The sequence below is a fragment of the Glycine soja genome, chromosome 1, assembly GCF_004193775.1.
Source record: "Glycine soja cultivar W05 chromosome 1, ASM419377v2, whole genome shotgun sequence".
Classification (NCBI taxonomy): Eukaryota; Viridiplantae; Streptophyta; class Magnoliopsida; order Fabales; family Fabaceae; genus Glycine; species Glycine soja.
The window spans coordinates 25,527,120-25,599,208 of record NC_041002.1 but is presented as its reverse complement, the minus strand read 5'-3'; the positions used below and the strand labels follow the sequence as shown (position 1 = coordinate 25,599,208).

The following is a 72,089-nucleotide window of genomic DNA, read 5'->3' as shown; positions in this document are numbered from 1 at the left end:
ACATATAATCTAGTGATGCTCTATTGCTACACTTATCATAACCATCATTTACACTTTTTTTAAATAATTATATATAAATATAATATTAAATACTTTTTTTATTTTTTGTATATTTTTTGGGCTTAATTTTGTTTTTGAAATTAAAAAAATATTTTGATTTGTTCTTGTGTTTTTATTAAATCATTTATCATATGACATTGTCGAGCTGACATTCCAAATTAGTCTTGTAATTATTCTTCAATATATTTATCATGAATGTATTTAAATATGTTAGTAGTTTTAGATTTTTACTTCATAGTTTAGTTTTTTGTAAATAATATACTAACAACATATCTAACAACAATAACCTTAATAAAATTAAATATGTATTTCATTATTTATAAAATTTTAAAACATGAATGACCATGAATATCATTGAAGCTAAATAGATAGTGTTATTTTATAAAATATATCATATATTTTAATCACATTAGGTTTTGGTTCTCATTTAATAAGTTCTACCCAGTTACAATTATAATAATGCAAGTATCTATGATTACTATTATTGTTATTAATATCTATTTTCTCTCCTCTATATTTGCTTATTATTGTCATTGAGAGTCAGGGGCAGGTATGGAGATGATGTTAGGGCACAAGAATAATGAAAAAGATGCATTCTCATGATGCTCCATTGTCATGTTTATCTTAACCATCATTTATACATTTTTTTTAAAAATAATAATATATAAACATAAGATTAAATACATTTTTATTTTTTTTATTTTTTGGGTATAATTTTGTTTTCTAAATTAAAAAAATAATTTTATTTGTTCTCATATTTTTATTAAATTATCTATTATATGACATTGCCAAGCTCATGCACCAAATTAGTCTTGCAATTGTTCTTCAATATGTTTATCATTAATACATTTCAATATGTTAGGAGTTTTATATTTTTTCTTCATAGTTTAGTTTTTCGTAAATAATATACTAACAACATATTTAACAACAATGACCTCAATAAAATTAAATATGTATTTCATTGTTTATAAAATTTTAAAACATGAATAACCATGTATATCATCGAAGCTAAGTAGACCGTTTTATTTTATCAAATTTATTATATATTTCAATCATATTAGTTTTGGTTATCATTTAATAAGTTTTACATAGTTGCCATTAAATGCATACAATTATACTATACATTTAATCTTACAGCTATTGGTAATAGTGACTATTTAGAGGAGACAAAAAATGTGATTTTAGAAAATTCAAAGAAATGCAATTTTAGAAAGAAAGTATAAGGTATCCAAATTACCAACCTATGAATATGTGTACAATCATTCTGTTTTTTTTTTTCTTACTTTCTATACATGTAATATTTCTACAATTGCTTTCAACATAATTGGCTTTATTAATGTTTAGGGCACATAAAAAGGCATAACATCATACTTTGCATCAATTAGATGTTTAAAAGGAAAAGGACAATTTTTTTATTATGAAAATAATGAATCTTGCCTTATTGAGCTCAAAATTCTAATGTTGGCTTATACTATGGAATTGTAATATAAGAGAACCTTATGATTGATAGGGAAGCTAAGATTTAGCTGAGAAGGTAGCAGACATTGAGAGAGGAAGCATAAGGGTAACTGTGATACAAACCCTTCCTATAGTGTTTCAAATGGATGAAATTTTGTATGAACTGCAAGACCCATTCGGTGGGTCTAAACTATAGGCGTTGGGATTACATTTTGAGTCATGTTAAGACCTTCCAAGCTCATGTAGACCTTCCAATAATAGATGATAAAAATTAAATTTTATTACGTAAAACTTTTATCATAAAAGTGTTGTTATTGTAATTTTGTAAACAAAGATTCTGCTATGTAATATCTACGTAGTAGAGTCGACATCAGAGGTGGAAAAAATAATTTAAATTTATTGGCGTTTTAAATTTATTGGCGTCAAGATATTTAAATTAAAATGTAATTCTTTTTTTATCATATCTATAACTTGATATATAAAAAATTTATTAAATAATTTGTAGTTGTGTTAAAAAAATGATAATTGGAAATAAAATTTATATTTAAATTAATTAAAAATAAATTATGTTATTCAATATTTTCATGATCAAATAAATTAACCTATTTTATTTTTTCTTTAGTTTTGTTTCTTCAACCAATCTTTATAATGAATAATTGCACCCAAAAAAGGATATCAATTATCGTCTTAAATCAATTTTATTTCTTTAGTTTTATTTCTTAAACAAGTTATACATAGTTACAATTATACTATATAAGTATTTATGATAACTATTATTGTGATTAATATTTACTTTCTCTCTTCTATATTCGTTTATTATCGTCGATAAGAATCAAGGATGGGATGAAGATGATGTTAAGGAACAAGAATAAAGAATAACATACAGTCTCGTGTTGCTCCATTGTCACGCTTATCTTAACATTATTTATGTATTTTTTTTTTAAAAATAATTATATATAAACATAAGATTAAGTAATTTTTTATTTTTTGGGTTTAATTTTGTTTTCTAAATCTTAAAAAATACTTTGATTTGTTCTCATATTTTTATTAAATCATTTATTATATGGCATTGCCAATTTGATGCACCAAATTAGTCTTGCAATTGTTTTTCAATATATTTATCATTAATGCATTTCAATATGTTAGAGGTTTTAGATTTTTTCTTTATAGTTTAGTCTTTTGTAAATAATATACTAACAACTTATTTAACAACAATAACCTCAATAAAATTAAATATGTATTTCATTGTTTATAAAATTTTAAAATATGAATAACCCAGGATATCGTCAAAGCTAACTAGATAGTGTTATCCTATAAAATATATTATATATTTCAATTATATTAGTTTTTTGGTTCTCATTAAATAAGTTGTACAAGATTACAATTACACTCTGTAAGTATCTATGATAACTATTATTGTTATTAATATTCATTTTCTCTCTTCTACATTTGTTTATTATCGTCATTGAGTATATGGGACGGGGATGAAGACCATGTTAGGGAACAATAACAAAGAATAACATACAATCTTCTGGTGCTCTGTTGTCATGCTTATCTTAAACATCATTTATACATTTTTATTAAAAAAATTATATATAAACATAAGATTAAATACTTTTGCTTTGCAACAAACAATCTTTCTAACATTATGACTTTGTTACTTCCAGTTTGTTATATAATATCTATTTTCTTTTGTTTGATCTTCAAATCAATTTATATGTGTTGATGATTCATTTTTTAGCTTATATTAATTTTTTCCTCATTTACTTGCTTTCAAATTTAATAAATAACAATATTGTACAATATTATAACTGTATAATCCATACCTATATTTTTATTTTTATTTTTCAACTTACCCATGCGAACGCACGATACTGAAGTAGTTTTATTCTATTTTATTCTATCACATTAGCATAATTCACTATACCTTTATATCTAGGTGCCAAGGTCAAGTTGTAGAAAAATTCTACCCACCTCACTTTGTGAGTACTACTTTCCAATTTTATTGTAAAATCTACCTGTTGCAATTTCTCTCTTGGCATCCAGCTTATTTCAAGTTAACTCTTAATTTTTTTTCATTGCTGAAAATCTCTCACAACATCATCATCTACAACATCAAGCCCACTCATCTTCCCCATTAGCCAAACCATAAGTCACCCCAAACAACAACTTCCCGTCTTCTTCTTCATGAAACCCCTTTTACAAGGACCTATTGCATGCAGGCTTTCCTATTTCCTTCCTTGACCAAGACCTAGTGGCTCTAAGGAGTACTCTCGGTTTGCCAATAAAGATAGGATGGTCATAGCAACAACCTCTCATAGTTTAAGGATCGAAAAGGTGATGAAAATGTAACCTTTTTCCTTCTTTTTCCTTATGTCTAAATCAGTTCTAGGCAAGCAAATGACTTTTAGGATGCTGAAAATCACATGCAAACCTAAATCTGTGTAGTCTTTGTTATAAGATCTGTTTTGACAAGTCCTAAGTGCAAATCGGATGATCGGGCATAAGATACGTTGATTGGAAGCCAAAGAGGCAGGAATGTGTAAAATGTCAGAAAACCTCAAGAGATATTTGTAACCCCGAAATAAAGCTAAGGAGGGTGTGAGATGATCCACTGTGAGTGGATATTTAATTCTTGTTGGGAGCACCTTGCTCCCAACATCCTATGGCTTCAAATAATCGAACTATGACTTCATGTGTATTTGGAATTTGTCTAGAATCTGTGAGAATTGCATGATTGTTGTTGTGTTGTGTTTAGGGGCATCGTTGGGATCTAGGATCGATCCCTATTTGGCTTTGAAGTTGTAGGGTGGGGTAGCTTGTAGAGTTAACCCACAGGCCACGTTAAGGTCAAGAAATACCAATTGTGATAAGTATTTTAAGTGTGTGTGGATATATATACATGTATGCTTGCTAGTGTTATATGATTTCTATTGACCCTGTACATGAAAGATATGTCATTGGATTGTGAACTATTAGAATTGATTATTATATAAAACTACTGATGAAACTGGGACTGGTTGTATTGGAAATTTAGCGATATATGTGTGTGGAAGTAAGTATAATGATATGGTTGTATATGTACCCTGAACATGATTATGTTAAGTGCCATGTGAATGAATGACCATTGGCTTTGAAGGTTAGTTGCTGGTTGATGAGTTAGTATAAGTGAAAATGGTAAAGTTATGGAATGGTCAACTCCAAAATATGTAATATTTGAATTATGATATAGAGATTTGCAGAAAACATATGGGATACATGATAGCAACAATTCAAAGGAGACAGAAACCTTACCTGAAGCCCAAGAATGCAGGCCCAAGAGGAACATCACACACCCTGGTCACCTGAAGGACTTCGTGTGAATTGCCACTACAAGCAAGCTTTTCCCAAGGAAGTAGTGCACTACTATAGAATTCAAATAAGATAGTTAGTTACAACCATATTCAGGTTGTTAGAACCATTATCAGTTTGTTACTAGTTGTTAGAAATATGTTAGAAATGTAGCATCAAGGCAGTGTATGAAAGGAATATTAATGAATGAATGAAGCAAGTAGAATTTGCGTATCTTAGTTTATACAGGAGGGTCCTTGTCCTCGAATTCAAGGAATCACAAATCCACCTATCCTCTTAACAATTGTCCGACCTGCCATGGCCGACCATGCGACCCGTTGTACCACCACCGATTGTGTATCTTAGTTTATACAAGGTCTTTGTCCTCAAATTCAAGGAATCACGAATCCACCTTTGCTCTTAACAATTGTCCGACCTTCCATGGCCGACCATGCGACCTGTCCTACCACCACCGATAGGTTGGAAGAAGCCATTTGCTCCCTATCCGATAAACACTCAGATTTGGCCAGCAAAGTTAAAGCCATATGTGATCATTTGTCCCAGTTGGCGACTTTAGCCCCGTCACCACCACTGTTACCGCCTCCGCCACGTCCACCGGTGAAATTGGGCGTTCCCCGTTTTGACGACCACGATCCCCTGGGTTGGATCTTCAAGATCACCCAGTTCTTCGACTATCAGGGAACCCCTAAGGAAGAATGTATTATCGTTGCTTCGTTTTATCTCAACGGCCCTGCCCTCAGCTGGTTTCAGTGGATGTTCCGGAACGGCTTTATTACATCATGGTCAGTCCTCTTACAAGCAATCGAGGCACGCTTTGCACCGTCGTTTTACAATGACCCCCGCGACGTGTTGTTCAAACTTTCCTAATGTGGATCGATGACTAACTACCTCACCGAGTTTGAGCGTTTGGTGAACCGTATCATTGGTTCACCTCCTCCCTTCCTCTTGAGCTACTTTATCTCTGGCCTCATACTAGAGATACACCGCGAGGTTCAGGTGCTATAGCCTTTATCTCTCCCTTAATTCACAATGCTCGCTAGACTCCAAGAAGACAAGTTGAATGATTGACGGAACGGTACCAGACCTCCTCCCTCCCCTTTTCCCTTCTTTGCCACCTCACAATCTCCTTTGCACTCTTCTTCCCCAAATGAAACCCTAACCCTAAACCTAAGCCCTCTTTTGTCCAACTCACCCCAGAGGAGATGGCCTTATACCGCGAGAAAGGCCTCTATTACAACTATGATGAGAAGTGGAGCTCCTCTCACCGTTGCAAGGGTCGCGTCTTATTGTTCATTGCTGACCCTGATGACCCTGATTGTGCCACCCTCAATAACCCAAGCCCTGCCCTACCTCCTTCCCCTAATGACCCTTGTCCCCTCGAGCCCACCCCAACCAACCCCCACATCAGCCTTTATGCCCTGGTTGGCCTTCCCGCTACTGATACTTTTCGTGTTTATGGCTACATTAAACACGCTTGTATCACTATTCTTATAGACAGTGATAGCACTCATAATTTCGTCCAACCATGAGTGGCTAAGTTCCTTAACCTTCCCGTGGTGGACACCATGCCCCTTCGTGTCATAGTCGGCAATGGCTCAGTCATGGATTGCCATGAGTTGTGCCATGAAACAGAGATACAAATCCAGAGTCACACTTTCACAATGATGTTGCGTATTTTACCACTCAGTGGAGCCGATGTCATTTTGGGCGTTGAGTGGCTTAGAACTTTGGGCCTAGTAGTCACTCATTACACATCCTTTGCCATGAACTTCACCCACTTGAGCCAACCCATTCATCTTCGTGCAGATGTTCACACGGAACCTTCCCCAGCCTCAGCCCAACAGATCCGACGGATGATCCATACCCATTCCACCTTAGCTTTATTCCATCTATCCTTGTTACCCACTCCCCAACCCGAACCACCCGTTTGCCCAATTCATCCTATTTTCGCCATTGAAGACCTTATACTCCAGTTCCACACCATTTTCCAAGCACCTACCACCCTCCCTCGTCCACGCCAAAATGTCCATCACATTAACCTCCCCCTTCCTCAAAACCCATCAACGTTCGTCCATACAGATACCATTATTTTAAAAAATCTAAGATCGAAAAGCAAGTAACAAAATTACTTCAATCGGGATTAATCCAACCCATTCGAAGTACTTTCTCCTCCCAAGTGTTACTCATGAAGAAGAAGGAGGGCACATAGCGCATGTGCATTGATTATCATGCTTTGAATCCCATCACCGTGAAAGATCGTTTTCCACTCCCGACGATCGACGAACTCCTCAACGAGCTAGGACATGCCTCCTGATTCTCTAAGCTTGATCTGCGCCAAGGGTTTCATTAGATTATAATGGTGGATGAAGATGTTGCCAAGATGGCATTTTGCACACACCAGGGTTACTGTGATTACCGTGTCATGCCATTCGGGCTCTACAATGCCCCTTCGACATTTTAGGCCGCAATGAACAGTCTACTTCATCCATTTTTGCGTAAATTTGTTGTGGTGTTCTTCGATGATATTTTGATTTATAGAGCCACTCTCTTTGATCATCTTCATCATCTACAATTGGTCTTTCATACTTTGTCACAAAGTCAATTCTACCTCAAGCGTTCCAAATGCTTGTTTGGTTAGAGAAAATTGGAGTACTTGGGCCATGTTGTTTCTGGCAGAGGGGTACAACCAGATCCATCCAAAGTTCAAGCTATCCTCGACTGGCCCATTCCCTTGAACCTAAAAGACTTACGCGCTTTCCTCGGCCTCACTGAGTTTTACTACAAGTTTGTAAAAGGATACACAGCCATAGCAGCTCCACTCACTGCCTTACTATACAAAGATGACTTCCACTGGACATCCACTTCTCAGATGGCCTTCGAGCAACTCAAACTCACCATGATGGCAGCTCCGGTTCTTGCTCTTCCAGATTTTAGCATGCCATTTACTCTGGAAACCGATGCTTCCGGCATCACCATGGGGGTTGTGTTGATGCAATAGGGCCACCCTATTGCCTTCTTCAGTAAGCCATTATGCCCCAGACTTTAACATGCATCCACTTATGTTTACAAGTTACACGCCATCACTATCTGCAAATGGTGGCAGTATCTGCTCAAACACAAATTCACTATCCTTACCCATCACCGGAGTCTCCACGACTTGATGTCACAAATTATCCAAACACCAGAGCAACAATACTATTTGGCCAAACTCCTGGGTTACGATTATGATATTCAATATAAATCAAGGGCCTCTAACGTGGTTGTGCACTCTCTTTCACGCATCAACCTTGTGCAAGGTGGTCAATGCCTCATACTCTTTGTCCCCAATTTTGTCTTTATAGACCAATTGAAACAAACCTTGGTGACAAGTTCCACATTTCAATCTCAGTTGGAATCAATTTGATTGCACCCTTCAGTCAATCATAATTAGTGTTGATGTTATTGTACCTCAGTCAATCATAATAAGTGTTGCACTTGGGCCTTATTAGGTCTTAGTCAATCATAATTGTTATAGTTGGGTCTTGTAAATCATAAGTGTTACACTTGAGCCTTATTGGACCATAATCAATCATTAGTGTTGCTCTTTGACCTTGTTGAGTCTTGGTCAATCATAAATGTTACACTTGGGTCGGTCAATTATAAGTGTAACAATAACATTTGGGCCTTATTGGGCAATAATCAATCATAAGTGTTACACTTTGGACTTATTGGACAATAATCAATCGTAAGTGTTACACTTGGGCCTTATTGGTCCATAATCAGTCACCAATATTGCTCTTAGGCCTTATTAGGCTTTGGTCAATCATAAGTATTACACTTAGGCCTTATTGGTTCATAATCAATCACTAGTGTTGCTCTTGGACCTTATTAGGCCTTGGTCAATCATGAGTATTACAATTGGGGCCTTATTAGGCCTTGGTCAATCATAAGTGTTACACTTAAGCATTATTAGGTCTTGATCAATCATCAGTCTTGCTCTTGGGCCTTGTAAATCATAAATGTTACACTTCAGCCATATTGGGCCCTAATCAATCATTAGTGTTGCTCTTTAACCTTGTTGGGCCTTGATCAATCATAAGTGTTATACTTGAGTCTTATTGGACCTTGGTCAATTATAAGTGTAACATTTGGACCTTATTGGACAATAATCAATTATAAGTGTTACACTTGAGCCTTATTGGTCTATAATCAATCACCAGTGTTGCTCTTGAACCTTATTGGGTCTTGATCAATCATAAGTATTACACTTGGATCTTATTGAACCCTGATCAATCATCAATTGACTTTATTGGGCCTTGGTAAATCATAAGTGTTACACTTGAGCCTTATTGAGACTTGATCAATCATTAATGTTGCTTTTGAACCTTATCCGGCCTTAGTCAATAATAAGTGTTACACTTGGACCTTATTAGGCTTTGATAAATCATAAGTGTTACACTTAAACTTTATTAGGCATTGGTCAATCATAATTGTTATAGTTGGGTCTTATTGGGTCATAATCAATCATTAGTGTTATGCTTGGGTCTTATTAGGGCATATCAATTAACGGTGTAACATTTGGGTCTTATTGGGTCATATTGTATTCTTAGCTTTATATTCTTATTTTTTTAACACAACACTTCATATTGTATTTCTAATGTTATATTCCTATCTTTTTATTACTTGTAATATATGGAATTTTTTTATATTTGTAGGTTTAAATTATATAAATAGTGTTTATCCACTATTAACATGACTACATGTAAAGTGATATATAAAATATATATTAAATAATTAAATAGTAGTAATCATGGAAAATTGGAAATAATAATATTAAAATAGCAACTGAAATTTAATCAGTTGCTAAATTGGTACAAACTCCATATTATCCTCTATGACAGATTCCCTTTTCGGTGGCTATCTTTAGATTCAAAACAAGCAAAACAGTGACCAAAATTAATTTGGTTGCAAGAAATAGAAAATGTTGGCGAACGATGACCAAAACACATGAAGTCGCTATTTCTAAGTCTCCGCGGTCGAATTTGAATCGATCGCGAAATCGAATAAGACTTCAATTGCAAAACCAATCATAATAGTTTCCAAAAAAAATTAAAATTTAAACCTTTCGGCGACAGAATTAGCAACTTCTTGTGGTGCCATTGAGTATGTTGATCGCAAAGGTGGTCACTGAATTATGCAAATTATAATTTTTGTAATCAATGGCTAATTCAGTCGTTGTTTGTCACCAATATGTTTCGATTGCTAGTTATTGTCGCTAAAATGTATTTTTCTAATTCAAGTCACTTTGAATGGTCAAGATGTGACTATGTTAAGGGATGTACTTGATATAATTGCTCAAGGTGAAATTTTTTGGGAGTAAAGAGTCAGCATGACCTAACATGGTAGTTAGATATGAGCATTTATAATTGTGACTTAAGAATGATGTGTTACTTGATGAGTGATGAAAATACTTTGATGTCTAATGATTGATGGAGTGATTGATGACAATGGTGTATGATTATTGAACCGTTATGTAATGGTTAATAAACTAATGATTATTTAGAGATGTCATGTTATGGGAATTCTAAGACATGTGCTTTATGTATGATTTCTTCATATTGTGTTATATATCTAATGATAGTAGATCATGCTTTAATTTTTAAGTTTTATCTCATTTTAGTATGTTTGTTTTTGGTAAGCTTACCCTAGCGTGTGAAACATGTGATTGTGACTGTGATGATCTTGAAGTTCGTGCTCGTGGGAGCAAATGATTAGGAGGTGGATCCTTCCTTTGGAGGCATCATGGATGGGCATGCTTGGATGTGAAGATATGGTCTTTCTAATGTTTATTTCTTTAAGGAGTTGTATATGTATATATAGATGTGCATTGAGTTGTTTTAATGTTTTGTGTTGAAGTTGATGCTTTTAGCTTAGGGGTTTTGAAAATGCAAAAAGTTCAAAAGTATTTTCATAAATAAATTAATACAAGAGATTTAAATGAATTAAAATAAGTCTTCCGATTAAGTTAGTTCCTAAGTTCATATAACGACGACGAGTTGTTGATAATTTATTTTCACACCTTATTTTGTAAGCAATTATCTTAACTTTTCTTTAGAATTTTTGTTAATAATTTTAGTTTTTTATTGGAAAATTGTATGAAATGGTTTATAAACTTTAAAAGATAGTTTTTGAAGTTTTGTGTAAATTTTGATGTTTCAAGAGTAGTTTCATTATCATCAAAGAATGAAGAGCTACAAAGATGATCTCGCCATAGCGAAATAAGCTTTTGTTGTAGCAAAATAGGACACTTAATTAGCTGGAACTAATAAAGATTCACCATGGCCCAGATGCACTTTGCCACAATGAATCCACAAAGTTGAAGACCTTGGAATTAAGAGAAACTCGCCACAGTGAGTTGTCCACCACCTTATCAGATAAAGGTCCACAGGCATGAAGATTAAGTGCAGAGTCTTTAGTTCATAGGTGTAGTTTGACAACGACAAATTATGCTTTCGTTGCAGCAAAAATCCTCTCAGGCATAAAAATTGAATGTAATCTCAACTCTATTTTAAAAGTTTGTAACATCATGTGTGTAGACTTTTGGTTCAATTGACAAATTTAGAAATAGAATTTCAAACTTTCACTCTTTATTCTTTCTTCTATCTCCTTTTTTTTTACTCCATTGTTGATCTTTTGAGGTTCTATTTAAATCTTTCATGATCCAAATGAGCTAAAATTCATAGTTGCTGAGTGATTAAAGTAGAATTCAAGTATGTAATCTCTAGTTTTTTTTAATCAATTCTTTTAGTTAATATGATCTTATTTTAGTTCTATGCTTAGATGCATGTTAGGAGTGACCAACCTAGCTTTCAAGTATTTGGATTGTGTGAAAACAAGTTCAAATCGTAGATCTAAATTGAAATTGTGCAAGGCCTTGATTGCCAGAAATGGATCAAATACTTGTATTTGTAGAGATTCACTGATCTTCTTATGAGTTTCTAGGTTTGAGTCACCTAAGAAATTAAGGATTTGACTTAGAACTCGAGGATTAAATGCTAAGGACTTAGGAATAGTCATTGTAGTTTGGACCTTGGTTTCATTGAACTAGGAGATTGATCAGGAACACATTTCATATGAAGAATTCTATGGATTTCATCTCAACAACGTTTTGATCTATTAATTTTGATTTCGCTCCAAAAATTATGTTTGAAAAACCAAAAACACTTTGATTTTGCCATAGCAAACTGATGCCTTGCTACAACGAAACACTTCTATTCCAAAAACTAAAACTTCACACATTCGCCACAATTGAATTGACAATTCATTACAACAAATTAGTGTAAAATTTTGTTAATTCCTTTATGTTGCACATAGTGTTTGTGGATATGATAACTTTTATACTTACTATTTATTTTCTACAAATTAAATTGGGTTCACTTGCCTATTATGTTTCAAGCACAACAATAGTTACATTTATGGTATTAGAGTCAGTTGTATCTTTTGGGAATAAACCTATGGGGAATAGGTCTGTTGTGTAGCTTTGGTTGTTTGTTTTGTTTTGGGTACCATGCCAAAGTCGAGTATGATGTTTTAAGGGTTCTGGTGTATGTTGGATCTCTAACTTGAGTTAGAACATCCTTTGTTTGTATTGTCTATTCCACTAGAAATGGCTACAAGGCGATTGTGAGACAGATCACCTCAAAATTGTGTTTGGGCACTAAAGGTGGGAGACAACAACTTATTGAAAAATATGTCCTTGGTCTCCTTTCTTGTGTGTTGTGAAATCATTTTCATGAAAGAATAATTGTTGCTTGTTGAAACATATTCAATTGATTCTTTAAGGAGATCATTGGTATGGTGTTTGTTGTGTGTTGAGTACAATTATTCCTAGGAGAGAATAAATGTAGTTGCGAGTATGTCGTACGATCTTAGTATGATCCCTAATTAGTTTGCGTCATAGACACTCATAGCAAGATAGAGGTGTTATAGTTCTTCGTGCGAGAACCCTTGAGTTTGTGATGTATTCATTAGATGGTTTGTGATAAATAAAGAATTGAGTGAGGCTAAGATTCCCTAGATTGAGAGTTAATCTCAGATACAATATGTCAAGGCTAGTAAACCTTAGGCCAGTGTTGTATGCTTAATGAGATTTCCTTTTTTATAACTTGTGATGTTTTATGATTTTTTTCATCGTTATTTCCCTACATTTATTCATTGTTTAAAATGTTCGATGTAGTTTAAAATTAATTTTCTTTTGAAAATGAAGATGTTTTATCATTTTCTCCAAAGTGGTTTTACAAAGGTTTTGGATTTATAAGTCTCATTTTCTATATATGTTGTTGTGTCTCCTTATGTAAACATGTTTTAACTTGTTTGATGTTGTTTAAAGTGATTTCTTCCTTGAGAATGAAGATAATGATTTTAACCTTGTTTGCTCAAATTGTTTTGTAAAGGTTTGGTGTTTAAACTCATTGTCCATTTATGTTGTTGTGTTTTCTCTCAATGGTAGCTTTTTGTTTTCAAAATCGGTTGGTTTTATTGTTTCAATTCCAATGTATTCCACTTGTTTCCCTATCCTTTTTATGCAAAGCAAACTATCTCTTTTGATGCATGATTTATGTTTTATAACCCTATATGTTCTGAAATCATTTTCTGAATTTGCTATAGTTTTCTTTTTTCTCTTTACATTACCTTTAACCACTTTTTGATTTGAAAGTTAGTTATGGTTTATGCGATGTTTTTCTATAAAATCTTTTAGAACTTAATTCGAAAGGTAGGGAAGCATTTTAGTGATTTCCTTATTTCTGATAGAAAGTTTTAGTGCTTCCTCATTGGTGGAAATCAGTTTTGAAAGGTTTATTCATTTGCATACATTTCTTCAATTTTAGAATTTTGTTTTTCTAAAATACTAAATTGAATTCAAAGTTGTTCTTAAAAACAAAAGTTTGTTCCTTTGGTCTTGTTTTTCTAAAAGTGGTAAGGCCTTTCTTAGACCTGTATCTTTGATTAAAAAAAAATGTGTTTTGCCATCTTTCTTTAGTGGTAAAATGGATGTTGAGGGTTTCGATAAAGTTTCATGTTGTATTTAAAAAAATTCATCATCCTTGTTTTCACATGAGCTACGGTTCAATGAACATTTGCATGTTTTTGTTCCTCAATTGTATCTTCTTTTCCTTTTTTGATGAAGTTTTATGCATAATCATTCTTTGTTGTTTTTCAACTAACCTTTATCTTAGAGGATTCATCTGTTAGAATTTTAGTAGGATGTTGTTGTGTTCATGAGGGAGTACGAGATGTTCTTGTCAAGAATACACCCATAGTTGTGAGATGATGTCAAGCCTTTGTTTCAACCAAGCTGAGTTAGAAACTTGTAAGACTTTGATCCTTAACCCTTAATACTAGATTTTGAAGTTAGTCATGAGATGATTCCATTAGTGGTGTAGTCTAGAGGGTAAGTGTGTTAACTTTTCCTAGTAGCTAGTGGTAAAAGGGGTCAATGCTTTGAGTGATGGCTAGAGCCCGGTAGTTTCTTAAGCTAAGATCTTATACCTTTGCAAAAGTTGGTATATCAATTTGGTGTAGGAATGGATACCTTAGTAGGGATTATGATTAGAAGAGTGAAAATAGTGTTTTGGGGTAAGACCTTATATGAGAAACTTGGCAAAGATTAGAATGAGTAGAGTTATAAACCTAGGAGGAAACCTTGTTATATCTAAGCAATGACCTACCTTTCCTATGTTTTTGAGAAAACATTTTGGGATGTTTGTTAGACATCTTATGGGTATGCCATTTGAAAACCTAGTGCAAAAAAAAAAAAAGCTTTGACGTCTTAGATCATGTTGAAAGTTTTGACTTATCTATGTCTTCATGTGATTTGAAAAATCTTTGGAAAATGGATCAAAACACGGTTTATGTTTTAAAACTTGTTAAACGTTTTGTGAGTGTAAGTATACATGATTTTGATGATGCCAAAGAAGAATCAAACAAGGTTGCTTCAAAGGATAAGCAATGCTTCAAGATTAATACAAGATTGCTTCAACAAACAAAGCCTTGTTTCAAGATTCACTAAAAATCAAGCCTTGCCTCAAAACAAAGTGTTTCCAAGACATCCAAGGCTCTAGGTAATGTTAAAAAAGGTTTTGAATTTGAATTTTGAACATGTAATCGATTACCAGTTGTTTGTAATCGATTACCAGCAACGAAACTCTTGAAATTCAAATTTAAAAGTCATGACCCTTCAAAATATAACTGTGTAATCAATTACTAGAAACCTGTAATCGATTACCAGTGAAGAATTTCAGAAAAAGCTTTTTGAAAAGACATATCTCTTCAAACCATTTTGAAAAGGCACGAAGGGCCTATATATATGTGTGTGTCTGACTTCAAAAAGAAAGAGAGAGATATTTCAAGAGAACTTCATTGCCAAATGCTCTCTCAAAAGAAACTCTTGGGCAAACACTTGCAAATCCATTAAGAGTTCATCCATGGACTTCAATTGTAATATCTTTCTCTTCAAGAGAGAATTCCTCATCTTTCTTCTTTATACAAAGAGATTGTTTAAGGGACTGAGGGTCTTTTAAGTTGTAAGAATTCCTGAACACAAGGGATGGGTTGTCCCTATGTGGTTCAGACTTTGTAAAAGAGTTTTACAAAGAGAAAGAAAAATCTCAAGTGAGTTGCTTAAGGACTGGACGTAGGCATGGGAAGTGGCCGAACCAGTATAAATTGAGTTTGAATTTCTCTCTTCCCTTATCTCATTTATATTATAACAATCAATTTTGTCTTGCATGTTTAAAGAACATTATTAAATTGATTGCTGCTTATACTTCTGCATTTTGAGCCTATCATTTAGAAGGGGGTTAAAAGTTTGTTAGTGGGAAATTAATTCACCCATTCTTAAGATAATTGAGGCCATTTGTCTAACACGTTTAAGTTCAACCCTTTTGTGTTTTAAAAGCTCTCTTTTAAAAAAATGGATTTGCATGCTTTATGACAAAATGAGTTTTCATCTTCATGAAGTTGTTTGATTCATGTTTTGGAAAAGAAAGAGATTTGTGGTAAAGATCATGGTTTTATGCAAAAAAAAAAAAAAGTTACATAGTACTAGCAAGATAGAAAGCTGGTTAGAGACATTCTATATGGTGAGAATTAAGATTGAGAAATTTGTGTGAATCACTCGATGAAAAGGGTGACTTGATCAAACGAAAGATCATGGAGGAAAGATCAAGACCTCCAAAGATGAAGGAGTTGTATGTTTGGTGGCAGGTTGTTACACAACTTAAGAGTTGTTCAATAATAAAAAGTTATGACGCATAAAACACCATTAATTGAATAGTAATATGCCCTTGCTAGTTTTCAAAGTATTGTTAAAGTTATAGGTTTTTATGAAAAGATCAAAAAATGGATTTTTCATAGTTAATGTTTATGTAGATGCCATAAATATAATTGGAACTCATGAAACTCTTGAAGAGTTTTACTTAAAAGAAGAGTTTGAGATAAAGGGTGTAGGAAGGACAAATTTCTACTTGGGATTACAAATTAAATATTAAAATAGTGTAATTTTTGTTCATCTAGAGACTCATATAACAAAAGTGCTTAAAAGGTTCTATTTGGAGAAATCACATTCGTTGGCATTCCAATAGTTGTAAGGTCTTTATATGTGGACAAAGATCCTTTTAGACCTCAAGAAAAGAATGAAGAACTACTTGATTTCGAAGTATCATATCTAACTGTTATAGGAACTCTAAAATATCTTGCTAATTATACATGACCTGATTTAACATTTTCTATCAATTTATTTACAAGATTTAGTTTTTCACCTACACAAATATACTAGAACAAAGTGAAACATATATCATAGAAGAATAATGGATATATATAGGATTATTTTATTCAAATTTTTCCAAGTCAAATATAATTGGTTGTGAAGATGCATGTTTTTTGTAAATATAATTATATGCATGTTATCTAAATGTGGATTGGAATTTTGTGATTTATCTTCAAGAAAAATGACATTGACAATTATATGTGAAAATAATGTTGCATGTATTGTTCAACTGAAAGACGAATATACTAAGGCAGAACATATTATTCCAAAATTCATTTCTGAACTACATGATCTTCATGGGAATGATGATATAAACAATCAATAGGTTTATTCAAGTGGAATATAACAAATCTTTTTATAAAGTCTCTGCCAAGGAGAACTTTTGAGCAACTAGTATACAAGATTGAACTTCATTGTCTTAAAGATGATTGTCTACATGAGGGGGGAAATGATTATGTTTTGGACTCTTTTTTCCTTCCCATGGTTTCTTCCTATTGAATTTTTTTGACTAGTTTTTTAATGAGGCAATATACAAAGACGTACTAAAGAATGATGTATTCTTTTTCCTTCACCGGGTTTTTGTCCTATAGTATTTTTCCTAGTAAGGCTTTAATAAAGTACATCCCGTAACTAATTGACATCCAAGGAGGAATGTTATTATGAATAATTATTAGTGTTTATCCATATTCTAGTGGCTATCCATATTCCATGCACATTATGAGCAATTATATTTCTCCTTAATTTTATTAAGCTATTTACAACCCTTTCATTATAATTTGTACTAATAAATAGGCTAAGCCTATTGCATAAATGAGACACAAGAAACTCATCTTTTCCCTTATTCTATTATTCTATCTATTCTAATTATTTTCTCTACTTTTAAATTCATTTAGTTTTAAGTTTACTTTTCATAATAAATTAAAACTTATAATTTATTTAACTCTTTTTTTCCCAAATGATGTGTAAAGGAAAAATATCACAAAAAGGGAGGTTGAATTATGATATTAGAATTTTTAAAAGTATTTTTTTAATGAAAAACAAAGTTATCATTTGAACTGTAACTTTGCAAAACAATTTTTTTTTTTGAAACAAAATCAAATTCAAACCTAGGTCAATTTAAAAGAGAAGATAAACATAAAAGTGTATATGACATAGAGATTTATTATTGGCTTGTCTCTATCATTGAGATTACATCTAGTTCTTGGCTACTAATCAAGTTCCACTAATTTCACAAAAATACTAGTATTATGTCACTTCCAACTCTACAACTCAAGCTTTACACCAAGCTTGAGACAACCCAAGATTCTTTGCCTTACCAAGTCATTGCTAGCTTTAATCAAATAAATTTTTTTTGAGATTTGTTTGTTGAGTGACTAACTCTTAATCATCTTACAAACGAATATGAAATCTAAGTTCATAGTCTTTTCTCTCAAGATATGCAAGGTGTTTTGAGAGTGTTTCAAACTTTATAAGAATATATAAAAGAATTTGAATGATAACGAACAAAGAATCATGTCCCAGTTCTTCAAAGCTTATGGTATTTATAAGCTTTCTTTAACAATGTTCGTTGTCTCTAAATGGACATATATTTATTCACATGCGTATGAATTTTATAGCCATTGGACGTTTAATATTTGCATTCAATGCAGATACTTCTTCATGTTAGAAAATTACTCTTGTTAACTTTCATGTAGAACACTTCAACAGAAAATCACTTCCTTTGCGTCAGAGCAGGTTTGTCATAGTAGGGCGTGTCTTTTGATACTTTTGATCTTCAAAGTGTTGAACATTCCTTTGTGCTTCTTACGATTCAACAAACCCTAGGAGAATACTATACTGTCTAAGAAAGTTCCTGCAAAACAAATTTCAAACACACAATATTAAATGAAGCTCTTACATGCACTTTTTAATGCTATATCAGATCATGGAGTGTCTCTGCTATCGTTTGGAAATACAAATGCATGAAGCATGACTTGATATTGCATAAGACATAACTTTAAACCTTTTGTATTTATTTACATCTAATTAAAATAATTAAGGATGTTGATTCATCTTTGTTGGACAAGTGGCCTCAATAACTTAAGAAGGAGGGGTGAATTAAGTTTCAAAATTTTTCCACTAACAAACTTAAACCCCCTTTAAAATGATAGACTTAGAATGCAAAAAAAGACGAAGAAACAATCAATTTAACAATGTTCTTTTAAATGCGCAAGACAAAGTAAACTGCAATAAAATAACTGAGATAAGGAAAAAGAGAAATGCAAACTTGATTTATACTGGTTCGGCCACTTTCCGTGCCTACGTCTAGTCCTTAAGCAACCCACTTAAGATTTTCACTAACTTTGTAAAAAAAACTTTTTTACAATTTCTGAACACCCAAGGAATCTCTTTCCCTTGTGTTCAGGAAACTCACAATTCAAGAAACAACCAGTCTCTTGATTACAACTTACTTTCTGAGATGAACAGAAAAATTTCTCTCCTTTAAAGTGGATAATACAATTTGATGTTCCTGAATGAACTCTCAATAAATTTGTAAGTGTTTGCCCAAGAGTTGTTGAGAGAGCATTTGACAATGAAGTTCTCTTAGAATATCTCTCACTTGCTTTTCGAAGTCAGACATACATATATATAGGCTCTCGTGCCTTTTCAGAATGATTTGAAGAGTTGTGTTTTTTCAAAAAGTTTTTTCTGAAATTCTTTACTAGTAATCAATTACAGGTTTTTGGTAATCTATTACATATTTATATTTTGAAGGGTCATGACTTTTCAAATTGAATTTCAAGAGTTCCATTGCTGGTAATCGATTACACATCAATGGTAATCGATTACAACTTTTAAAATTCAAATTTCAAACCCTTTTAAGAAGCTGATTTGCAAAATTGTCTTCTGATAATCGATTACACTGTCTGTTAATCGATTACGAGAGCCTTGTCATGTTGGAAACAATGTGTTTTGAGGCAATTACCAGAGCCTTGTCATCTTGAAAACAACTTTGTTTGATTATTCTGGCATCATCAAAATCATGTATTCATACATTCACAGTCTGTAAGGCAAATGTTTTTTAACATAATGGTATCTAATATTTTTTCTATTATATTATAAATACAAATTATTCAAGAATAGAGTTACATATTTTAATTCTTTCTATATTTATGATTCATCTCGTTCTATCATGTTTCAACTTTCAATCCATTTCATTTTCTATTATCAAGCCGTTACAAGAGACTAAATCAGAGGAACAAACTAGAAAATTAAAATATACATAAAAGACCATTTTATTTTAGCTTAATTTTGTTTCTTATATATTAGGAAACATATATATTTAAATAAATGCACGAAAGTTTTTATCCTTTCTTCTAAAACCTCAAAACCCTTCCATTTCCATTATCCTCTCCGACGTCTCCGTCAGTCACATACACATACTCTTCTTCTTCTTCTGCTTCCATGGCGCTCACTGCTTCGCTCGCTCACAACTCATTTCTGAAAATCCCAACAGCCATTCATAGCGAAGCCTCTCCGTTATGTTCATCCTTCATGGGTTCTCCGCCTACACTCTCGCGCTCTTCTACTCTTCCCGGTTCGTCAATTTAGAGTATATTCGTCTTTATTTTCTTTTTTTGGAACATAGATAAATAATTTTATTAAGTAAACGAAGTCTCTTACGAATGGTTTTGCGATGTGTTTTGCAGGGAACCAGTCGCTTTCGAGGAACCAATTCGTGGTTTTTGCGAGGAAGATTTCGGGATTGGAGGAGGCCATGAATATCAGAAGGTAATCCTATAATCCACCTGTGATGGAATTAAGCTATTGTTTTTGTAGTATTTTAGTTGTTTAAATTTGAAATTTTTAGTTCATAATGTAAGGCAAGAATCTGGATTTGGAGAAATGGGAACTTGGAAGGTTCTAAGTTTTTAGTATATGTTTTGTGTTCAAGGCTTTAAATTGTTGTTGTGGTTGTTTGTGACTGATACAGTCCACAGTCACAGCCAGATACGGTTGTGGCGGCCGCCATGACGGAAATGTTATTTAAAAAAATTATGATTGACATTTTAGAGTGTTGGCTTATTAGGGTTAAGCAAGGTGATTCTTTATTACAACAGAGTAATTTTAGTCTACTATAAATGAAATTGAAAACCCTTTTGGAAGATGGACTGTTAAAATCGACTGTAGTTGTAAATGATCTAGAAAGTAACATAACATGTATAACATGAATATCTAAAAAGTAAGTTTCAAAGGAACCAAGGTGAAATTTTGAGTACTAAAAGCCATAAGCAATAAGTAGCACAAGCCAACTGAAGCCAATGCCATCCTAGATATTCATTGAATTCTTTGTTAATTTTTTAAAGAAACCTGTCATCGTATAAGCAATCTGTCAGATTCTTATCACCATGGTCTCTAAATGATGCTTCTGTTATTTCTCGTCTGTCTGCTGTGGTCACATGCTCAACACAACCAAAATATCTATGCTTTTAATTGGCTGGGCACAAAACTGGGGAAAACCTAGTTACAGAAATAATAAAATAACTTGTGTGTTGGGGAAGTTCCAAATTCCAATACCTGAATCATTCTCTGCAGGATGATTTTTTTTTATTAGATCCAATCCATGAATCAAAATCAACCCACCATTTGTCGGTTGGGTTGAGTTAATACCCATTGATAGAGAGAAAAACAGATGCAAGAGATGTTGAAACCATGTATTGACTACAGAACAGAGTCCATTTTATATAAACTTAATGCAATAAATACATAATTAAATATAGGAGATAATATTCCTACTTATATGATACAATATGCCTATAATTACAAAGATCCTAATTAAATTAAATAAGGAAACAAATGATAAAATAGAAAATAAAAATAAATCCTAACAGATAATCTAGGATACTCTAAAATAGTCTAAGATATAAAAAATATATTATAAGATATTTCTACAAAACCCATGAGTTTTGGTGGTTAGCCCAAGCTAATGAATTTCCATCTATGATATTCTGAATTTGTAGTTTATGTACTGTGCTGGATGTTGAATTGTAATTCCGTGGTGTACCATATTTTGGTAGTAAAATGTTTGATAGATATTCTTATGAGTTCTCAATTACCTAAATGTGAACAGAAGTTCTCCAGTGTACAGGTATTTGGAAATCTGAATTTGTAGTTTTTTGTTTAGATGTTGAATTGTAATTGCATGGTATGCTGTACATGGGCAATAAATTTTTCTAGAGATCCTTCTTTTATAAAATAATGAGAGATATCAGGGTTGTACATTTTTTTCCTCTGTTCTTTCTCTTTAACTGCTCGATGTCTAGTTAGTGTCCTATCATTTAGATCATGGAATATGGGGGATAGATATCAAATCAGCTATTTATCCTTTCCTCCCCTCATTTCTTCTTTGCTAAGCAATATAAAAGTGCTTTCTTCAGAAAATAAATTTTTGAACTTCTTTACTCTTGCATTTGCTTTCTAGTAACCAAATAAAGGTTTATTTTTATTTAGAAGTAGAAAAAGTAGATGCAACTTTAATATAGATTCTTACTCATTGTCTGGTCGTATGTAGAGATCGTGAACTTCAAGTTGTGACAAAGTTTAAGAAAAGGCCTCCATTAAGGTGTGGGAGAGTATCACCACGCCTCCCTGTCCCTGATCACATACCAAGGCCTCCTTATGTAGGTTCAGATATACTTCCAGAAATTGCAAGTGAGCATCAAGTTCATGATTATGAAGGTATAGCTAAAATGAGGGCTGCAGGTGAGCTTGCAGCGCGTGTCTTAAACTTTGCAGGAACTATGGTTAGGGTAAAGTTTCCTCCTTGCCTACTTCCTATGTTATTTATTTACCTGGTGTATACTTTCTCTTGCAAGATAGAAGTCATTATCCATTTTTTTTAAAATTATTTCTCTATAATTTAGCACTTCTGGACAAATTTCTTTTTATGGTACCTTGACCATGTGTTAGCGTTTGTTTTATTAATTTGGTATGAAGGGCAGTGGTTTCTTCATACACTTAGACACTGGTGCTGATTATCATGACTACTTTTTTCTCTTTCTGCTAGAATCAATAACCAATTAACCATGGCTTTTGGTTAATAGTGATAGTAGTTGGCCAGTTAGTGGGAAAGACCAGTGGGTGAATTTGGTGGCATATGTTTAGCTTCCCTTGGTGGTGGGTCATGATGGAAAATGGTAATTAGCAGGTTATAGGTGGGGTAGGTGATGGAAATTTGGATAGTGGTTACAGCAGAATGACTGCTATTACGGCATATTTGACCTGTTTCAGGCAAGTGAATCATTTACAATAAAATGAGTTTTCAAAGATCTCTTCAAGGGCTATTTTGTAAACCGGTTGCTTCCTGCAAACTACTAAGTGTGCCACCCACATTATGTTTTATTTTTATTTTGACGGTAGAGGAAGGAGTTTTGAAACTTGAGATAACATCTATTTATCTCTACCCCAAGCCATATATATACTATACAGTATAAGCCATCATGTCAAACTGTTGACAGTTGGAAACATTCATCTGCAATCAATTTTTTTATTAATTTGAAAGGTGTGTGAAGTTCATAGCTTTGACCAAGCTTGTTCATCTTTCACTTGTCTTTGTTGGTTAGCTTCTTGGTTGAATTAGATTAATTAGTGGAAGTAGAAATTTGAGATGCATAGTCTACGCATTATGTAATATGCTGGTGATATAGAGTTTAGGTGGATAGAAGGAATATAACAATAATTTAATAGACTTTTAGCAATATGATATTTAGATTGATAGATATAATACAATTCTTAACCTAATGGTCCTATTTTTATACTAATAATTAGATCGAATCGAACACTAGCACTTAAAGAGGTTGAGAGAATTTGATAGAGAAGAAGAGATTGAGATTGAAGAAGAGAGATATTATTCAACCCAACTAATAACTGATTACAGATTGAAATATATAGCAGTTACAGTTGTTTAACTGCTAACTAACCAGAGTTAGTTAGTGACAGCTGCCTACTTACAACGATAAACTAACTACTGACTACAGTAGTCAGACTAAGAACTAACAGCTAGGAAGTAAAAATCTACTTCGAGTAATGTATACTCCTTATACCCCTCTGCAAGCTCATGAGGGGTTGGAAGAATGTCTTTCAACCACTTTGAGCTTGGGCCTGAAAGAAGTAAAAGAAGCTGGAGACAATGCTTTGGTCAGGATGTCAGCTAGCTGATCCACTGCAGAGATCCAACTTTTTCTCTGACAAAGAAGAGATCCAACTCCATGTGCTTTATTCTTGAGTGAAGGATAGGATTGTGAGCTAGAGAGACAGTGCTGGTATTATCACAGAGAATAACAAGAGTGGTGTAGGGAACTTGGAGTTCAGAAAGAAGAGACTGTATCCAAGTCACCTATGCTGCAATGAGAGCCATGCTCCTGTATTTTGCCTCAGTGTTGGATCTGGCCACGACAGATTGCTTCTTGGATCTCCAAGAGATTAGATTAGGTCAAGAAAGACAGCTGCTCCAGAAGTGGGCCTCTCCAGAAGTGGACCTCCTATCATTAGGATCAGAGGCCCAATCTGCATCACAGTAGGCATGAAGAGGAAAAGGTTGTCTAAGGGAAGCAGCTTGAAAGTGAAGTCCCCAAGAAACAGTACCCTTAAGATACCTTAGAATTTTCTTCACAGCTAGCCAGTGTTGGTCAGAAGGTTTGGACATGAACTAGCATACTTTATTGACTGAGAAGCTAATCTCTGGTCGTGTAGTTTGGTGAGAACTTTTTCTCTGACAAAGAAGAGATCCAACTCCATGTGCTTTGTTCTTGAGTGATGGATAGGATTGTGAGCTAGAGAGACAGTGCTGGTATTATCACAGAGAATAACAATAACAGGAGTGGTGTAGGGAACTTGGAGTTCAGAAAGAAGAGACTGAATCCAAGTCACCTTTGCTGCAATGAGAGCCATGCTCCTATATTCTGTCTCAGTGCTGGATCTGGGCACAACAAATTGCTTCTTGGACCACCAAGTATAGGAGTATTCAACTCCATTGTACAGTTTTATTTTTCTTACTGTTAACTAACCCTTTAGGTTTGTTATTAGTTAGTTACTTTACCACTCAGCAGCTGTTGTTAGTTAGGACAGTTAGACAGTTGGTCTTAACTATATATTCTTGCAAACTATATTATTGAATCATTAGGTTTTACAATTCAATAACAGAAACTCTTAACAGAGTTTTCCCAAACCTCAACTCTCTCTCTCTCTCTCGTATTTGTTTATGGTATACAGAGCAAGGTTCGATCCTTAGCTTTTGTTCATGGCTTCCGCGACCAACAATGGCACTTTTCTGCCTCCTCCCACACCGCCGATTGCAACTGGATCTTCTTCAACTCTGACGGCGTTTTCGCACACTGTTACTGCAAAATTGATTGATTCGAACTATCTTTTGTGGCGATCTCAGGTTCAGCCCGTGATTAAGGGCCATGGTCTTCTTAATTACATTCTTTCACTGCAAATTCCTTAGAAATTTGCTTCTGTTCATGATCGGGATCATAACATTGTTACACCCGAGTATCAGTTTTGGGAGCAACAGGATCAATTGATCCTCTCTTGGCTTCAATCCACTATCTCCGAGTCTGTTCTCCCTTGTCTGATTCCTTGTTTCACATCGTTGCACCTTTGGGATAAGCTCCATGAGCACTTTCTCTCCATCGCTCATGTCAAGAATAAGCAAATCCGAGGTGAACTTTGTTCCATTCCCCTTGATAATCGTTCGATTACGACATATTTGCTTCATATTCAGACGCTGCTTGATTCTTTGCTTTCGATTAGGGATTTTGTGTCAATGAACAAGCACATTGACATCATACTCGATGGCTTGCCCGACGAATATGAGACGATTGTCATTGTTCTTGGCTCTAAAACTGAGTCTTTGTCTCTTGATGAATTCACTTTTGTTAGGAAGTCCCACATCGCCTGCCTCAATTCTTGTGGTGCAGTTTATATATTTGTTGGGTAACTTCACTTAGTGCCAATTGGTTTTAAGTTGAAATCTAACATGATATCAGAGCCTATAGCCCATCTTAGTTCTTGCCTATTCTTGTAGGCTTGCTTGTATTGGCAGGCATTTGTGGAGGGGGGGGTTAGGAAGTCCCACATCACCTGCCTCAATTCTTGGGATACAGCTTATATATCTGTTGGACAACTTCACTTAGTGCCAATTAGTTTTAAGTTGAAATCTAACAACTTTGATGTTGCTTGCCCAAGAATCTAGCCTTGAAAAGTCTCGCAAAAAGAACCTAGGTACTGTGAATATGGCTAAAGGTACCTCCTCAATTTCTGAGACGCAAGATTCTGAAGCACATGTGCACCTTACACAAGCTTCTTCTGGTTCTGGTTATAATAACGGGTATAATAGTAATCAAGGCCGAGGTGGTGGTCAGAATTTCTCTCGAGGTGGCCAAGGTGGTGGCCGTGGCCATGGCGTGGCCGCTTTGCTGATGTTCAGTGCCAAATCTGCCACAAATATGGGCATGAAGCATCTTATTGTTATCATCATCATGATGATAACTGTGTTCCTTCTCAGCCTAAGTCTAATAATTCTCAGAATCAACACACCAATTCAAACCAGCTCACACAAAATCCCACTCCAAACAACATTTCTAAGCCTACCAACCAAACATCTACACCCTATCCTCCATCAAACTAACCTTACCCTTACTATCCATACTTTCCTTATATGCCACCGTTCTACTATCCTCCACCAAATCAAACCCAGCCAAACACTACCAACTCCAATTCTGTCCCTCAGGCCAACGTGGCCAGTGTTGCCTCTACTTATTCTAATAGCTGGTACCCTGATTCAGGGGCTTCTCACCATGTTACTAATGTCTCACAAAATATTCAGCAAGTGACTCCTTTTGAGGACCCGATCAAATCACTATTGGAAATGGTCAAGGTCTTAACATCAATTCCTCAAGTCTTGCTTCCTTTTCCTCGCCTTTTAATTCTTTTGTCTCCTTTCATCTTAAAAATCTGTTATTTGTCGCTTCAATTACTAAAAACTTATTAAGTTTCAGTCAATTTTGTAAGGACAAGTCAGTGTTTTTTGAATTTCATCCTTCTTATTGTGTTGTCAAATCACAGGCTTCTAAAGAGGTTCTCCTTAAAGGTAAGGTGGGACAAGATGGTCTATATCATTTTCCCAACCTTCTGCAGCCTTCAAGGAAGTCTGCTCCAGCCACTGTTTCTACCCCTGTGAATCCCACCAATTTGAGTTCTGTTTCTGTTGTAAATATAGCTTCTACTAGTGATGATTCCTATTCTATTTGGCACTCTAGACTAGGTCATCCTAGTTCTGAAATTCTAAAACATGTACTCAAATTGTGTAATATCTCTCCTATCAATAAAACAGATCTTGATTTTTGTTCCTACTGTTGTATTGGCAAGTCTCACAAATTACCTTCCTCTCCTTCTAATTCTGTTTACTCTAATCCTTTTGAATTGGTGCTTACTGATTTGTGGGGACCAGCATCCTATGTTTCTGATCAAGGTTTCAAGTATTATGTTACTTTTGCAGATGCTCACACTAGGTTCTCATGGCTGTATCTGTTGAAAGCCAAATTTGAGATATTAACTATCTTCAAACAGTTTCAAACTATGGTGCAAACTCAATTCAACTTCCCTATTAAACCTATTCAATCTGATTGGGGAGGGAAATATCGCCCCTTTACTAAATATCTTGCTAATTTAGGCATTGTACATTGCTTAATTTGCACACATACCCATCATCAAAATTGGGTGGTTGAGAGAAAGCAGAAACATATTATTGGAATGACACTTACTATGTTGTCTCAAGCATCTTAGCCTCTAACCTTTTGGGACTATGCAGTTGTTTCCAGTGTTTACTTAATTTATAGGTTGCCTTCTACTGCTATACAAGGGAGATTCCTTATCAGAGGCTGTTTAAGAAGCTGCTAGATTATAAGTTCCTAAAAGTCTTTGGGTGTTCTTGCTTCCCACTATTAAGGCCCTAAGGTGTCTTCTTGGGATATTCAATGTTCCACAAAGGTTATAGATGTCTTGCAGCTGATGATAAAATCTACATTTCCAAGGATGTTATCTTCAATGTGTATAAGTTTCCCTATAGTCATTTATTTCCTAGTGACACTACCTCCCCTCCCATCCCATCTACACTCACCAATCCTTTAGCTGTTCTAAATACCAACCCACCTACTATTTCTGAGCATACCATTGTTGCTCCTTCTGTTTCTTCTTACCCAGCCACTAATCCTATTGCCTCACCACAAGCCTCACCTCAATCTTTTCCTACAGAGGTTGCTGTTTTTGATTCCACTATTCAGTCTGGCAGCATCAACACCTAATTCTGTTTCTGAACCAGCTTCACCTATCTTACCTAATTCCCCTTCCATTGCATCATCTACCACCTCTTCAGTTAACTCTTCTAGTTCTGAAGTATTCTCACCTATTCCATTAGTCAGAGAAGATAACAGTCATCCTTTGACTACTAGAGGGCTGGAATTGTCAAGCTTAGACTTCAACCCACTTTGCTTCTCACACATGCTGAACCAAAGTCAGCCAGGCCAGCCCTCTCCAACCCCACTTGGCATGCAGCTATGCAAGCTGAATATGATGCTCTTATCAAGAATGGCACTTGGACCCGTGTTGATCTGCCTTCTTCTAGAACTCCCATTGGCTGTAAATGGATTTTTAGGGTTAAGGAAAATCCTGATGGGTCTGCCAATAAGTATAAGGCTAGACTTGTGGCCAAAGGTTTCCATCAAAGGTCGGGGTATGACTACAATGAAACCATTTCCCCAGTTATTAAACCTGTAACTGTTCGGATTCTCCTTACTCTTGCTGTGACAAATCACATGAAGCTATAGCAATTAGATGTCAACAACGCCTTTCTAAATGGCATCCTTGAGGAGGAAGTCTATATGACTCAACCTGTTGGTTTTGAGCACTTTAACAAGGACCTAGTTTGCAATCTCAACAAGGCAATCTATGGTCTAAAGTAAGCCCCAAGGGCATGGTTTGAAAAGCTCAAGAGCACTCTTCTCTCCTACAATTTTCAATCTAGCAAATGTGATCCCTCACTCTTTGTCTACAAGGATTCTTCTACTATGGTTTACATGCTGGTGTATTAGATGACATTATTGTCACTGGCAGCAATCCCATTTTCATCAAATCTTTGATCTCAAAGCTGAATTTGGAGTTTTCTCTCAAGGATTTGGGTGATCTTGATTATTTTCTGGGCATAGAGGTCAAGAGGCAATCCAATGCCTCTCTTTTACTTACTCAATCCAAATACCTTAGGACTTGTTAACTAAGACCAAAATGGATGTAGCTAATCATATATCTTCTCCCATGGTTAGTGGCTGCAAGTTATCTAAGACAGGTTCTAAAGATTTTTCTGACTCTACTCTCTACAGGTCAGTAGTTAGTGCACTGCAGTATGCAACAATTACTAGGCCAGAAATAAGCTTTTCTGTCAACAAAGTTTACTAGTTTATGAGTGCTCCTGCAGATCAGCATTGGCAAGTTGTAAAGAGAATTTTGAGGTATCTTAGAGGCACCATCAACTTTGGTTTGTTTCTACAACCTAATTTCTCCAACTCCCACTATTCTGTTCATGCCTATTGTGATGCTGACTAGGCATCAGATCCAGACGACAGAAGGTCTACATCTGGGGTTGCTATTTTCTTTGGCCCTAATTTGGTGTCTTAGTGGTCCAAGAAATAGTCTGTTGTGGCTAGATCCAGCACAGAAGCTGAATATAGGAGTCTTGCTTTGGCTACAGCTGAAGTGACTTGGATCAAGTCCTTGCTTGCTGATCTCAAAGTGCCTCATGCTCCTCCTGTCATTCATTGCGACAACCAAAGTACTGTGGCACTTGCTCACAATCCAATCATGCATTCCCGAACAAACACATTGAGTTGGATCTGTTTTTTGTTAGAGAGAAGGTTATTGGAAAGCATATTCAGGTTGTACATGTTCCAGTAGTGGATCAAAGAGCTGATATTCTCCCCAAAGCCTGTTCACCCTCTACTTTCATTGTGCATAGGTCCAAGCTCAGAGTGGTTGACAAGCCTTTGACCAACCCCTCGTGAGCTTGTGGGGGGGGTATAGTTGTATTCAACTCCATTGTACAGTTTTATTTTTCTTACTATTAACTAACCCTTTAGGTTAGTTATTAGTTAGTTACTTTACCACTCAACAGCTGTCATGACAGGTGTTGTTAGTTAGGACAGTTAGACAGTTAGTCTAACTGTATATTGTAAACTGTATTGAATCGTTGGGTTTTACAATTCAATAACAGAAACTTTTAATAGAGTTTTCCAAACCTCAAATCTCTCTTCCTCAACCGTAGGATTAGGCTCATCCATTTTAGTCTTGGCCAAGAGATCACTGATATACTTGGACTGGGTTAGAATGAGTGACCCATCCCTTTGTCTTTGAACTTCAATCCCCAGAAAATAGTCCAAGTCACCAAGATCCTTAAGAGAAAATACAAAATTAAGCAGACGTACAAGAGAATTAATCAACTTGGTGTTGTTTCCAGTGATGATTATATCATCTACATAGACAAGAATATATACAACAACAGCATTTTCAGAAAACACCAATAGTGAAGGATCAGATTTGCTGGAAACACTTAAAACTGAGAAGGGTAGTTTTGAGTTTGTCAAACCAGGCTCTAGTGGCCTGTTTTAGACCATAGATGGCCTTGTGTAACTTGCAAAACTTGCTGCTTGTTAGAAAACACAAAACCAGGTGCTGTGACATGTATACTTCCTCTTCATGAGTGCTATTAAGGAAGGCATTGTTAACATAGTTGTTGAAGAGGCCACTTCTGAGAGATAGCGAGAGAGATGATAACTCTAACAGTCACAAGCTTGATTACAAGAGAAAAAGTTTCCTTGTAATAAAAAACCCCAACTGCTGATGAAAACCCTTAGCAACAAGTCAGGCCTTGTACTTGTTGACTGAGCCATCAGGATTTTCCTTCACCCTAAACACCCACTTACATCCAATGGCTATCCAGAGTCCAAGTTCCATTTCTGACTAATGCTTCATGTTCAGCATTCATAGCTGAAAGCCAAGAAGGGTCAGTCAAGGCAGCTTTGGTAATGGTAGACTTTGGTTCAAGATGAGCAAGAAGAAGAGTAGGATTGATTCTGGGCTTAATGATACCAGACTTAGCACGAGTGCACATAGGGTTGACATTTGGAGGTCTGTCCAATGAAGAATCAGTATTGAGAGAAACTAGGCTGGTATTTGGGTGCTGATCAGTGATGAGATTCTGAACAGTATGGGTGGGATTTGGGTTCTAAACAGTATTTGTGGGATTTGGGTTCTAAACAGTATTTGTGGGATTTGGGTTCTGTATAGGGTTGGTGGGTGGGATAAATAAATTTTCAGGGCTAATAAATGGAGAAGCAGTTTGTGGGAAAGGTAGAGGAGGGGAAAGAGAGGGTGATGAAACAGTGTTACTAGGTACATGGGTGTTGGAATTGGTCTGAGAACTGGATAAAACAATATGAGTGGAAGGAGGTTCAGGTAAGTCAGAGGTAATTTGAAAGGAACAGCAGAAAAAAAATAACACAGCAACAGAGAATTAAAGAGATCAACAACAGAAAATTGTATGTAAGTGTGGTGTATAGTATTATTCACGATTTGATGTTAACACCCTGCTTGAATAGCGAGAGTGCCCCAGAGCTAATGCTCCTTTTCTGTTTCTATTTCTCAGATGTATTTTTCAAAAGTACCCCCCCTGCAACATGCTCTCTCTCTAATACCTCATAACCGCATCACATGGGTCCCTTGTCCACCTCACCAACTAATTTTCCCTTTCTACCCTTGACCCCACTTTTGTTTCTTCTAGTATATACTTTTCACTGAGTAGCAGGCCTATATTTTCCCACTAATTCAGGCCCATTAGACAGCACCCTATCACTGCCCTCCCCATCAGCTACAGCCTTGTCCTCAAGGCTGAAAAAGGGAAATTGACTTCTCAGCACATCTTCATTTACCCATGTAGTATCCTCTTCGGCTCGACCCTTCCATTTGACTAAAAATTGCCTTGTCACATCATCCCCTTCACGAATATCTCTAGTGGCCAAAATAGCTTCAGGCTCCTCCACATCCGCATCCTCAACTCCTAATTCAGCAGGGAGTTCTGTTTCCACCGTATAACTACCAACAACCTTTTTTAATTGAGAAACATGGAAAACAGAGTGAATTCTTGAAGATTCGGGCAACTTTATCCTATAAGACACTGCACCAACTCTCTCCAATGTGGGATAAGGGCCAAAATACCTCGGTGCTAACTTTTGGTTTATCCTTCTAACTACAGTTTGCTGCCGATGGGGTCTCAACTTCAAAATGACCCATTCTCCCACCTCGAAGGTCAAATCCCTCCTCTTTCTATCTGCATATTTCTTCATCTGCTGCTGAGCCCTAAGCAAGTGATGCTTAAGTTGCCTCAAAGCTTCATCTCGGTCTACTAACTCGGCAGCCACAACTTCAACCCTTGTTTCTCCTTGTGTAAAATGAATTATGGTGGGAGGTTTTCTACCGTAAACTACCTCAAAAGGTGTAGTTCCAATAGATACATGGTAGGAAGTATTATACCATAATTCAGCCCAAGACACCCAATACGACCAGTTTTTGGGCTGCTCCGATGCAAAACAACGCAAATAAGCCTCAAGACATCTATTCACCACTTCGGTTTGACCATCCATTTCCGGGTGAAAAGAGGAACTCATCTTCAAAGTTGTTCCTTGTAGCCGAAATAGCTCCTTCCAAAACAAACTAAAATAGAGGATCTAGGTCACTAACAATGGATTGTGGCACTCCATGTAACCAGACAATCTCTTTGGTAAACACCTCGGCTATTTTCTTGGCTGTATAAGGGTGCTTGAGGGGTATGAAGTGTCCATACTTTGATAATCTGTCCACAACAACAAAAAGTGCTTCAAACCCCTTACATTTAGGAAGACCGGTGATGAAATCTAGGGAGATGTCTTCCCAAATTTGGTTCGGAATTGGCAATGGTTGCAACAGTCCCGCGGGGGACATCGCAACATATTTTTGCCGCTGACAAGTGTCACAGCTTCGCACAAAGTCTTGTATAGATCTCTTCATCCCAACCCAATACAAGTTCCCCGCTATTCTGCGATAAGTTCTGAGAAATCCCGAGTGCCCCCCTGTTGGAGATGAGTGAAACTCTTGCAATAACAGGAATATACACTGAGTTTGCAGCCAACACCAACCTGTTATGGTAAAACAAGTTCCCTTTTTGCAAACTAAATTCCGGATGAACATTCGGGTCTTGTGACAACTCTTCAATGATTCTTTTTAATTCTTCATTTTCTCTTACTTCCTTTTGAACCTCTGCTAGCTGCAACCAAATCGGAAAAGTGGTAAGGCTCCTCAATTCACTATCTCAATGCAGCCTTGATAAGGAATCAGCTGCTTTATTCTCCAAACCGGGCTTATACACTACCTCAAATTGGTAGCCTAACAACTTGGCTAGTCAATTTTGTTGATCAGCTGTAGTAATTCTCTGTTGCAGCAAATATTTAAGGCTCTTTTGATCTGAATAAACAACAAACTTCCTTCCCAGCAGATACGGTCTCCAATGTTGCACCGATAACACTAAGGCCATCAACTCTTTCTCATATGCTGACTTCGCTAAACTTTCTTCAGATAAGGCCTTGCTGAAATAAGCAATCGGTCTTTTCTTCTGAACCAAAACAGCCCCAACTCCTCTTCCCGAAGCATCACACTCAATCTCAAAAGGTTGAGTAAAATCCGGTAGAGCCAAAACCGGAGAAGTTGTCATCACCCTTTTTAGTTCCTCAAAGGCTTGCAAAGCTTTCGGCCCCCACTTAAATCCTTCTTTTTTTGTGAGTTCGGTCAAAGGCTTGGCTATTTTTCCATAGTCCTTGACAAACTTTCTATAGTATCCTGTCAACCCCAAAAAACCCTTAACTCCCTTCACACTTTGAGGAATTGGCCAATCTACCACACTCTTTACCTTAGCCGGATCTACCGCTACACCCTTCTCTGAAATAATATGGCCAAGATATTCCACTTGAGTATCACCTAAAACACATTTCTTCTTATTGGCTACAAATCTCTTTTCTTGTAACACCTCTAAGATTTGCCTTAAATGCTGCATATGTTCACCCCACTCTCTACTATATACCAATATATCATCAAAAAATACTAGAACAAACCTTCTCAAAAAGGGCTTGAAGATTTGGTTCATAGTTGCTTGGAATGTTGCCGGGGCATTTGTCAAACCAAATGGCATGACTAAAAATTCATAATGCCCTTCATGTGTCCGGAAAGCGATCTTGTGCACATCCTCCTCCTTTACCCTTATTTGATGATAGCTCGATTTCAAATCGATCTTTGAGAAGTATTTGGCACCATGGAGCTCATTCAACAACTCCTCTACCACCGGAATAGGAAATTTATCCGGTATGGTTATTTTATTAAGTTCCCGATAGTCCACACACATCCTCCACGCACCGTCTTTCTTCTTAACTAATATGACAGGGCTAGAGAAAGGACTTGAGCTGCACCTAATAATGCCCTCCTCCAACATAGAGTTCACCTGATTCTCTATCTCGCTTTTGTGATGAAAATGGTATCTATACGGTCTCACATTGACCGGAGAAGCCCCTTGATGCAACTCTATGGAATGAACATTGTCCCTCTTTGGTGTTAATCCTTCTGGTTCTTTAAAAACTTCCTTATAATCAGCTAGCATGTGGTTTAAATCCTACTGTTCCTGCACCTTCAATTCACCACGAGGAGTCATATCAGATTCTATTTCACCCGCTTCCAACAAACTATGCATGGAAGAGTTTGAAGATTCAGACAAGGCTTTAATGCCTTGCAGTTCCACCATTTTCCCTTGCCAAGGGAAACTCAAAATCATGCCCTTCCAATCAAAGGTGACTTTGCCAAATCGTCTCATCCACGCTGCTCCCAAGATCACATCAAGATCTCCCAATTCCAACACAAAGGCATCTATTCGGGTCAAGAAATCACCCAATTCTAACTCCACATTTCTGCACTTTCCCATGGTCTTTACTCGGTGACCATCGCCCAATTTCACTCCTACTGCCGTTGTTGATTCAACTATTAATCCCAACGCCGTGGCCACCTTTGGGTCGATAAAACAGTGACTTGCCCCACTGTCCACCGATACTTGAATTTGGACCTCACCCACCTTCCCTTTAAGTTTCATAGTAGCTGGTTGACCCCTGGTGCTCATCATCTCTTTAGTTTCAAATAACCCCAAAGCATTACATTCAATAACTTCCTCATCCTCATCTTCTAACACTTCTACGGCAATCACTTCCCCTTCTTCATTAACCATTTCATCATCTCCTAGGATAAGCAATCGAAGCTGCCTCTCCTTACACTGATACAAAGGATGGAATTTCTCTCCGCAACGAAAACATAAGCCCTTGCTCTTCTGATCCATCTATTCAGAATAGGGCAAATGCTGAACCCCTCTGCTGCGGGGTCCTCCTTCACGATCCGAGTTGGCATGGTGGTAAAAGCTCGAACCTCCCATGGAGTTCTGAGAGTTCGAATTGCCTCCTAGGTGAGAGTTACTCCCAGACTGGACAAATTTTTGTGGAGAAACAGGCCCCGTAACACTGCTGCTGCGATTTGGGCTTGGGTTGTAAGTTGACCCGAATCCACTCCTTTGACCCGACTTAAAACCCGATCCCGTTCTCCCCCTTTCATACAAATGATACGATGCATCTCTTTCCTTTGTCCATCTTCTTCCAAAATCACTCAGCCTCTGCGAACGAAAACCCCTTATCTCCACCTCAATATCCTGCGCCATTTTCATGGCTTGAAGTCGGTTTTGAGGATTTAGGGTTCTGACCCTTACCCGAATTTCTGGTTTGAGACCTCCAACAAAATATCCCAAATATTGTTCCTCTGGCAAACAATTCACTTGAGAAGAGAGGAATTCGAATTCAGATATGTACTCTTCCACGTCTCCCTCCTGGTGCAAGTCTTTCAACTCTTCAAAAGGATTATCACACCTTCGGCCTCCGTAACGATCAACTATCATCTTCTTCAATTTATCCCATGTCAGATTATCCTCTGTTTCTTTCAATAAGTTGAACCAATGGATGGTAGCTCCTTCCATACATATCTTTGCCAAATGGATCTTCACATCCTCCGAAGAGCCATGTATCTCAAAGTAGGTCTCAGCTCTTGTGATCCATCCAACCGGGTCACCACCATCAAAAGACGGAAGTTCCACCTTCTTGACAGCCATTCTGAATTCAGAGTTCTCATCCGCTGACGCCAATGAAATCGATGGGTTTCGCATTCGAGCAAATTCCTCCATCATCACCTTTTGGAACTCCTCCATCCTCAGTCGGAACGATTCCTCCAGCATTAACATCCGTCCCTCCAAAGCGTCAACCCTCTCGTTCATTCTCGTAGTCATGGACTAGAACCACGCTAGCTCCTCCTCGTCAATATAATCTGGCAGGTCGGACCAGTTGAAAGGAACAGCAGAAAAAAAATAACACAGCAACAGAGAATTAAAGAGATCAACAACAAAAAATTGTATGTAAGTGTGGTGTATAGTATTATTCACGATTTGATGTTAACACCCTGCTTGAATAGCGAGACTGCCCCAGAGCTAATGCTCCTTTTCTGTTTCTATTTCGCAGATGTATTTTTCAAAAGTACCCCCCGCAACATGCTTTCTCTCTAATACCTCATAACCGCTTCACATGGGTCCCTTGTCCACCTCACCAACTAATTTTCCCTTTCTACCCTTGACCCCACTTTTGTTTCTTCTAGTATATACTTTCCACTGAGTAGCAGGCCTATATTTTCCCACTAATTCAGGCCCATTAGACAACACTCTATCATAATTAAGGAAGGTTTAGGCAAGAGAGTTGGATAAGGAAATTTATCTTCATTAAAAATCACATCCTTGGAGATGTAGATTCTGCCATCAGCAACTAGGCACTTGTAGCCTTTATGAGAGGGGGAATAACCCAAGAAGACACATTCCTGAGATTTGAATTGGAACTTGTGCTTGTTGTATGGTCTAAGAAAGGGGAAACATGAGCAACCAAACACCCTAAGAAATGAATAATCAGGAAGTTTGTTGAACAGTTTCTGATAGGGAGCCCCATTGTCAATAGCTGAAGATGGCAACCTGTTGATCAAGTAAATGCTGGAAACAGAGGCATGATCTCAGTAGTGTAGTGGTAGTTTGGCCTAAGAAAGAAGAGTGAGACCAAGCTCCACTATGTTCCTGTGCTTGCGTTCAACTACACCATTTTGATGGTGAGTATGAGGACAAATGAGCCTATGCTGAATACCATTTTGGGTTAAGAACTTAGTAAAGGGTCTGAACTCCCCTCCCCAATCAGATTGCACAGCCTTAGTGGTACAATTTAACGGATTAAAAACCATTGTTTTAAAAAGTTTAAAGGTCTCTAAGGTGTCAAAATTATTTTTGAGTAAATAGAACCAAGTAAACCTGGTATGAACATCCACAAAAGCCATATAATATCTGAAACCCGAGGGGGATGCAAAGGGTGCAAGACCCCACAGATCTTTGAAAACAAGCTTAAAGGGTTTAGCATACACAGTATTAGAAAGAAAAGAAGGAAAAAAAATGAGCCTTTCTGATACAACAATGATTGCAAAATCTGTTGAACTTTTATTAATATTTGGAAGATTATAAAGTTGTAATACAACTTTCATGGCATTAGCACTAGGGTTTTCTAGTCTAGAATGCCAAGTAGTAAAAGAAACAGCCTTACAAGATACTGTATTAACAATAGGACTAGCACAAGAAACAGAATTACATGGAACTGTAGTAGAAGAAACAGATTTACAAAAAGTTGCATTAACAACAACATGATTACAAGAAGCTGTATTGACAACAACAGTTTTATTTGAAGGAACATAATTAAAGACATTTGAAGGACCCTTGAGCTGAGACATGGAAGTAAGCAAAGTTGGGAACTGATAGAGTCCATTACTTCCCACAGGACCTTTAAGAAGAACTTGTTTAGAATTTTGTGATTTAACAACACAAAAGGACGAGTGAAACTCAAAAAACACATCATTATCTTTACAGAATTGACTGACACTAATAAGATTCTTTGTAATAGAGGGAACAAACAATAGATTACTTAGAACAAGAAAAAATTGAGGATTAAGAGGAGAGGAAAAGGTTGAAAGACCTAAGGAATTAATATTCAAACCTTGACCATTCCCAATGGTGATTTGATCAAGGCCCTCAAAGGGGGTTACTAGTTGAATATTTTGTGAGATATTGGTCACATGGTGAGAAGCACCAGAATCAGGGTACCAATTCTAAGTTGGTATTGCTAAAGAGCTAGCCAGAAACACTTGTGGAGGATGGGATTGTTGATTGAATATAGGTGCTGGGGTTGAACAGGTTGAGCATATCCATACGAAGGTGAGGATACCACATACTGAACTGGCTAAACTTCTTGTACTTGCTGTAAGGCCAAAACCGAAGGTGTCCACTGAACAGTTTGAGCTGTAGCAGTTTGGGTCTGAGCAGGTGCAAGTAAAACAGGTGGAGGAAGAGTAGGGACATAGTTCTCTTCCAACTTGTGATAGCAGAACGGTGCACCATGTTCAAATTTATAGCAAATTTGACACTGTACACTGAACAGGTTGGGCATATCCCTACTAAGGTGAGGAAATATTGAAAAAATCCAAGTTTCACATCGGCTAGAGATAAAGCCAAGATAGAGTATAAGTGAGGGACAATCCTCACCCCTTGAGTTAGTTTTTGGGGTTGAGTTAGACCTAAACTCACATTCTAAGAATTTAAGAGGAAACCACATACTGAACTGTCTGAGCTTGTTGTACTTGTTGTAAGGACAAAACAACAGGTGCGACCACCACGATTACTTTGGCCAATGTTCCAACCAAAACAAAGCACCATGTCCAACTTTATAGCAAATTTGACACTATACATCAACCAAGCGACCTTGAGCACCACCCCATGGCTTGAGGTGCAACCACCACGATTACTTTGGCCAATGTTCCAACCACGACAACCTTTGAAAAATCGATCTCCACTATAAACATTAGTGGAATTGTCACCAGAAGAGGGTTGAGTAGTCAAATAGGGATTAATAGAATTTTCCTCAGAAGAGGTGCCAGAAGTGAGATTAATCGAACCTAAAGCTCGCTTTCTGGACCTTTCAATTCGTGCTTCATACTCTTAACAATATTGTTCCTACTTCATCAATTGAAAGGGGATCAAAACAAGTACTAATAACTGAGATAGAAAAATCATACTCATCAGGAGTGTGATTGAATACTCATTTCAAAGCGCTATCAAACTCGAGCTGGAGTGAGCAATTGAAAATGTGATTGAATACATTTATAATGTGGGTTTCAGCCTAACTCGACCCTAAAAGCGAGCTCAAAGGGTGAGGGTTGACCCTCACTTATATACTCCTTCTTGGCCTTGTCTTTAACCAATATTGTTGGACCTTGTGGCCTCAATAATCTTAAGAGGGATAGGCTTAGAATGCAGAAGAAGCAACAACAATCAATTTAACAATGTTCTTTAAACATACAAGACACAATTGATTGCAACAAAATAAATAAGATAAGGGAAGAGAGAATGCAAACACAATTTTATACTAGTTCAACCACTTCCCGTGCCTGCGTCCAGTACTTAAACAACCCACTTGAGATTTCCACTATCTTTGTAAATTCCTTTACAAAGTCTGAACCACACAGGGACAACCCATCCCTTGTGTTCAGATGCTTTACAACAAGAGACTTACAATCTCTTAACCAATCTCATTGAATAAGAAAAATGGAAGAAGAATTCTCTCTTCAAGAGAAGAATATTACAATGAAGATCATGCAAAAATCCTTATAGATTTTGCAAGTGTTTGGTCAAGGATTTCTTTTGAGAGAACATTTGACAACGAAGTTCTTTTGGAATCTCTCTCATTGTCTTTTGAGAGGATAAAACATTTTTGCCAAGCAAAACTCTCTCTTCAATTTCGTCCCAAGTCACACATATATATAGGCCTTTGATGGCCATTCAAAATTCAAATGATAAGATGTGACTGTTGACGATATTCCTTGAAAATCCTCTCTGGTAATCGATTACACAGTTGTTTTTCTTGAACAGTTGTGACCCTTCATTTAAAATGTGAATTCCCAACGTTCAGAGTCTCTGGTAATTGATTACATATGATGTGTAATCGATTACACACTTTCAAACAATTGGTAATCGATTACATGTATTGGTAATCGATTACATGTGCCTTGAATGACTTGAAACCTTTCATTGTGAGACAAGACCTGATCTTGAAGAAATCTTGAATCAAGGCTTTGTTTGTTGAAACAATCTTGTATTAATCTTGAAGCAAAATGATCCTTGTTTGATTCTTCTTTTGACATCATCAAAATCATGTATACATACATTCACATTCTCCCCCTTTTTTATGATGACAAACATGTGATTTCTTCTCAACACCATCAAAGCTTGCATGATTTACATTCTCCCCTTTTCTCAAGCAAATTCTTAATTCTTCTTGACATCATCAAAATTTTCATGATTTACATTCTCCCCCTTTTTGATGATGACAACCACCTGTAGGTTAGGAGCAACAACAAAGAAAAAATATCTATTTGCATATAGTTTATTCCCCTTGGTTTTGCAATGATTGCTTATATGAGACAGTTGAAGATTTCATATTTTTCATATGTAAACAAATTGTCTCATAGACAATAGATAATTTTTCTTACTATTTTATCTTTTATCTTTCTCTCCCCCTTTATCAACATAAAAAACAAATCATGAATAGAGAGGAGAAAGATGTTACCACTTTTCGCAATGTATGAGAATCAAGTGATACCAAAAGGCATTAAAACAATCATTCAATATTAATCAAGCAAAAACAAGTACACTAACACATCAATCAAACACAATCAAATACAATCAATCATCAAATATTTAAAATCAAATTAATTAAATTAACAATCAACTAACTACACACAATAATTTCTATTAAAAAAATTCAAATTTCAAATTTCAAATTTTAAATTTTAAATACCAACTTCCAACTTCAACTTTTAGTAACTTCCCCTTCCAACTTCCAACCTGCATTTTCAACTTTCAACTTCCAATAACTTTCATTTCCAACTTCCAACTTCCAACTTTCATTTTTAACTTTCAACTTCCAATAACTTCTACTTCCAACTTCCAAATTTTAATTTTAAATTTTAAATTTTAATTTTCAATTTTCAAATTTAACTTTTCAAATTTCAATTTTCAATTTCAAATTTCAAATTTCAATTTCAAAATTTCCTTTTCTAAATTTGAAATAGTTTTCTTAAAACATGAAACTAATTTGAAAAAGTTTAATAGATTCTTTAAAAACAATCAAAAACTCAATCAGGAACAAACATCAAAGACAATACAATCAAACACACAATCAAAAATACATCAATCAATCATCAAACACAGTCAATCAAATTCAATCACAGTCTAAACTCAAGTAGAAAACAAGCATCAAAAGTAATCAATCAAAGACAAGTGACATGTTGGTATCATTTGATATTACTTGTTGGGGTTTTTGATCAAGTGACCTTTGTTTGTTGTCTCCATATATCGCATATTCACTTTTCTTGGGGAGAAATGTGGCCTTTGTTTGCTGTTTTCATAAATCACATATTCATTTATCTTGGAGAGAAATATGAATAAACTTTGATGCATGTCATGTGTTTGGAGAAATTGCTATCAATGTATCGACTTTGCTCTTCTCCATTTTCATAGTCTTTCGTCATGATACCCAGACTTATGATTTTCTTCTCTGAATCACTTAAATAATTTATGACATTATCTTCCCAAGTGATATATCCTTTCTTTTCTTTCTTTTCTTTGAAATTCATCTTGTCGGATATTTCCATTCTTCTTTTAAACACAGGACACTTGAATCTCATGTGCCCAAGTTTATCGCACTCAGCATTTTAGGGCTAAAGAGGAACATTCTTCTTTCTTCTTTCATCATCATCTTCTTTCTTCTCTAATTTTTTTTATGTAGTTGCATTTCTCTCTACAATTGTAGGAATAAATGAATCAAATTCAATGACTTCCCATATCTTTAGATCTATGGCTTCTATAATGATCTGCATTCGGGTTTTCCAATAATGATAACCCTCACCATTGAACATAAGAGCCTATTAGAAGTGATGCATTCTAAGCATTTAGAAAAGTGATGCATTCCAAGCATTTCTCTAGATATACTTGGACATTATTTATCACTAACAAAAGTGATGCATTCCAAGCATTTAGAAAACTTGCTAAAATTATACAAAACAAGAAAAATCTTAAGATTGCATCCATTAGAAGTGATCATGGGGTGAATTTGAAAACAAAGATTTTGAATCATTTTGTGAAGAACATGGTATTGAACACAATTTTTCTGCACCTAGAACCCCTCAACAAAATGGAGTTGTTGAGAGAAAAAATAGGTCATTGGAAGAAATTGCTAGAACTTTATTAAATGATATTTTTCTTCCAAAATATTTTTGGGCTGAAGCCGTCAATACTGCATGTTACATCATGAATAGGGCATTAATAAGACCCATTTTAAAGAAAACCCCATATGAATTATATAATGGTAGAAAATCCAACATTTCACATCTACATGTTTTTTGTTGCAAATGTTTTGTGCTTAATAATGGTAAAGATAATCTAGGAAAATTTGATGCAAAATCTGATGAAGACATCTTTCTTGCATATTCATTACAAAGCAAAGCATATAGAATATATAATAAAAGAACTATGAATATTGAGGAATCTATTCATGTTACTTTTGATGAATCTAATGTTATCTTGTCAAGAAAGAATATGCAAGATGATATTGCAGAATCTTTAGAACAAATGCATATTCATGGACAAGATTCTAAAGGAAAATGTAAAGGAAGCAATGAAGATCCTCCAGAAGAAGTCAAATCCAATGATGAACTTCCAAAAGAATGGAAAGCTTCAAAAGATCATCCCCTTGACAACATTATTGGTGATATCTCAAAAGGGGTAACAACTAGACATTCTTTTAAAGATTTATGCAATAATATGACTTTTGTATCTATGATTAAACCTAAAAATATAAAAGAAGCCATAGTAGATGATAACTGGATTATTGTCATGCAAGAAGAACTGAATCAATTTGAAAGAAACAATGTGTGGGAACTTGTAGAGAGACCTAAAAATTATCCCATCATAAGAACAAAATGGGTATTTAGAAATAAGTTAGATGAACATGGAATAATCATTAGAAATAAGGCTAGATTAGTTGCAAAAGGATATAATCAAGAAGAAGGTATAAATGATGAGGAAACATATGCTCCAGTTGTTAGATTAGAAGCCATTAGAATGCTCTTAGCATATGCATCCATAATGAATTTTAAGCTTTATCAAATGGATGTTAAAAGTGCTTTTCTAAATGGCTTAATTCAAGAAGAAATATATGTTATACAACCACCAGGTTTTGAAATATTGGATAAGGCAAATCATGTTTATAAATTGAAAAAGGCTTTATATGGCTTGAAACAAGCCCCTAGGGCTTGGTATGAGCGTCTAAGTAAGTTCCTTTTAGAAAAGGACTTTTCTAAAGGAAAAGTGGATGCTACTCTTTTTATAAAGAGAAAATCACATGATATTTTATTAGTTCAAATTTATGTTGATGACATTATTTTTGGATCCACTAATGAATTGTTGTGCAAGGAATTCTCCCATGACATGCAAAGTGAGTTTGAAATGTCAATGATGGGAGAACTTAACTTCTTTTTTGGATTACAAATTAAACAAATTAAGGATGGTATCTTTGTCAATCAATCCAAGTATTGCAAAGAGTTAATCCATAAATTCGACATGAAAAATGCTAAGCACATGGTTACACCAATGAACACTGCTTGTTATCTAGATAAAGATGAAACCGGTCAGTCAATAGATGTTAAGCAATATCGAGGTATGATCGGATCACTTCTTTATTTATCTGCTAGCAGGCCTGATATAATGTTTAGTGTGCGTATGTGTGCTAGATTTTAATCAAATCATAAACAATCACATCTTAGTGCTGTTAAAAGAATCATTAAATATTTGGTAGGCACTACAAACATAGGTTTATGGTATCCTAGAAATTCCACATGCACCCTAATTGGATATTCTGATTCAGACTTTGACGGTTCTAAAATAGATAGAAAGAGCACTAGTGGAACTTGTCAATTCATTGGATCTGCTCTAGTTTTTTGGCACAGTAAGAAACAAAATAGTGTTGCTTTATCCACTGCAGAAGCGGAATATATTTCTGCCAGCAGTTGTTGTGCTTAAATCTTATGGATGAAGCAACAACTGTTTGATTATGGAATCCTTCTTAACCATATACCTATTAGATGTGATAATACAAGTGCAATTAATCTCTCCAAAAATCCAGTTCAACACTCTAAAACTAAACATATATAAATTAGGCACCATTTTCTTAGAGATCATGTTCTAAAGGGAGATTGTGTATTAGAGTTTGTTGATACTAATAATCAACTTGCTGATATTTTCACAAAACCTCTCCCCAAAGAAGCATTCTTCTCTATTAGAAGGGAATTAGGTCTCTTAGATGTTAGTGATTTAGATAAATAAGGATTGATTGATTAATTTACTCTTATGATTAATTGTTTATGTTAAGTATGTTATTTTGATTGATTTTGTTTAAATTCTTGTTATTATGATAGAATTTATGAATTCCTGTGTGTTTTATATTTGAATGCTTGAATTAAGTGCATTAGTAGTGATAATTAATAATATTAGATGTATTTAGCATAGACATAGGTAATTTTTTTTAGAAACTAGCCTAGTTTATGCTCTGGTAATCGATTACCATCCAGTGTAATTGATTACACAAGAACAGGAAGCATGTAATTGATTACAACATCCTGTAATCGATTACCAGAAGGCTTATTAGTCCTGTAATCGATTACCAAGCCTTGTAATCGATTACAACTCGTCCTCGTCTATAAATACCCACGAAACCTGTGTTGCTGCACAGCCAAGGCCTTTCCTCGTGCCTCCTCCATCCCTAAATCTTCAAACTTTCGTATCTTACTCAAATCTTCACCAAAACACGTCTCGTAAAGCCCAATCTTCCTCTTTTTCACTCCTCTTTCACTTCCACCGATTGAAATCCACTAAAACTTCATCAAATGACATAACCATCGAAGAAGAGAAAGGGATCATCCTCCACCGTTGCTGCCCATCGCCGCCACGGACCATCCGAAGCACCCACAACACCTATTCATCCCTCTTTGTCATCTCCAAGATCATCCACGTTGTTTTCATCCGATGATCAGCGTCTACGGTACCTTTCTCAATTTTCTTCTAGGATCATCTTAGACCCTAAGTACCTAGACGTAGATTTCTTTAATGATAAAACGTTTGATTGCTATCAAGTGTTTCAGAATTCTGGCCTGGTTGATTTCATGTCATTAAAATTGTCACATTATCCTAAACTTGTAAAGGTCTTCTGCTGCAATTTAAAAATTCAGGATAACATTATTTCTTCTGAGGTGCATGGTATTCCTATGATCATTCATCAGTCATTGTTCTTTTCTTTAACTCATTTACCCAGTCAAGGTGCACCTTTAGAGGGCACCATTGCTGATGATTGGAAATTTGATTATTCTAGTCATGATGCTCGTCGTATGGTCTGCAATGACCAGGTTGAAATGACCGGTAGATTGCTGGCCGGGTCATTAGCATTTGATAATCGCATCATGCACTATATAATTGTTAGAATTTTGCTTCCCCGGTCTTCAAATTTGGCCCAAGCCTTTGAGGAGGATTTGATTCTGATGTGGGTTTTTCTTACCGGTCGTCAGATCGACTGGGCCCACTTGGTTCGGTACTGAATGCTTAAGACATTACCGACCAATGCACCTCTCCCTTACCCTCAATTGATAACTTTGTTTCTGCGGCATTTTTAAATTCCGCTTGATGATGAACCATTTGTTCAAGTCAAGCGTTCCTTTGCAATTGGTGCTGGTGCAGTGACTTCCTTTGGATACCGTAAGGATCGGAATGGTCAATGGCTGAAGAAAGACGCACTCCCTCCTCAAGATGAGCGTACTCCTTCACCTCTTTCTCAGCTAGATGATTTAGCACTCATGACTGAAGTTCTTTCCGAATTACGGGATCTTCGTTCTTATGTTGGTGAACGTTTCGACTCATTGGATACACGTTTTGCCGGCATGGATATTCGCCTCACACAACATGAAGAGGATGTGGGTTACATTCGTCAGAGTTTCGCTCTTCCACCACCACCTCTACCTTCTTAGAATTTAGTTTCTAATTCTATGTCTCTTATAAGCCGTGTATTTTGGTTATGCTACTTAGATTATTATGTTCAGTACTTTATTTATCTTGTAGTATTTGGATTTCAGACTTTTATGCTCTGATACCACTTGTCTAACAAGTCTATGTTAGACAAGTGGCCTTAGATATCTTAAGAAGGGGGGGTTGAATTAAGATATCACAAACTATTTCCCCAATTAAAGTTCTATTTCACTTTCTATTCAATTTACAAATTCCCTTAACAATGAACTTCTTAAATATTGATTCAAATAGAACAATCTGAATATAAATATAAAACAATAATAAATAAAAGAGTTTAAGGGAAGAGAAAGTGCAAACTCGGATTTATACTGGTTCGGCCACACCCTTGTGCCTACGTTTAGTCCCCAAGCAACCCGCTTGAGAGTTCCACTTTCTTGTAAAATCCTTTTACAAGTTCTGAACACACAAGGACTATCCTTCCTTTGTGTTCAGAATTCTTTTACAACAAGAGACCCTCGGTCTCTTAATCCCTTAGAGAATTAGAAAGAAGAGAAGAATGAATCTCTCTTGAAAGAGATAGATTTTACAATCTGAGCACTCAAATGATTCCTTAATGAATTGCAAGTGGATTGGCCAAGGAATTCTTAAGAGGATAAAACAATTTTGCTCTTTTGAGAGAATAAACACTTGTTGTTTTGAAAAAACTCTGAGCAAATTCGTGTTCTAAGTCACATATATATAGACCATTGGTGGTCATGTAAAAACCATTTGAGAAGTTGTGACTCTTAGAAATATTTTTCTGAAAATCTTGACTGGTAATCGATTACAATATTTGTGTAATCGATTACAGCTTTTAAAATTTGAATTAAAACGTTTATTAACTGCTGGTAATCGATTACCAATATTGTGTAATCGATTACACAGCCTAAAATTTGAATTCAAATATTTAATAGCTGTTGTAAATCATTTTTGACCACTGGTAATCGATTACATCCTCTGGTAATCGATTACTAGAGAGCAAATCTCTTGAAAAACACTTTTTAACTTAAATTACTTGGTCAAACCTTTTGCTACATCAATTAAGAATTCCCTTCCTGAAATACTAGTGATCATCTTGATGTTGTGGCTTGTATTCTTGGACCATAGTCTTGAATTTAAACTTGAAAAGCCCATTTGCATCAAATCATCATGATCATCATCAAAACACCAAAGTCATTTGCTTCTACAATCTCTCCCTTTTTTATGATGACAATATAAGTCCTGAAATCAAGATACAAGCAAGCAATGTATATATATAAAATTTGCGTTCACTCCCCCTATGTTTTGGAATTGATGATCACTTGATTTCTAAGCTTTTTCTAAGCCTTTATACACCCCATTTTTCTCCCCCTTTGGCAACATCAAAAAGCCAAAGTGTTTGGGAATTATCACAGATATAATAATGAAGTGGAAACAGAGTAATTACAAAGTATAAGGCATAACCAACCAAACTCATAAATAAGACATAACCAAACCAGAATCCAAACAGTTCAAAATTCAAAAACCACATAGTATCAAAGCATAAAAGTCTGAAATCCAAATACTACAAGATAAATAAAGTACTGAACATAATAATCTAAGTAGCATAACCAAAATACACGGCTTATAAGAGACATAGAATTAGAAACTAAATTTTAAGAAGGTAGAGGTGGTGGTGGAAGAGCGAAACTCTGACGAATGTAACCCACATCCTCTTCATGTTGTGTGAGGCGAATATCCATGCCGGCAAAACATGTATCCAATGAGTCGAAACATTCACCAACATAAGAACGAAGATCCCGTAATTCGGAAAGAACTTCAGTCATGAGTGCTGAATCATCTCGCTGAGGAGGAGGTGAAGGAGTACGCTCATCTTGAGGAGGGAGTGCGTCTTTCTTCAGCCATTGACCATTCCGATCCTTACGGTATCCAAAGGAAGTCACTGCACCAGCACCAATTGCAAAGGAACGCTTGACTTGAACAAATGGTTCATCATCAAGTGAAATTTGAAAATGACGCAGAAAGAAGTTATCAATTGAGGGTAAGGGAGAGGTGCATTGGCCTGTAATGCCTTAAGCATTCGGTACCAAACCAAGTGGGCCCAGTCGATCTGACGACCGGTAAGAAAAACCCACATCAGAATCAAATCCTCCTCAGAGGCTTGGGCCAAATTTGAAGACCGGGGAAGCAAAATTCTAACAATTATATAGTGCATGATGCGATTATCAAATGTTAATGACCCGACCAGCAATCTACTGGTCATTTCAACCTCGTCATTGCAGACCATACGGCGAGCATCATGACTAGAATAATCAAATTTCCAGTCATCAACAATGGTGCCCTCAAAAGGTGCACCTTGACTGGGTAAATGAGTTAAAGAAAAGAACAATGACTGATCAATGATCATAGGAATACCATGCACCTCAGAGGAAATAATGTCATCCTGAATTTTTAAATTGCAGCAGAAGACCTTTACAAGTTTAGGATAATGTGACAATTTTAATGACATGAAATCAACCAGGCCAGAATTCTGAAACACTTGATAGCAATCAAACGTTTTATCATTAAAGAAATCTACGTCTAGGTACTTAGGGTCTAAGATGATCCTAGAAGAAAATTGAGAAAGGTACCGTAGACGCTGATCATCGGATGAAAACAACGTGGATGATCTTGGAGATGACAAAGAGGGATGAATAGGTGTTGTGGGTGCTTCGGATAGTCCGTGGCGGCGATGAGCGGCGGCGGTGGAGGATGATCCCTTTCTCTTCTTCGATGGTTCTGCCATTTGATGAAGTTTTAGTGGATTTCAATCGGTGGAAGTGAAAGAGGAGTGAAAAAGAGGAAGATTGGGCTTTACGAGACGTGTTTTGGTGAAGATTTGAGTAAGATACGAAAGTTTGAAGATTTAGGGATGGAGGAGGCACGAGGAAAGGTCTTGGCTGTGCAGCAACACAGGTTTCGTGGGTATTTATAGACGAGGACGAGTTGTAATCGATTACAAGGCTTGGTAATCGATTACAGGACTAATAAGCCTTCTGGTAATCGATTACAGGATGTTGTAATCGATTACATGCTTCCTGTTCTTGTGTAATCAATTACACTGGATGGTAATCGATTACCAGAGCATAAACTAGGCTAGTTTCTAAAAAAAATTACCTATGTCTATGCTAAATACATCTAATATTATTAATTATCACTACTAATGCACTTAATTCAAGCATTCAAATATAAAACACACAGGAATTCATAAATTCTATCATAATAACAAGAATTTAAACAAAATCAATCAAAATAACATACTTAACATAAACAATTAATCATAAGTAAATTAATCAATCAATCCTTATTTATCTAAATCACTAACATCTAAGAGGCCTAATTCCCTTCTAATAGAGAAGAATGCTTCTTTGGGGAGAGGTTTTGTGAAAATATCAGCAAGTTGATTCTTACTATTAACAAACTCTAATACACAATCTCCCTTTAGAACATGATCTCTAAGAAAATGGTGCCTAATTTCTATATGTTTAGTTCTAGAGTGTTGAACTGGATTCTTGGAGAGATTAATTGCACTTGTATTATCACATCTAATAGGTATAAGGTCAAGAAAGATTCCATAATCAGAAGGTTGTTGCTTCATCCATAAGATTTGAGCACAACAACGGCTGGCAGGAATATATTCCGCTTCTGCAGTGGATAAAGCAATACTATTTTGTTTCTTACTGTGCCAAGAAACTAGAGCAGATCCAATGAATTGACAAGTTCCACTAGTGCTCTTTCTATCTGTTTTAGAACCGACAAAGTCTGAATCAGACAATTCGGGTGCATTTGGAATTTCTAGGATACCATAAACCTATGTTTGTAGTGCCTACCAAATATCTAATGATTCTTTTAACAGCACTAAGATGTGATTGTTTAGGATTTGATTAAAATCTAGCACGCATACACACACTAAACATTATATCAGGCCTGCTAGCAGATAAATGAAGAAGTGATCCGATCATACCTCGATATTGCTTAACATCTATTGATTGACCGGTTTCATCTTTATCTAGATAGCAAGCAGTGTTCATTGGTGTAGCCATGTGCTTAGCATTTTCCATGTCAAATTTGTGGATTAAGTCTTTGCAATACTTGGATTGATTGACAAAGATACCATCCTTAGTTTGTTTAATTTGTAATCCAAAAAAGAAGTTAAGTTCTCCCATCATTGACATTTCAAACTCACTTTGCATGTCATGGGAGAATTCCTTACACAACAATTCGTTAGTTGATCCAAAAATAATGTCATCAACATAAATTTGAACTAATAAAATATCATGTGATTTTTTCTTTATAAAAAGAGAGTAGTATCCACTTTTCCTTTAGAAAAGTCCTTTTCTAAAAGGAACTTACTTAGACGCTCGTACCAAGCCCTAGGGACTTCTTTCAAGCCATATAAAGCCTTTTTCAATTTATAAACATAATTTGGCTTATCCAATATTTCAAAACCTGGTGGTTGTTCAACATATACTTCTTCTTGAATTAAGCCATTTAGAAAAGCACTTTTAACATCCATTTAATAAAGCTTAAAATTCATTATGGATGCATATGCTAAGAGCATTCTAATGGCTTCTAATCTAGCAACTGGAGCATACGTTTCCTCATAATCTATACCTTCTTCTTGATTATATCCTTTTGCAACTAATCTAGCCTTATTTCTAATGATTATTCCATGTTCATCTAACTTATTTCTAAATACCCATTTTGTTCCTATGATGGGATAATTTTTAGGTCTCTCTACAAGTTCCCACACATTGTTTCTTTCAAATTGATTCAGTTCTTCTTGCATGGCAATAATCCAGTTATCATCTACTATGGCTTCTTTTATATTTTTAGGTTCAATCATAGATACAAAAGTCATATTATTGCATAAATCTTTAAGAGAATGTCTAGTTGTTACCCCTTTTGAGATATCACCAATAATGTTGTCAAGGGGATGATCTTTTGAAGCTTTCCATTCTTTTGGAAGTTCATCATTGGATTTGACTTCTTCTGGAGGATCTTCATTGCTTCCTTTACCTTTTCCTTTAGAATCTTGTCCATGAATATGCATTTGTTCTAAAGATTCTGCAATATCATCTTGCATATTCTTTCTTGACAAGATAGCATTAGATTCATCAAAAGTAACATGAATAGATTTCTCAATATTCATAGTTCTTTTATTATATATCCTATATGCTTTGCTTTGTAATGAATATCTAAGAAAGATGCCTTCATCAGATTTTGCATCAAATTTTCCTAGATTGTCTTTACCATTATTAAGCACAAAACATTTGCAACCAAAAACATGTAGATGTGAAATGTTGAGTTTTCTACCATTATATAACTCATATGAGGTTTTCTTTAAAATGGGTCTTATTAATGCCCTATTCATGATGTAACATGCAGTATTGACGGCTTCAGCCCAAAAATATTTTGGAAGAAAAGTTTCATTTAATAAAGTTCTAGCAATTTCTTCCAATGACCTATTTTTCCTCTCAACAACTTCATTTTGTTAAGGGGTTCTAGGTGCAGAAAAATTGTGTTCAATACCATGTTCTTCACAAAATGATTCAAAATCTTTGTTTTCAAATTCACCCCATGATCACTTCTAATGGATGCAATCTTAAGATTTTTCTTGTTTTGTATAACTTTAGCAAGTTTTCTAAATGCTTGGAATGCATCACTTTTATGAGTGATAAATAATGTCCAAGTATATCTAGAGAAATCATCAACTATAACAAGAGCATAGTAATTTTCTCCAAAACTCATGGTTCTAAATGGACCAAATAAATCCATATGCAATAATTGTAAGGGTTGAGTGGTTGAAACAATATTTTTAGATTTGAATGAGACTCTAGTTTGTTTGCCCTTTTGACATGCATCACATAGTTTATCTTTTTCAAATTTCAATTTAGGGAAACCAACTACTAAATCTTTTGAAATTAATTTGTTTAAGTGATCCATGTGAGCAATTCTTTTATGCCATAATCATGGATCATCATCTTTGCTAAGAAAACAATGATTGTTATCTAATTTTAGGCTTAAGTCTATCATGTATACATTGTTGACTCTATGTTCTACATGCTTTATATTAATGTCATGTTTATGTTCTATAAGACATTTTTGAGAATCAAATGATACTAGATAGCCTTTGTCACATAATTGACTAACACTAAGCAGGCTGTACTTAAGACCTTCAACAAGTAGAACATTTTCAATGGAGTTTGAAGAATTTGTACCTATTTTACCAACTCCAAGGATTCTACCTTTGTTGTTGTCACCATATGTTACATGCCCGCTTTTCTTGGGAGAGATATGTGTAAACTTTGATGCATCTCCAGTCATATGTTTTGAGCATCCGCTATCTATGTACCACTCCTTCCTCAAAGACACCTACATAATCAAGTTTTTGACTTAGGTACCCAAACTTTATTGGGTCCTTATGTGTGTTAGTGTAAACTGAGGATCCTTTTGGGACCCATATCATTTTAATGTTGCTGTAGTTTTTCTTAAAGTAGCAAGTAGATATGTCATGTCCTTTTCTTCCACAGTAAAAACAAGTGATAGAACTAGAATTATATTTTTGTGTGGAAGTAGAGAAGTTTTTATGAAATTTTTGTTATTTTTCAGATTTATATCCAAGTCCAGCCTTATTGGAGACATATCTTTGTTTTTCTAATATGACATCTAAATTATTTTTACTATAAGAAAATTTTGCAATTGAGTTTTTCAATTCTTTAATTTCTTTTTCATATTTTTCACAACAACTACAAGAATCTGATATTTTCTTGTCAGAAATAGTAGAGATATGAACTTTTACATTTGATTTAGAAATTGAGACTTCATTTCTAAGATGATCTAATTCTTTGTTTAATTTTGAAATTTCATTTTCTAGATTTGAAATTGTTTTCTTAGAAGATGAAACTAACTTTGCAAGTTTAATTGACTCTTTATGCAAATCAGCAAATGCATCTTGTAATTCATCAAAAGAAATAGATAAGTTATTTGAAGATGTTACCTCTTCATCACTTTCATAACTTTTAGCCATAAGGAAGATGTTTATCTCTTCATTTTCTGAATCTTCAGAAGATTCCATATCATTTTCATCCCATGTGATGTATGCTTTCTTCAATTTCTTTTCACTAAAATTTTTCTTTAAAGACTTCTCCATCTTTTTCTTGAAGATGGGACAATTAACCCTCAGATGTCCAGGTTGATTGCACTCAAAGCACTTTGGAGTAGAGGATGAAGTTTCTGTCCTTTTAGATTTAAAATTGGGTCGCCTTTGATTTCCTCTTACTTTAAGAAACTTGTTGAATCCTTTTAAAAAAGGCTCAGACTTCCCAATTTTTATATTTTGCGTTTGGTATGATAATCTACTTTGTGCTGCTATTTTAATCTAACTTAATCTTGGTTTAAATTGTCAGCCTTCTGTAACAACTAATGAGATTGATAAAGCAGTGCACCAGATGATAATTGATGCCGGTGCTTATCCCTCACCCCTTGGCTATGGTGGATTTCCGAAAAGTGTGTGCACATCTGTTAATGAGTGCATGTGCCATGGAATACCTGATTCTCGGCAGTTACAGGTTTTATGAGCCTATATTGCTATTTCTAACTTTATCTTTGGCATGCATTTTGCTCGTAACTGACGACAATGATCTCTTTTTGCAGAATGGTGATATTATTAACATTGATGTGACAGTCTACCTGGATGTATGTTTCTCCCTTACTAAAATTTTATTTAGGCTTAAGTGGTCACAAATATAGGTGTATTGTCGGTGTTATTTATACAATTATTTGGAGCTGTCTTATAAATTACAGTTTCATAATAATTTTCTTGTCTATATCTTATAACGCATGCAGCTAGAATGTTTAGTTATTAGGGTGCCTCTTATACCTGGAGCTGGTTTTCAGCTTATTTCTATTATTTTCTTCCCATGCAAACATGCTTTAACAAGAAGGAAATATTCATTGACTATGGATAAACATGCATTGGCATCGGTGCTGAAAGCTAAAATAAGCAAGTCGTTGCTACTTTGTTGATTATCAATAAGTGACTGTTCAATTTTTTTACATGATTTATGCCATTATATTTTGTATCAACTTGTAATATTTTTTCATCAGTTTTCCACTTAAAAATAATACATTTAAAGGAAATGATTGGTGAGTTATGATATTTCAGTTGGATAAAAAGCTTTTCTCTCCATTTGAGAAAGCATATACACAATTTTATTTATAGTCTTCTGAAAAAACAGCTGGAATCTGAGGGAGTAGGACTTTAATTTCTCATGATATTTTTTAGGATTTCTCTCATCATGTATATTAAATTTGATTGTGTGAATTTATTTTATGATGCTCTGTCTGGTAGTTTCTCTTTTTTTTTTCTATTTTTTTTCTAACAGATTAGCTGTGCTCTATTTATATTGTATTTTGGGTGCAATGCTGGTTACTAATAGTCTCTCTAAGATATTAATTTCTTAGTGTTAATGACCAATCAAATTAATGCCCTTCTATATGCTATATTAGGGATATCATGGAGACACATCAAAGACATTTTTTTGTGGGGAAGTCGGTGATGAACTCAAAAATCTTGTTAAGGTAAATAATTGTCAGCTGATTGTGGGGAAAAAGAAACTTCACTGTATTGTTAATTTGATTGTTGTGGTATGGGTTGTACTCTATTGACCAAATATTACTATCTTTATCTATTTGCTTTTTTCATCACATTAAACAATTTCAGTTGTTCAGTTGTTTAGATTATTCATTAAGTAAATCCTTTATCTGTTGGAAGGTAACTGAAGAGTGCCTGGAGAAGGGAATAGCTGCGTGCAAGGACGGTGCTCTCTTTAGGAAAATTGGAAAGAGAATCAGGTAAATTATCTTTGCATTATAATGACGAAAATGCCTACATGCTTGTAAATGTACTAGTGCCGACATTGGTCATGTCTTGCATGTGAATCTTGGTTTACTTTCCTTTAACTTGTAAAACTAGTTGCAGCTTTGCAATTGAATGAACCCATTAACATTATATGTATTATTAGCTATTCTTCCTACACCAAGCTGCAAGAGAAGATTTATATGCTGTATCATTCTTTGAAATTACTAATTACTAAACTATCCTGAAACAAAAATGGGTTAAAATTTTATTGTACATATTACTTTGCAGACTTTATTAGAGAAAGGACGAGGAATAAATAATCCTAGGCACTGTGTAATGAAGAGATGTCAAATCCAAGTCATACTTAAAATGCGGCAACAGCTCACAATCATAAAATACTTTCTTTTGTATTTGTCAATTTCCACGTTTTCATTCCAAGAATCCTAACTTAATAAATTACTTCTATACAAAACCATTGGAGCCAAGTATCTAAGAGTAGGCTGTTGTGATCATAAAAATGAATATTCTGCAATTCTATTGTACTTTTCACTCTGTCGACTATTCTGAGTTAAAATGAGAGCAATCACATAATCAGTGTCTTCATCTGCAGGATCGTTGAATACATTAGAAGTTAAAACATAAAATACTATGCATTTCACAAGTCCTCTCCATTGAGACAGGAAAAGTTGTTCATCTCCCATACTTGAGTGGGTCTAAATGCAATTTCTTCTTCATATTTCTGTTTCTATATCAAAAATAAAATGACGATACTATGATTCCCCTTGTAACACTCCCCATCAAATATAGCATGCTTCATCAAGTTATCAAAGGTAGTTAAATAGGGGAATTTGGAACGTTACATGTAGCCCATTTTCCCTTTCATTTGACCACAAGGAGTACTGACTGAAACCAATCTCTGACATTTAACTCATTTAATTTGAGTTCGATGATTTGGATGGAAGGGTTCTAGTCAATGGTTTGGAAAGGTGGGGACATGGAAGTCTGGTTTGAGTTTGACTTTTTGGGGGATGACTATTCAGGGTTTTCAGTGATGGGGGCATTAGCCATGAAGCTATGCCAAGTCATCACTTAACTGATGGCAGGAACTCGATACAAAAGTTTCGATATATTGGAAACTCAACAATGGAAAAATATTTTAGGGACCCAGAACAAAATTCGATCATTTATCCAGGACTTTAAACATATTTAATCCTAAATAATTTATATTGTGATAAACGATTATTTTTAACTATTGATAATTTTAAAATAAATAATTTAGAAATAAAGATGAAATGAATAGATTGAAAGAGATAAGAGGTTAAGAAAAATTCTTAAAAACACTTCCATTGAATAATAACTCCTAAAAATGCTCTAATTCACGATAACTATTCTAATTCATGTATATAGGGCATTTGAATTTTCTACATCTGTTTCTAGTTTCTGTATACAATTATTGTATATCTTAATTGATGATGTGATCTGCAATTGGTGGTTGCTTATATAGATTTTTTAAGTATTTGCTTTTCTTTTGAAACATTATCGCAGTGAGCATGCTGAAAAGTATGGCTATGGTGTAGTGGAGCGTTTTGTTGGGCATGGTGTGGGAACAGTGTTCCATTCTGAACCAATTATTATGCACAATCGTAAGTGACTAACTTGTATAATTTCTTCATCACATTGTTTTTCAATCATAATATGACTGTCTAAAATAACACTACATTAACTGCACATTTATTGCTTGGTTTTTCTATGTTATATGCTTAGAGTTGCCACTTAACTGGATTTATCGTAATAGAGTGTTCACCTAGGGGTGTGTGGTTTGAATTTTACGAAAACCGAACCAGACTGTTATGTACAGTTTATTTTGGAAAACCAAATCTGTTTTCCCCTCCCATTCAATTTGATATTTTTGGGAAATTGGTTCTAGATCGGTTTAAAACAAACATAAACCAGTTTGAAACCAGTTTTGAGCTGATTTTAAACTGTTTTTGGTTCAAAACCAGTTCAAATCCTGTTTTAAATTTGTTTCAAAACCAGTTTTTTGAACCTTTATTTTTCTCTCTCGAAATCCAATTTTAAAACTGGTTAACGGAACCAATTTTGTTTTAAAACAGACTTTTAATTTTATACCATTGCTTGACAGGCAATGAGAAGGCAGGTCGCATGATTGAAGGTCAAACATTTACAATTGGTAAGTGCATTGTTAATTTGTACGAAGAATCTGAGGTGATAATTGCTAACTTGTCTTTGACATATGGCTTCACATATTACTTTGTGGTATGTCTAGAACAATTGGAGTTATTGATGAGTGGTCATCCTACTCATAATCAGTAGTTTGAATTGACTCCTTGTTTTGGAATAATATATACGAGGGGAATTTCCTTGGTAGAAAGAAGAGGTAGGGATCTGTTTGGTTTTAGGAAATGTATTTGTTTCCGTTTTCTGTTTTCACTAGGAATTACAAATATGCCAAAAAAATTCCACTATCCATCATTCTTTGTCTTCTTTTCTACCTGAGGGCGGTAAAGCATTTTTTTAGATTCACCATCAGTTCTATATGGTTATAAAAATGCTACATCATAATTCTTAATTCTTAGAATATGGGTTTTTATTGGGAATGATTCCTTAAGAATTCTATCCAAATTGCAGAGCCGATTCTTTCGATGGGAAGCATTGATTCCATTACATGGCCTGACAACTGGACAACAATAACAGCTGATGGTAGTCCGGCTGCACAGTTTGAGCATACCATTTTGATAACTAAGACTGGAGCCGAAATTTTGACTAAATGTTGACATGGTAATTCTTTGTTTAATCCACATTGATGTTATGAAATATGAAGAGTTTGTGTCTAAGTTGTAAATATGTGCCCTGAAATTAATTTGCTTCTGGAATATTATGCTCTGGCTAGTAAAGATTGCCTTCAGAAGCTGTATACCAAATTCTCTAGTGCATAGAATTTTCATATATGATGGCACCAGATATAGAGAAAGATTCAACAGTACATGTTTCTATCAGAAAACAGAGTTATGGCAATGCATTCAGAGAGTCTCTGCTCAGATAACTGTCAAACTGAAAGTTGAAATGGTAGTCTAATTTAGTTCGCGAGAATAGCTTGGTTATTGTTCGTTGGCAACTTGGCATTTTCTAATTTTATGCTTTGAAGATATTGGGAAGAGTTTAAGCTGGTGATTTCATATAAAGTGGTGGACATTAGCCATTGGACGACTGATAAAGCTGGACTAGATGAGGAATCTCGAGTTGAATTTCAGATTGACATAGTGAATCTTCGAATCAGCAAAAGCTCAATCGTGTTAATAAAATAAGCGAAGTTCTGCTTGTCATATAGTAATAATCCTGTGGCTCAATCTAAAGAATATACATGCTTGCATAAAGTATGATAATCAATCTGCTTATCATATGGGATTGGGTTGGAAATAAGTTCAATCGAGTTTTGTTTTAAGTTGCATATCTTGTTTTATTGTTCTTTAATGAGTTTGAAACAAACTCTTTTGTAATGTTTTGCACATTATTAATTTAAAAAGGGCAACCAATCTCCTATAGAGCCTAATATGTTGACATGCAGTGACCTCTTCAACTTAAAAAGAGACCAAAACAAATCCCAAGTGTCGTGTGATGTTTTACGAAATTATGTATATTAGAATATAGGAATGCAGCCACACGTGAAGGGTCTTAAATTTTACTTCATATTGATTCAACTTCAAAAAAAAAAGACCATAATAAATCCAAGTGTCGGATGGTGTTATACGTATGAAATAATGTTAGAATATACGATAGCAGCCATACGTGTGAAGTGTCCTAAATTTTATTTTAAGTTGACTAGTAAATAAGGCCACTTGCACATATATAAATAATTGTACCAGTCTTGACTGAAGCGTTCGTTTTACTAGTTAGCTAGGAGGAAAGACCATAGCAGATGCTAAAGTTTTTATTTATCCTTGAGGAAAAGGGCCAGGGAAAGAAAAATCATTGATGGTAAAAAAGAAAAAGTTCCCGTTTGGGAAAAGAAAGCACTTAGAGCATCTCCAACCGGAGGTGCTTCCATGGTTTCTTATGTTAAATAATGATCTCTTGTGAGTTCTTCTACGCTGGAGCACAATGATATGACAGATTTGGTTTCTTCCGCAGCAGACTATGGATTCCTTATATAAACAACTATTTTTTATGAATAAAGGGACAAAAACGAAACCAAAAAAACGTGAAGCCGCTGTAGACCCACAACTAGATGACAAAGAGGATAGCGCAGATGAAATGGCGTCGTCGGAGACGTCGAGCATGGCGGACGTGACAACGTAGAAGAGGAGGAAAAACACGTGTTTCTTCCACACATGCTTGGCCTTGTTGATGTGGTTGTGGAGCTGCTAGTGGTGCTGGGGCTTGAGCGAAATGGCGTTGTCAGAGACGTCGAGCGTGACAACGCAGAAGAGGAGTACCCACACGTGCTTGGCATTGTTGTCGTGGTTGTGGAGCTGCTTGTGGTGTTGGAGTGTGGTGAAGCGCGTTTTGGAAGATGGTGTGGAATTGGGGTGGAATTGGAAGGAGAGAAGGGAGAAAGGGGTGATTGTTGTTGTTGGTGGTGCATTGGAACTCGAAGGAGTGGGTGGGTGGAGCGGAAAAAATTGAAAAACTCAAAAAAGGAATTAATTATTTTATTAGATAAAAAATTAAGTTATAATAAAATAATTTAAATGTTTGGATTTCTTGTATTGGAATAATATGTTATGAGTTTCTTATAAGTGACATGATATTGCGATAACCACAACAAATATTGTGAGGATCACAAAAAAATAATTAAGGAACCTAGGAAGAAACATGCTCTTATTGACCTCATTTGCTACTTACCGTCCACTTTCGTTTCACACGTCCCAAAATTCATCCACGTGTTAAAAGTTAAAACAAAAATTATTCTATAAATTCTTCCATTTATAAAGCTCCTTTAAGGAGGCATTCATCAATCATCACCATCAATGGCTTCCATGGGCTCTCTGAAGATGATTTCGTCCCTCAAACTCTCCCGTTCAAGTTGTTCTATCTCTCCCCTTCAAACCCAAAAGCAAGTAGGTTCAAGTCTCTTTCAATCCTTCCCAACCAAAACTTTAAAATTCTCAGCTACCCCTCAAGTATCTACATCCAGAAGAAGTACCAACAAGACCACTACCACTGCATTCTTCTTCAATAACCAAAAGCAGCATCAAGATTCCTCACAGCCAGGTAAGTTCTTTTCAGATCCCTTTGCTAGATCATACACACAAAACCCACTTCTCAATAAATTTCCTCATGTCAAAAATCACAATTTCCATATTAGAAACCCTCTTTTAGTATCATTCTCTAACCATAACTTACACAGAGCTATAGCATTCCTTATTCATGAATTTGTTCATTATTTATCTAGCCAAAGTTCAAGAACTCTTTGTCTACGAGATCAACGAACGCGACCGAGGAAGTCCTGCATACCTTAGGCTAAGCCAGAAGCCAGTTAACTCTCTAGGAGACTTAGTGCCATTCAGCAACAAGATATACTCTGGAGACTTGCAAAAGAGACTAGGGATAACTGCAGGCTTGTGTGTGCTCATCCAGCATGAGCCTGAGAAAAAGGGTGATAGATATGAGGCCATTTACAGCTTCTACTTTGGAAACTATGGCCACATATCAGTGCAAGGAGCCTATCTCACATTCCAAGACACATATCTGGCAGTTACAGGAGGCTCTGGAATCTTTGAAGGTGCTTCTGGACAAGTGAAGCTTCACCAACTTGTGTTCCCTTTCAAGCTGTTCTACACCTTCTATTTGAAGGGTGTTCCTGATTTGCCTCCTGAACTGCTTGGGAAACCTGTTGAACCTTCACCAAGTGTTGAGCCTTCTCCTGCTGCTATGGCTACCGAGCCTCATGCCTGTTTGCCAAACTTCACCAACTGATAATGATTATGATGATGCAATTGAGCCTTTTTTGTTTTTCAGGAAATTTTAGTTTTGAACCCAAAATAAAGTCTAGGTGTTGCATATTGACTGTATACCAAAATTCGCCAACTGATGATGATGCAATTGAGTCCTTTTCTTTTGCAGAAAATTTTATTTTGGACCCAAAATAAAATCTGGGTGTTGCAGATTTACTATATTATTGAATCTTGTTTTGCTTGTGTTGGACTAGATGTGGTAGATGTATTAGGTAAAAGCATAATTGGAGTGAGTTACATTTGTGCTAATGCAAAATCAATTTTACTTCAATTTTTTTTCCTGAACTACTAACTAGACAAGACTACAAAACGCTTACTATATGAAACACTATTTGAGCAGAACGTTGATTTGTATTTCAAACTTGATTATAAGTAAATTATTGAAAGGTTGCATTTGTCTTCATGTGGCCTTGTGAAATGAAATTATTCGTACATAATATTGGACTTAAAATAAGAACTGCACTCTTGGTTGATAGTAACAGCAAATGCTAGAAAAATCTTATTCAAGTGGAGAAACGTGGTTGGGCACGCTTTTAAATGTGGAGTAACATGCGGGCTGTGGCTACCAGAAACAACTTCGATGAAAGGAAAAAAGGAAATGACATTGAAGATTACCCTTGGTTGAATGCTACCGTAGCTAGAGTACACGACACATTTTTTTTAACACTCCTTTTAAATGGTTGAAATTTATTAAAACTCAAAATTTTGTAAGTTTTATATTTTATTTAATAAAATCTCTAGTGATATTATCTATAATAGGAGACATTGTATTAGAATATTTTCAAAGTACTAACATGAGTTGTTTAAAGTTAAACGTTATTTAACAAATTTTTGCATTGGAACATATTACTTAGGAGTGCATTACTGAAGTGAGTTGTTTAGATAAATAATCATTAATTGCTTAACTGATTTTATCAATAAAAAAAAAAAATCTTTTTTCAGTCACAAAATTTAATGTGACTCACGTTAGAGCTTTAACAACTTTAATATTAAAGTAAATTTTTGTGTAAAATTTTTAAATTTGTGGCATTTATAAAGTGCACAAAAATAAGATAAATAACTTATTTAAACATAATGTATTATAGGCATCATGGATCGTAGATGCTCTTAGCAAAAGTGGTGTGTTTCTAGAGCTATCTTACCACAAATAACTGGGTTACATCATCGTTGATAGATTCAAATATCATTTTATATTTGACTTTCATGCTATTAAATTTTATTTAAAACGGATCCAACGCAAGTCTAAAAAGGATAAATTTGAATTTAATATCTGTAATGAGACTAGGGAAATGGTTGTTATCAACTATACTCTCTCAAAAGTCTTGAGTCAGATCTTAGGAATCTCCTTTAGGATTAGATCTTAAGCCACGACCCATTCACCAACAACCATCTTGAAAAAGTAATTGATGTATGCTTGAACTCTTCATGATTATTATACATTTATACCTTTCATGTACAATAATTGTCATTCGTACTATTGAAAACTTTAGTCATTTTTTTTAAGGAAGAAAAAAACAAAAACCTCTATTTTCTTTTTGTATGATAATGGCATAAAGATTTGAAACTTAAACTTCATAACGTTTACCATTAACTCACTTTTAATGACATTATTTTTCAATCCTTAATTAATCTGTTTATATAGAAATTAATTGCCAAATGGCAAATCGACTACCACATCAAATTCACCACCAAGGATTCTAATAAACTCGTATTTTGTTATTTTTCTTTTTAAAAAGTTTTGTTTGAATAAGTTTCTTAATAAGTAATTATATATAAGAGGAAAAAAATAAGAAGATAAAAAGAATTAAGCGTTTTTACATAAGTTAAAATTAATGTATTATTTTCAATATTTATAAGAGGGTAAATATCTATTTTGATCTCTAAAAGTGTAATGATGTGATAAATTGATTTTTGAAAGGTTAAAATTCAAATTTAGTAATTGAATATGAAAAAAAGGGGACAGATTGATCCTACCGTTAAATTGGTGAGACCATTTTATCATTATGTTATAATGTTCAATGATTAACTTGATAATAAGTTACATTTTTTAGGACCAATTTGACATTAAGTTGAAAAATTCAGAGACAAATTTATCTGCAGGATCAATTTGTTGCATTTTTTACCCATTCGAGAATAAATTTGAGGTTTTTATCTTTCAAAAACTAATTTATCACCACATCATAATTTTAGGAACCAAAATAAATATTTATCCTATATAAGAACTCTCATTCAAATTTTAAAATTAATTTTAATTTATACATAAATTAAATTACTGTCGTAAAAAAAATTAACTTTAACTTACGTGGAGAAGCTTAGTTTATTTCACTTTTTTCTTATTTTTTTTCTCTTACAAATACTTATTGAAAATTTTCTTCAAATAAGATCTAATTCTAGTAGCTTATAAATTTCAGCATTTCTCCAAAAAAAACCCTCTTAAATTATCCTTTTTTCCTCCTAAAAAGAGTATAGAATATAATCCTTTGAAAACTTCATTTTATATCACTATCTTTTATATTCCCTTACACACGCTCTCTTTCACCTGGATAAATTATTGAATTAATGTATTTTTTTAGAGCAAATTATACTTGTACTCCTTGAGATTAACATTTATTACATTCTATTTCATTTTTTTTATCATACACAAGACTCTCTTATTTTTTTACTATCTATTACACTGTGATTGCTTAACTCAGTAACATTGTCAACGTTAACAAGAACTAGGCATGTGATTTGCACATGCCTCTAAATAATTTATTTTTTTCTAAAATACCCTTATCTTTTTCCTTGCAAACCCTAAGTGCCTAATTGATTTAGGCCACCATGTTCTTACTCAATGAGATCATTGGTTGTTGGTGAGGTTACCGCAACACTGGAAGAGGCCATAGATGGAGTGGAAGGAGACGGGGATGGTGAAGTTGGCAAAGGCGGCAGAGTTGATGAGGGAGGTGAGGAGCGAGTTGACGGTGCAAAGGGGTCCAAGCTAGGTGACCGCATGCGACGCACAACAAGAGCAAGGTTGTTGGCGAGGTTGCCGCAACATTGTAAGAGGCCATAGATGACATCAGAGGAGGCGAGGACGGTGAAGCTATTGTGGTTGGCGAAGGCAACGGAGTTGACGAAGGAGGTGAGGAGTGAATTGATAGTATTTTTGTAGGAGAAACCCGACGTGAACTTGGGCAGGGAACAAACTTGCACGAGAGTGATAGGGGTTCTTAGGACATTTCACAAAAAATTACACATTGTTAGTAATGATGACTAATTAAGGAAGACAAAAGAAATGTGATTTTAGGGAAGAGGTGTAAGTGTAATAAAAACTAACTTTACTCGGGACGAGTGTAATTTGCTCTTTTTTATTATAAAACTTATATGACATGCAAATGCAAAGGTATAAGATCGGCTTTATAAAAAAGGTATAAAAATATGATGTTTCTTATATTTTAAACTCCAATTCTATTTTTTAACCAGATGATCAAGTTTCATAGAATGCTCCATCTAATTTATAAATATCCAAATTGGCGTAGTGGGATAAGATCTCACTATGTTCACATGAGTGAAAACGATCTATTTAATGAGAAAATTTGATTCTCACCATATTCAAAAATCAAAATTTCCTTGGGTCTGCGACAGTCACGCACTCAAGCAAGATTAACCTATGACCTAGGAAAAAAAAACATTGTAGGTTCACCGACCACAAGTTGACAAATGTGGCTTTCCAAATCGTTAGTCTTAAATGCTTCGTTAAAACCAGTCGATCTCGTGAGCAAGAGGATTGTTAAAGATTAGAATTATTGATGTTTTAAATTAAAGTCTCACAATATTAGTGATTTTATGGGATTAGTTACATATCATTATCACTTCATTGATCATTGACAATTTCAAGCCTTTCTAAACCTCTTCCAACACTGAATGTATGAGTTTCATAATTTACATCCAGATCATCATTTTGAAAGATGGTTTTAAGGTTTCCCCTTTGGCATAATCATGTGGAGCATCTAACCAAGGAAGCAGAGTTTTTTTTTTTCTACATATGTAGGTCAGCACTAGAAAAGTAATTGTAAATTGGGTCTTACTTGATGCAATCCTACCCCCCAAAGGCATTGGATAGAAGACTCCAAGAAGATTGGACCAAAGATGCAAGAGAAGGCCCTAGGGTTCTCATGAGCCTTAGGGTAGATTTCGGGCCCATGAGCTAAGTATGTGCCCAATTATCTTTGTACATATTAGATTAAGGTTTCATTAATTTTGGGTCTTGTATTTAGGGCTCCATAATGTAGGTAGGGTACCCTAGAAATATAGGATTTTTCAGCCCTTGTATTTTAGGGCACCTAGACTAGTTTTTGTATTAGGGGTAGTTTTGTAATTTCACATGCACTAAGTGAATATTTGATGTGTGTGGTTGGAAATAAATTTAATTGAATTGGTAGAAGCCCAATCTAATTAAATTTTAGAGGGGGAGGTGAGCATTTGCTTACTACACCTCATTGCCACATCATATAGTCACACTTTGTGCATGTCCTTCATGCTTTACATGCCTCATGACACCTAAGCACACTTAGTGGAGAATCTTGGAATTGATCTTGGATTAGTGGGCTGAACCATAACTAAAATTCACTAATCATAATTAGTGAAATTTTGGCTCCAAAGTTTGGCTCCAAAAATTCAATTTCAAGTTCAAGTGAAATTTGAATTGAAATTAAAATTTCCCTCCAAATTTGTATGACACTTAGGCTATAAATAGAGGTCATGTGTGTGCATTTTTTTAAACTTTGATCATTTGAATATTAAACTTCAAATTTCAAAGCTCATTTGGAGCACAAAATTTTGTGCTCTTCTCTCCCTCTCCCTTCATTCATCTCCTTCTTCCTCCAAGCTCTTATCCATGGCCTCCTATGGTGGTGAGCTTCTTCTAGACTCATCTTCTCCTTGAAGTGGCGTCTCCTCTCTCTCTTCCTTCTCCATTCTGCTGCCATTTATCTTCCAAGAAGCAAAGGAATTCATTGATGAAGAAGATCCTAGGCCTACAAGCTCCAATGGAGCTTACATCATTACTAGCAAGGTATATTTTCGAGAGGCCCTTCTTATTCTCGCACAAAAAATTAACACACCAATAAATATATTTTTGCTGTGTTAATTTTTTTTCTTAAATTTAACACAATAAAAAAACGTTTTTGTTCTGATAAAATTTTTATAAAAATTAACACAGTGGTAACATGTTTTTGTTATGTGAATTTTTTTTCACAAAAAAATTAACACAAAACATATTTCGACTTGTGTTATTTTTTAATACAAAATGGAAACTTATTTTTGTCAAAACATATTTCGATCGATGTGTTATTTTTTAACACAAAACTTATTTTTTAATACAATGGACCTTTCTGTGACACTTAGGCCCATTCATTAGAAGTGAGGCATTATATAGCTAAACCTTGACGTTATTTATCATTGTCAGTAGGATTTTTTCTAATCTGTGTTTGGTTGTCAATGATGTCACAAGAATCGACAATTAATGGGAGAAACTACATAATATCAAGAGCTAGGGAAAACAATGTACATGTGTAAGGTACAAAGACTTTGGTTGAGTCTAGTCACTAAATTTAAGAATATACATTTGATAGATCATTTGCACGTTAAGATATGCATTTTTTATATAAAAAACATACATTTTTTTGAACTAAATAAAAGGAAACTTGGTTGATTAAAAGAAATACTTATTTAATAGTTTTTTTTTTATGTACAAGTGGGGCTAAAAAGCCTTAAACATTTTTTATTTGAGGAGCCTAAACAATTATCTTACACACATAATATTAGAATTATTTGCCAACAGAGCTAGAAAACTACAACTAACAACTTGAGAATGTTTTGCACCAACCCAAGACTAAGAATAATCGAGGCAGATTTAGGAGTTTAAAATGATCATTTGCAAGCCAACACTATTACAAAAAAAATGCTTTTCTTTGTCCTATTTTTACATCAATTGTTTACATACTGATGTAGAAAACGAGGAGGTGATATTTTCACAATTTAAGACAACTAATTTAAGTTGGTTATTGCTTAATTAGCTCATGTAGAAATGTCATTTTTACATCGGTTCAAATAAGAACCGATGTAGATTGACTTCATAAAAAGTCAAACCCTTTCAATTTCACCCTAGATGGCTTGCTTGTCACAACTCTTTTTATTCTTTAGAACTATTAGATTTCAAAAAATGAATGGTAAGAATGAGGAGTGACTCTTTTAAATTTACTCTTGAACTAACTTGATCCTTTCTCTCTAATGAATGGTAAGAATGAGAAATGACTCTTTTAAACTTACTCTTGGAGTAACTTAATCCTCTCTCTCTCTCTCTATATATATATATAGAGAGAGAGAGAGAGAAGAAATACCAAGTGAGAATAATTCTCATTTTAAAAATGTGAACTTAAAATTGGGACTATACAATCATAGACATTTTTATCCAAAAAATATTTAGCCGAACGATACACTTTATTGTTCATGTTGAGAAACCGTTCCTAGAGAACCGATTTCTCAACGTAAACAATATATTTATTTTAAAACAAAGTTTTCATAATGTGGTTTTTTTATGTTTTTGTTTTTTTAAAATTGTTTTTCTATTTTTGAATATTTACTTTTTTCATTTTTAATTATGTATATTTATGTTTAAATTGTTTAAACTAAAAGTAATTTTATTTTTTATATGTTGTTATTTTTTTTTGCATATTTTTTGTTTTATCATTTTTTAAAGAGATGAAATCCTTTTCAAAAGTGAGTGATGAAATATTGCTAATTTGAAAAATTAATATGAAAATAAATATGTTTTTATTCCTTATATCTTTATTTTGTAGTAATTTTACTAAAAACATAATAGTAACTAACAATAGTGACTAAAAACCCATAAAAATTACTCGCATAAAAGCTATAGAATATTTTGTTTGCATTAATTTGTGTTAATTTTTTTATTTTACCAATTTCTATATATTAATTTATAAAAAAATATAATTTATCTAGAATAGTATTTTTGAAAAAAAATTAATTATTACTTAAATGAAACCAAGTTTATCTAGATTGAAGTAGACGAAAAAAAAAAGAAGACGTAGATAATTAAAGAATGTTTGTCTAGAATAGGTGACTTAGATAAATAAACAATTATTCTTGTTTATGATATTTTTATCGATCGGATGTTAGTGTAATCCCTAAATATAAATAGTTGGTTAAATATAATTTTTATTAGCAACAAATAAATTTTAATTTTTTGTTAGAAAGATTAAAATATTTTTTTAAAGAATTTAAATGAAAAGAAAATGTAAAAAAATTATATAGTATTAATAGTTTTATTTTTTTTCATTTTAAAAAAACTTGTGGATGTAGTGCTATTTTACATGATTGAAGAAGAAGAAAAAAAAATAGGTAAACATCATAATCCTTTGGGAGTAACACGATGAAAATAGATAATCTTTTAAAAAAAGTAATAACAAAATTCTAATGATGAATTGCAAGTTTATTCTAAAAAAGTATCAATAAGTAGTTTGTGCAATGACAACTCAGATTCATCACGCATTAGATCACTGATCTCATCAAGCGTTCTTGGTTTCTTTGGTTTGTGCACCAGGACAAGAATTTCATTTGGAGAACGCCCAAAAGTTGCATTCAACTCAATTAAGTCTTTGGTACTAATTTCTGAATAGATGAAAAATATTTTTCCCACATCATCGTCGCCTTTGAGCTCCATACAATCGTATTCAACACAACTATCACCTACGTAGATTGGTTGATGGTAAAAAGGATGTATTAAAATTATGCAACCTCCGTTGGACTCAAAAATTCTTTTCCTTAAGGCAGTAAGCGACATGTCCTCACTTATTGTGATGAATTTAGGATCACCAGGGCATTCAAACACTATCCCTTCATATGATGGAATCACGTCACCATTGCAATACACAAGAGCGAATACATTTTCCATGTTCTAAGCAAGATGGTGAATATCAGACAAAGATGTTGAGTTGTGGTGTAAGCTCCATTGGAGCTTGTAGGCCTAAGATCTTTTTCATCAATGGATTCCTTTGCTCCTTGGAAGATGAATGACAGCGGAATGGAGAAGGAAGAGAGAGAGGAGATGCCAATTCAAGGAGAAGATGAGTCTAGAAGAAGCTTACCACCATAGGAGGCCATGGATAAGAGCTTGGAGGAAGAAGGAGATGAATGAAGGGAGAGGGAGAGAAGAGCACGAAATTTTGTGCTCTAAAAGAGCTCTGAAATCTGAAGTTAATATTCAAATGATCAAAGTTGAAAAAAATGCACACACATGACCTCTATTTATAGCCTAAGTGTCACACAAAATTGGAGGGAAATTCAAATTTCACTTGAATTTGAAATTGAATTTGTGGAGCCAAACTTTGGAGCCAAAATTTCACTAATTATGATTAGTGAATTTTAGTTATGGTTCAGCCCACTAATCCAAGATCAATTCCAAGATTCTCCACTAAGTGTGTTTAGGTGTCATGAGGCATGAAAAGCATGAAGGACATGCACAAAGTGTGACTATATGATGTGACAATGGGGTGTAGTAAGAAAATGCTCACCTCCCCCTCTAAAATTTAATTGGATTGGGCTTCTACCAATTCAATTAAATTTATTTCCAACCACACACATCAAATATCCACTTAGTGCATGTGAAATTACAAAACTACCCCTAATACAAAAACTAGTCTAGGTGCCCTAAAATACAAGGGCTAAAAAATCCTATATTTCTAGGGTACCCTACCTACAATATGGAGCCCTAAATACAAGGACCAAATATAATGACATCCTAGTCTAATATGTACAAAGATAATTGGACCCAACCTTGGCCCATGGGCTCAGAAATCTACCCTAAGGTTCATGAGAACCCTAGGGCCTTCTTCAGCAGCTTTAGCCCAATCTTCTTGGAGCCTCTTGCTCATGGTTCTAGTGACTGGTCCCTTCCTAGGGAGGATTGCATCAAGTTGCATCTAACTCCTATTGCTATATGTATGAGTTGATCAAGTGTTGTCTAGTGACTTATACCAATGGTTGAGATTACACTGACAATATAAACAGTTTAGATTGAGTCTTAATTAATTACGTTTGATTTGCGCAATTCAAAAAAAATAGTTATGTCAAATCGTTTCGTAGAAAGCATTGTCTAGTCACATCATCTCGAAACAAGCAATGTGTGATCAAATTGTATGAGAAAAAACAACTTGGGGTCGAATCGTCTCAAAAAAATCAATGTTCATCCAATTCGTATAAGAAAAATGCAATGCTCAGTCAATTAATGCATTGTTCGATGTTCATTCAATTAATAAGGGCAAACTAACAATCATCATAATAGGACATAATTAACAAGAGCAATTAATGTCATTTGTGTCCACTAATTCCATATCTGGGAGGTTGTCTGTTTCTTGCTGGCTATCAAGACACTCATCCATGTTCTTGTGGTTGAAGTTCTTCATCAGGAACAATAGGTTTTTCTTCTAGGACAAAGTCATTATTCGAAAAATTGTACGCAATACTTTGGTGAAATGATGCAAACGAAGATATGGGCATAGTTTGAATGTACACATAAGCAGACTCCGGTATTCGAAGATCTATACCTATGAGGTTGCTCATAAAGTCTTCTTTGCTAGTACTGAAGAACTGTGGATTGTACCCATAATCTTCTAGATGATGATGAGTTTGTAGTGTAAATTCATATGATTGAGGATGTGGTTGTAGTCCTTCATCATGTATGCTGGCAATGACTAGTGGGCTTTGTTGTGAAGGTTGTTGTTTATTATTCATGTCTGGAGCTGAGCAAGATGTGGCAACAACATTTGGATAAGTTGCAAACCGTGTTAGGAAAATTTTTGAATTTGCTCGATACCAACTCATGTAGTAACTCATATGTTCAATATTTCCTAGAATAGGTTGACCAATTAACACATATTTGTATATTTCCTTTCAAATTGCAATCCACTATTGATGTTCCTCTGTCCAATTTGTGTCACTATGTTCTCTCATGTCAGTATGATGGATTTTGTCAAGATTATGTGGTGGATTTGGTATGTCTTGACAAAGTCCAAATTAGATCATGACCCTGTCAGTTTGTTGCCATACTACCACTCGAAAATAGATTAAAGTGATACAAGCACTCCATATTTTGGAATCCTTGTATGCACGTTTTGGCATAAATGACTGCAACCCTTTGTAAGGCATCCAATGGAAATGATTAAATAACTTGCATTAATAATTTTTTTAAAAAATGTAATTAATGTTTATATAAATAAAACAAAAACCAGATGGTTCAACCTCCTCGTTACACATGTTGTCGAATCTTGATCTGTAGCCTATAACATCACTGTGTGGGATTCCAGAAAGCCATAGCCCTCAGCCGCTCCATCTAGTGAAATATAGTATGTTAATGTCTTATAGAGCACTTTAGAGGAACTTATTTGTGACTCTTTTTGGACATAGTTGACACAATTTTTATGCTTAGTATTAACGCATTGTCCGAGTTGTTGGTTATTGGGCCTAATTGGGCTTTGTTGTTAATCTTGTGTTATTTTCAAATTTAATCCTCATGGTGATGTTGTTGTCTTGTACAGGCCATAATTAGAGCTACAAAGCTTGGATGTGGGCAAACTTGGTGGCTATGGAAAAGCTAACACGAATATCTACAATTGTGTTTCTCATAATCTCAAACCAATTCAAACTTCTTCGGGGTCAAAAAGTCAACTCTAAGCTGTAGGCATCTCCACCTAATTTACACAAACATTTTTTTTTACTTGGGCCTAATTTTAGTTGTATTAATTTGTGGGCCTTATGGCCCATGAATTTTTGAGTTAGTCTCATTAGTTGTGAGTGTCAGTATATAATAGTTAGAGTGGGTTTAGTTATAACATTTAGTTCTCATTTTTTAGATTCTCACTTAGAGTACAAAGCATGGTTTAGTCTTCAATGGTGATTTCTATGAAAGGCTAAATCCCTCCATGAATTCAAAGTTCCAAGTACGGTTAGGTTTTGAATTCTCGATTTCTTTCCTCACGAATTCTAGTTGTGCTCTTTTTTTTTCTTTTCAATTCTTTATGTGTTTCATGATATTTTCATATTGAGGTTTGAATTGTAGCAGTT

At 34.9% G+C, this 72,089-nt stretch overlaps 2 protein-coding genes across 3 annotated transcripts; both read left to right on the top strand.

Annotated features, from left to right (window-relative positions):
• Window positions 1–20,007: 20,007 nt before the first annotated feature.
• Window positions 20,008–58,555, top strand: LOC114413788 (methionine aminopeptidase 1B, chloroplastic-like). 2 transcript variants are annotated; one of them, XM_028378326.1, is made up of 10 exons: window positions 20,008–20,252; window positions 20,365–20,446; window positions 22,227–22,464; window positions 53,537–53,698; window positions 53,784–53,825; window positions 54,639–54,710; window positions 54,904–54,983; window positions 56,536–56,633; window positions 57,134–57,181; window positions 57,640–58,555. In XM_028378326.1, the coding sequence occupies exons 1-10, from the start codon at window positions 20,120–20,122 to the stop codon at window positions 57,783–57,785; spliced, it is 1,101 nt and encodes a 366-aa protein (XP_028234127.1). In that variant the 5' UTR covers window positions 20,008–20,119; the 3' UTR covers window positions 57,786–58,555. The 2 variants fall into 2 exon arrangements, with proteins under 2 accessions (XP_028234127.1, XP_028234131.1); XM_028378330.1 differs by lacking the exons at window positions 53,537–53,698; window positions 53,784–53,825.
• A 1,375-nt stretch (window positions 58,556–59,930) lies between these two features.
• On the top strand, window positions 59,931–61,236 carry LOC114413802 (allene oxide cyclase, chloroplastic-like). The gene is made up of 2 exons (XM_028378334.1): window positions 59,931–60,222; window positions 60,404–61,236. The coding sequence occupies exons 1-2, from the start codon at window positions 59,979–59,981 to the stop codon at window positions 60,925–60,927; spliced, it is 768 nt and encodes a 255-aa protein (XP_028234135.1). The 5' UTR covers window positions 59,931–59,978; the 3' UTR covers window positions 60,928–61,236.
• The last annotated feature ends 10,853 nt before the right edge of the window (window positions 61,237–72,089 follow it).

Excerpts from the sequence above, each read along its gene's own strand:
- LOC114413788 (XM_028378326.1), top strand. The coding sequence starts at position 20,120 with ATGGCGCTCACTGCTTCGCTCGCTCACAACTCATTTCTGAAAATCCCA. Across the intron at positions 22,465-53,536 it reads TTGCAGGAACTATGGTTAGG|CCTTCTGTAACAACTAATGA; the intron begins GTAAAGTTTCCT and ends TTAAATTGTCAG. Across the intron at positions 53,699-53,783 it reads CTGATTCTCGGCAGTTACAG|AATGGTGATATTATTAACAT; the intron begins GTTTTATGAGCC and ends CTCTTTTTGCAG.
- LOC114413802 (XM_028378334.1), top strand. The coding sequence starts at position 59,979 with ATGGCTTCCATGGGCTCTCTGAAGATGATTTCGTCCCTCAAACTCTCC. Across the intron at positions 60,223-60,403 it reads TCAAGATTCCTCACAGCCAG|CCAAAGTTCAAGAACTCTTT; the intron begins GTAAGTTCTTTT and ends TTATTTATCTAG.